Genomic DNA, 72,089 nt, shown 5'->3' on the forward strand with positions numbered 1-72,089 from the left:
GTGCCCTGACATGCAACATTAAGATGATTCCTGAAACAAGCTGAGGTCTGTTTCTGTATTTTGGGATTAGTCCAGAGAGCCACTGCTGGCTCAGTGTGCAGTGCCAGGATGGGCTGTATGCAGTGGTGAGTCATGTCAGCTTGAACAGAACCAGATTTCCTCCTCCTCAGCTGATAGAAAAGCTTCATTTCTTTCACTCAACACAAGCACTGATAGCCCAGGCTTGTGTGGACAACTGATGGATCTCAAATGATGTAATCTTCCATTACTAAAACCCATTACCAGCCTCTGCTCTCTCCCATATCTGCTGCATGAAAGACATCATTCCAAAAGAGCTCCAAGAGACCTGGGAAAGCCCAAGGAGAAGCCTGGTGGAAGAAGAAGCCCTCCTAGTATCCCCTTCATCAGACCAGCAAGTCTGTGGCCTGCAGATGAAGTGCACATCATGAAGATGGCTTCAAAGAGACCAGGGAGAAATCATGCAGTGTTCCTGAGGCCAGGAATCACACCATCCCATGGAAAACCATCCCCATGCTTCCTGCTGAACAGAAAGAGGAGAGCAAGCACGCATCGACAGCACAGCAAGGTTGACCAAAGGAATGGAAATTAACTTCCCACAATAATCTGTAAAAAGTGATACCAAAGAAAAAACCCTGGTAATACCTAAATATCTACTTTAAGCAGTGATGGCTCACTTGAAAATGATAACAGAAATCAGAGGGGCTGTATTTTTTCAAGGGCAGGCATTTATATCTCAGTGGGGAGACATCATCTCTTCCTGAATGTCTTTTGTTAAAGCAAAGACAACCATTAGTTTGATGGAATTATGCTTTTAGAACTTAGGGGAAAACATTCTCCTCTCTTGGCTGCTCATAACATGTGAGTAAGCAGCCCAAAGTAAACAGCACGTGGCCTTGTGTGGTTGCTTTTTTGCTCTTCAGAGGAAGCTGGTATTTCACTCAGCTCTAGGGAGTGACAGGGAGTGGAGAATTATTCACAGACACCAGAGATCCTGTGCTTTCTTAAGCAGCTGCAAAAATGCAGCACGTTTGGGGAAAAATTATTGCTATTTCAGATGGGAAACACAAAAATGACACAGCTAGACACACAGAATGAACTAATACTCCTTCCAGCTACAGAGATCTAAAGTTTTATCTTATATAGCTAAGTTGTCTGACTCTTTCATAAGGATTTGAATGTTCAGGTGTCAGTGAAGCATTAATCAGTGCTGGAACTGAAGTGTTCAAGGTAACCTGAAGACAAGGTAACTGCTGGATGATTGGTAAATAGAGCCCAGAGGGTGCAGTGGCTGCTCACACAAATCATCCACTTAGGGAAGAGAAGCAAAGCCCTGACAGGATCAGGGGCTCAGCTCTGCAGGGTGCGTGGTCCCTTTGTTGTTGCACTCGGGCAAGGATCAGGGAGAACCCTGACTTTTTAACACCCTTATCAAATGACGATGGAAGGGGAAAAAAGTTAATGTTGGTTTTCTTAACCACCCCTCAGTCAGCCAAGCCTAGCACACCCTGCCTACACCCATCGTGGCACACAAACCATCTACTGGGTGTGTTTTCCCACTGCCCACTCCCTCTCCATACCACACAGCTTCTCCTCCTCTGCATGACCCATCTGTGTCCCCAACTCTCTCTCTCTCCCTCCTCCTCCACATGGTCTTGACCTCTCCCTTACCAAGCCATTGGGTCCAGCTGAACCAAAACTCAGGAGAGATTTGGTGCCTTGGGGTGATTGGGCTGGGTCCCTCTGCCTCGTGGGCTTAGCACCAAGCTCTGTGTCACACAGCCAGGAGGACACAACCTATTTTCACATCAAGTCATTCAACTGGGAAGCAGCCAATTTGCTAAATTAAAGATTTTGGAAGTGTTATTAGTAAAGAAAGCTTCGGCTTTGCCCCCTAATTTATTAACAGTTTCTATTAGTTACCCTTACCTTCCTCAGCCCTTCATGTCGACTGATTCTACAGACTGCAACAGCACCCATCCAAAAAATAAAACACTACAGCAGGAGCAAGCTGCCACCTCCCAGCACCAGCCAGCTCAGGCTCCCCTGTCACCTCTGGTTGCCATGGCTACGAGTGATGCTCAGACACCAGCCCTGCTGAGGAGAGAAGATTGCCATGGCACCCAGGCAAGCAGGAGGCTGTGCTGAGCAGGTAGCAGACAGCAAACACTGGGTGTCATCATTTTAATTAATAAGGGAATATGACATGGCTGCTTACAGGTAGGTAATGTAGAACCTGAGCAGCATTTCTGTTGAATTAGGAGAGGTTTTCATCTAGCTCTAAATACAAGTGTCAAAAACACAAGGTCTTGTTAACAAAACAAATCAGAGACAGAATATATTGGATTTCTATTGCTCACAATAAGGTAGAAACCATTTAATATGCACCAGACATCAGTAAAAACCAAATGAGGATCTCCTGCAGCTGTATAAACCACATCTTACTGCCTTTCTAGAGATGAAGGTGAAAAAGGAGTCAGTTACAGTGCAAGAGAAACCAAGCAAGAAGCAAACTCCTCTGTACCAGGTTCTTGCCCATTACTGGCTGTGTACAGACCCAGCTTGTGCACCCTCTCTGAAGCAGGACCCGTGTTATCACCTGTCCCCATTTTAGCAGGTACCTGGGGTACTGAGGTACTCATGTCCTGCTGAGCAGTTCATGCTTCTGCTTCTCCCTTAGCATCACCCACTAATCTTCTGCTGGCTGGTTTTCAAAGAGCTCCAGAAGGATTCAAGACTGCTACAAGAAAAGAATAAGGCAAGAGAGAAAAGCTGCTCATTTTGCCAGCCAGAAGAAGTATAGCCCATGGCTTTTACGTGCCCTCAGGTAACCAGAAAATAAACCTCCGAATCTCTTACTTTCTTAAGTCTAATCATTTGGGGATGTGAGGTGTGATTTTTAAATAAAAACTTGCTTGCAGTTACCAGGGCAATAAAACTTCAGAGATGCAAACATGCCCACAAGTTCTGCTATTTCCACTCCCTCCCCTCCATCAAGGGTTAAGCAGCTTTGTCTCTTCTGAAAACCAGGGCTGGACCCTGTGGATTTCACAGTGGGCTAGAAATTTCTAGCACAATAAGAGTACTACAGGAGCTTTCTTGAAAAAAGTAAATAAACAAAACCAGACAGATGGAAATAATTACAATCCAAATGCTTGAGATTGTTCAGTGCAGTTTTTTAGTTATCCCAAATTGACCTGGACCCTGAAAACCCATCTGGCAAAACCTGAAAACCCACCTGAGCAACAAAAGATGCAAAAAGGAGAAAAAAATTCCCTCCTGGAATGAGCAAGTGGGAGGTTCCTGGGCTGGTGTCCAACAGCCCCAGGCATGCAGGTGGGGTGGGAACAGCCCCCAGGACACAGCCCAGAACCTCCAGCACCCCCCAGCAGGCCCAAGCCCACCAAGCAGGGAGCTGCTCCTTGTGCTAGGATGATCCCACCTCAAGGGGCTGTGCTAGGTCCCAGGGGAGCAGTCCTGTCCCCACCTAGGGACATGCCAAAGCCCATCTCCTTCTGCCTGTTGGTCATCCCTGGAGCAGGACTGAGAAGTCACCTACCTGTATTTCCTTCAGCTGCAGCTAATAACACAAATTCTACAAAAAGCACCACAAAACTTCTTCCCATTTGCAAGGCAAAACCCCCGTGTTGCAGGTTTCTTACCCCAAGCCCTTTCCTGCAGGGTGCCCCTCCCAGGCTGAGTGAGGCCACTTCCAGAAGCCACCTGAGACACAGGCAGTTCTGTGAAGCATTGTCCACAAAGTCACAGCTATTGTCAGGTGGCCAGTAACTTCCCAAACCATTTCATGCCATTTCAGGATGAGAGTTACAGGTCTTAATACGGTTTTAGCACTCAGTAACTTCAGCAGAGAAAACGTTTAGAAATACCCCCCTGAAACCTGTGTCCCTCCAGCCTCAGCAGTGGGATCCCCACACGTATCCTCCCACCCATCCACATCAGTTCTGGCCCAAAAGTTTGGCTTCAGTTATCCACCTCCAAAAGCTCCCTCCTGGGAATATTTCCCCCCAGATTTCACTGGCACCTCAGAAGGCAGCTGAAAACTGCTCAAACCCTTTCCTCCTGACCAACTGTTTCTACCACCAGCTCCCCCAGCACAGAGAAAAGGAGCACTGATCACCTGCTCCCCTAGAGCTGACAAATCCACTTCATACATGCGACTTCCAGGGGAAACTGTGGTCATTTCCCACACCATTCCCCTTCTCTCACCTGCTCTTCCCTGCAGGAAAACCTCTCAGGCAGGGGAGGAACAAAGCGGGGCCAGTGCTGAGCCACAGGATGCCCCAGGAAAGGGCACAGCAGACACAGGCATTGCTCTTGGTTAAAGAGAGAAACTGTAAATACACAGAATTATTGATTTAAAAAAATATTATTTGTAAGTATTAAAATTCTATATTAAAAACAAACAAAAAAAATAAAAAACCCACACCAAAAAAACCACCACTCTGAACTATTTGGGCCCTTCTTTCCCCTCTGCCTCCCCCACCAGGTTCTTCCAGTGTGAACAACAGCAGCAGCTCAGGAGTTCAATGGTTTTATTTCCAGTTTTCTTGTGTCTATTATTTTGGATCTTATGCCTCTCTAATAGCTTCTTGAACCCAGTGTTTTTTGAAAACTAAGGCTCCTAAAAATTGTTACAGGTTTTTCCTTTCTGAAACTTGTTGCTATGATAAACCACTTACTGTAACAGTTCAGAACTTGTTTACTTCTCTTTGAGTCCCCTTAAAGGCATTTTAGCAGCTGTGGATGCCTAGGTAAAAACCAAACAAGTAACTTTTTTTTTTTCCTTTTTTTTTCCTTTTCCTTTTTCCTTTTTTTTTTCCTTTTTTCCTTTTGAAATAAACAAACAACTACTACGAATATAACTGAAAATGAGGAGGTAGCTGGAACCTTCATGGCTGGTTAAAGGGATTAAAATAAAGATCAGCTATGAAGCAGCAAGCATTTAGCCAGCACCATGACCCCAGGCATCTGGAGAACTTGCAGATAAAGGCCAAAAAATAAATAATAAAAAAAAAGGCATCTGTTGAGATGCCTCTAGGCTGGGTGGTTACCACCATGATTTGTTACCTAAACCTTGAATTCCAGTGCTCAAGAAGTCCAACTGCAAGCATCTAACACCTCACTGGGATGTTACCCTGCTGCCCACAGATTTAAGGAAAACTCAACACCAAATTTGAGTCCTAGGACACCTGGGGAATAAAAGTAGCACAGCTTGTCTTAAGGTATTACCAGGGCCAGTGCTCTTCAAAGGAGTAACTGGCACATCATCCACAGGAAAACAAAGCAGGGCAGAAACTTCCCAGCAGTGGCAAACCAGGATGAGCTGGGAACTGTGCTTGAAACCATCACATTACTGCATTATTATTATATTATTACATCAGTATTTTACATCTATACATTACATTATTACGTTAAAACCATCACAACAGCTTAAAGCCATCCCATCTATTCTGAATACTTGAAAAGACATTAAATTAAGAGTTTCAAAAGACACAAGCTGCCTGAACTCCCACTCTATCAGGTAACATTTCTACTCCTGAATTAGGAAGCCTTGCACATAAGGGTGATTCCTACCCAGTCCAGATACAGCAACCCAAAACCAAGAGCAAGGTAGAGAAAAAAAAATGCATCAGCAGCAACTGCAGAGCAGAAGTGGCTGAGCAGTCACCATTCCCTGCCAGCCCCACCATTCCCTACCCACAAAGCACAAGCAAGAAGCTGGGACAAACTGCCCAGATACCAACTTCCAGCAATGGAGAGAGGGTGTTTTCCCAAAAAATTCCCAACAAGGTGAGGCAGGGAACAAAGCATAAGGACAAGGCCACCATCCAACAGGTTTCCCTGGCAAGAAACAGCCACGCATTCAACTAATGTGATTTAAATTCACTTACCTACAACTGTAAGTTATCAGCTCAGATAGATAAAAGATTTGCTGCTTAAAAAACTGGAGATCCAGGGCCTGATTTGTGAAATTAATTTTATTTTTGAAACATGATATCCAATTACAAATAAATAATTCATACAATATAACTCAATTAGGATATACAATGTTCAGGCAGTTCATAGTAACAACCAAGACCACACTGAAAATGAGTTTACATTAAATAACCAATCACAGCAATATACAACTGGTCATTCTATTCACCTTGCAGCCTGGTCCAAAAGGTGTTAGGCAAGTTGAAGATTGTTCCTTCCACCAGTAAAGAAACAGATGTACACAATGTTATACCTAGTCCAAAGCAGTTATATATCACATTAATAAAAATTAAAACTGCTGCATTGCATGGCCTAAATGTAGTTTTAGTACAGAAAAAAAGCTTTAGCAGGATAAAGGGTATTGCAAAGGAGTATTACGTCCCACGGCAGTCACTGCATAAACTTACAAGCTTTACAGGATGTTTTTAATGTATGGTTTCAGTTCATACCCATCCCTGCATCCTACTAAAAAGCAGGAGGCTGTAGATACACATTAATCTCAGTTGCACGTTGGCTTTCACTTTCATTTCACTGAAATATTAAACTGCTAAGACAGAGCTTCCCACTGAGGTATGGTCCTGCTTGTTTAAACTGCACTGGCAGCACCATCAGTAAACTTGCAAGGTCTTGTCTGACATAGAATTCTTTAACTCCCTAACCTCCTGCAGAAACACTGCTCTCTCTCTGCAAAGGATGCTTAGGACATCGAGGTTTAGTTCAGCCTGAAGTCTGAAATATTTCTAAATAACTGCAGGGATTTAAAGGAGATTCACAGCATTTCTTGAGTTGGTTTTTTTAGTGTGAAATATTTAAGTTTTCACAGAGAATAAGTAGCAACAACTCTCAACAAATCAGATTCCTGGGAAGTTTAATTTTTACAAAAGCTTTGTTAAAAAAAAATATCTCTTTTTCTGGGGCCCCTCAGGTGAGGTACCTGCCCCTTGTTCTTAGTTTGAACTCAGAAAGACTGTTTAAAAGTCACAACTTTTCCATTACAAAATTCCCTACGTCATGGAGACCCTCTGGGCAATTTCCTTAAGTTAACTCCACAGCTGTCAGCAGCCTTTATGCCACATATAAAACTTACTTTTGATCTTCTGCTTACACTGGGCATGGGAAGACACAGGGGGGTTAAAAAACAAAACAAAACAAAACAAAACAGACACCAGGTTAATTCCTGGGTGATGTCAGTACAATCTGTGCAGGGCTTCAAACTCCCCTGGAATTCTCTGCACAGGATCTGGCAGGCAGAGCACTGTGCAGGGCTGAGGCTACATCTGAACAGCAGCTCTGATTCACCAGAGCCCTCAGCAATTAATTCTGAGAAGCACGGGCACCCACAGGGCTGGTGGCCTCAATGGGACATGGGAATAACTCAGGATCTAGTAGTATTGAAGCCCATCTTTTTTGTCAGAAAACCAAATTTAAAAACATACCCATCACAAAATTACTTTAAGCCCATGAAAGTATTTTAGGAGTCATTTTATCTTCAGTGCTGAGGCTAAAAATTAATTAGCTGCTTTATTTTCACGTTCTTTAGAAGAAATAAAGGTCCACAATGAACCTGATATCTAAAGAGGGAAGACCCATACGTAGACATCAATTTCAAATATAAAAAAAAAAAAAGAAATGTAAAGTCAAATGCACAGGAAGACTGCAACGCAAACTTGTAACTGGATTAGAAAATTAAAACTGCTATTTCCAAGCCATTTTATAAGTTTCATTTATGCAATTTAGCCAAAAGAGGCTTTAAACCCTGATTAGCACAGTACTACCTTCAGATTTCTGCTGAATTACCCAATAGCAGATTTTCTTCCATCTGTTGCACAATGCACCAAGTGATGTAGCAGAGTACTCCAGTAATTTCTTAATTTTCACTAAAAAGAATCACAAAGAAACATCTGAGCAATATACATCAAATGCTGAGCTCAAACTAGTTAAGAACCTGTTGATGGAGCACAGACAGATATTTAAGCAATATTAGTATTGTCTGGTGTGACACTTCCCTGCAGACTTGGCAGTTTCCACATTCAGATCCTTCAGTGATTTTCCAGCATTAGTTTTATCTCTGTTTGCCAGAAGCTTTTAATTTAATATCTAGATCTGAGGGCATTGATCTCATAATTGCTGTCCTGATTCCTCTTGGTTGTTTTTATTTCCAAACCAAAGCAAATGCTTACACCAACTCATTAACCAGCAGCAGTTTTTCTTAAGAGCAGGGGAAATCCATCAATAGTGGGAGATGGTGATTTAACAAATTAACAGCACAAACCATCTCCTCATTTCAGCAGAACTAAAGTGCAGGGAACCTACTGGGTATTTTTTTACCTTTGTGATTCTATAACCAATGGACACTGTGAATTTAAGTAATATTTCAGCCAAAACTCCCACAAATGCTCACTACAGCAACTCCCTCCCCCCAAACCAAGCTGCTGCCATGCAGCACTGCTGTCTGGTACCACACCAGGGCACTAAGTGAGCCTCAACACCCTGATTTTTAGTACCACAAGTAAATGATACACGAGAGAAATCATCTCCAAATTCAAGAAATTTTAATATTTGCTCCATCACAAAGTTGACTGATAAATGCCTTTTCACATTCTCATGTAACCCTGATTCAAATATACTTTTCCCAAATACTTTGAAAATAAAATTCACATCTGAAACAAATTTAAAGATACTCTCTGAAGAAGAAAAGGTCCCACCCAAAGTTAGTCAAACAATATTCATGTATCTACAACGAAGCAGAAATCTGGACTCCTTCCCAAAGGGTCTAACAAACCAAGCAACATCAATAACTCTGGCTGACAAATGCTTCTAATATCTCTTTTTAAAGCAAAAAAATGCTAAACAGAAGAACAGAGAATTAAAGGGAGATTTTTAATGGCACAAAGGGCAGCTAGGCACTGTGTGAGCTGAGAACATAACTGTCATTATGACTTTAAAAATCCCCCCAGGAAGATTTGGGTTGCAGCTAGGGCAGAACAGGGGTCTTGCCAGACTTGCAGAAACAGTGGAAGAGCAAACCCAGTTTAATGTCTAAGCCTAATGAGAAAACACAGACATTTTGACAGTCCTTCCACTAGAAGGACACTGTCAAGCTTAGAGCTCAGTGAAATGAATGTCCAGAGTTCTTTTAGCTCTATGCAATTCAGCCACTGGATGAAACAGTCATGAGTTTTCTTAAAAACAGGAGCTTATGTATTTGAGAGATTATTTTTAGGTTTAATTTCTGCTGAGATAATAGCATTTTTTTTGTATTAAACAAGCTTTAACTAACACCTGCAAGAGTATCTGCCTTTACACCAAGCTGTGCCATGACCATCTTTCCTTTCTCAGGTAAAAACAAAAGTAACCATTAGGCACATATTGAAGGTGTACTACACGAGCTGGAATGTCAAACGTTTTCTCCCTCAGAGTTACACAGAAAAATAGCACAGCAGCAAATAACCTGGTTCTCTGTTCAACAGTGATCTTGTTAGAAGCATTTTCAACGTACATAATGTCAATACATAATGTCACAACATCAATACCTTCTTATCTTTAAATAATTAGGTAAAAAAGGCCCCCAGAATAACCATTTCTTATATAGCCAAGTTCTCTCTATATACATCCAAATTTTCAAGATACAAATAAAACATTATACAGGATTTATAAATGCTTAAAAACTTGAGGCTTCAGAATCAGGGTTTCCCAAAGATGACTTGGGAAAATCCACAGACTGACAAGGTAGCAGAGAAAACTGAAAACAAGAAGACAGACACAAGTTTGCTGCCGTAACATTTTACTGAACTTGCCAGTCATCACGGTGAAGTTAATCAGAAACAACAGTTTAAGCTGCAAATGAGGAATGGTGGTTTTGTGTGTTGATCTCAAGTGTTGAGACAGGCAATTCAAGTATTTCCTATTTGATCCAAGCTCACTGTAGCAAAGTGGTGCAGAAAAAAAACCCTTATTTTACATTTATTCCATACATTCGGTCAATGTCCGTTTGATAGAACGCCGTGAGCTCTTTGCGTTTTAGTTTGAATGCATCTGTCACTAGACCAGTCTCAGGGGTCCAAGGATCAGGGCTCAATCGAATTTTTACTGGTATTTCAAACTTCTCCAGATTAGCTGCAAAAATAAACATTTTCAATAGAAAACTTAAAGGCAACCATTTTTTTTTTTTTTCCTGCAATTGAACACAAACGAAAGCTCGGTATTCTCACACAGAAAGAGACGCAGAGAAAGAGAGCTCCTCAACCCCCCCTGTGGTTAGCTTTGGAAACCCATGTGTCCACCACTAACTGTGTTTCCAAGTTTCCACAGTGTCCTGGTTTGGACCAGGATAAAGGTGATTTTCTGTCTTGTACTTTTGCTTTTAGCTAAGTCTCTTGTAAGTAGTTGCACTTGCTGAAATGAACAGCAAGTTTCTCAGACAGTGTGTGCTTCTAGGACTGATAACACTTGATGTTTAGAGTTACTGCTAGAGACTGATGTGCAGAGCCAAGGACACTGCTCAGCTCTGAGGAAAACATTTTACTGTCCAGGAGGATAAAGAGATCCCACCTGAGCCCTCCTTTGGGGAGGAACAGACAAGATAGATGCCAGAATTGACCAAACAGAGGATTCCATCCCATATACGTCACACTCAGTATAAATTTGAGGCATCACGAGGGCCGAGCCAGATCTTTTCTGGATTTCCAGATTTCCAGACTTCTGGATTTCCTGATTTCCCTTCCTCCCTTCCTTCACCCGGCATCCTGGAAGGATTCTCTCCGTTCCTCTGCCTGTGCTCCTGATCCGTGCCAGCCCATATCTGTGTGTTCCTGCCTCCAGCTCCCAACTGCTGCCGACTCCAGGATTCCAGCCTGGACTTTCCCAGGGCTGCCCTGCAGCCTCGGTGGTGACGTGAGAGTTATTGGGGGAAAGGAGGGAGGAATGTGGTTTCCATTTTCCTGTATATTTGTATATATTTAGTAATTTTACCTATTTATCATTACTGTTTCATTAAAGTTGTGTAGTTTAGTTTCCAACCCATAAGTCTCTCTCCCTTATTCTCTCTCCTTTCTCTATCAAGGAGAGAGAGATTAAAGAGAGCGTCTGTTATTCGGTTTAATCGCCGGGCCAGTGTTAAACCGTGACACACAGAAATACAAAGCTAAAGCCCAGCTGTTTAAGTATCTGTGCTGCTCCACAGCTTCAGAAAAGCCTGAGTGCATGGAACTGACATCTTTGAAATCCACAGCTAGATCAGGGTTGGGATAATCTTTCTGAAGTCTTGAAATTCATACTACTTAGGGATGAAAAAACAGGGGGGTGTGTGTGTTGTTTTTTTTTCCTGACAGTCCTACACTGTTCAAGGAAATTAAGTAGCTACTCCCCTTACTGAAACAGAACAGTGCTCTGTACGTTAGACCTTCAGCACAACGTGACTGCATTTGCAAGAGCTTCTGCAAATAGTTTCAGACCTAATAGAAGAAAAATAAATCTAAGTAATTGACAGATGGGCAATATTAAAAAAAAGAGAAATAAATCTAAGTAACTGACAGATGGGCAATATTAAAAAAATAACCTATGCTCAGGTTAAATTAATAAAAAATCTACAAATGCTTAGTTATCCTGTGCAACCTGCCATCTTTCCATTTTCTTGCACTTTTTACTTAGTTGACATTAAATCACTAGGTTTGGGGTCTTGAAATTTAGCACTAAAAATCATGACTTAAAAAAGAGCTTGATGAAAAAAAAGCTCAGTGCTTAGTAATGGCCAAAAGCAAAAGCAAAGCAGCAATTATGAAAGAACAAACAAGATATCATTGTGCCACTGTTTCATTCTGGACAGGAGTGGCAGAATAGACTGCAAGAAATTAGCATGAAAAAGATCCAGCTGAGGGGGAAGTTTATTTAACAGACACTGAAAAAAAGGCACCATTGTGGCTGTTCACTGCCTCTTCTTACAAGAGCTCAGCAAAACCAAGCTGAACGAGCAGATGGCAGGGTTAAAAAAACCCAAGAGACATTTCTTCACATGAACACAGCTGAGCTGTTCAGCTCTGCCACACTGAGACAGAGTATTTACCTAACTTTAAAACATGATTTGAAGAGTTAACGGAGTAAAAGCCTACTGAAAATTATTAACTAACTTCAAAAGACAGTTGCTTTCAGCTTAAGACATCCCTCAAATGCAAGTCCCTGGAAGCCAGGAGAGACCCTGTCACCATGGGCTTATTTCAGCTACACACAGGTATGTTGCACATGAGACTATGATATTCAACACACACATAGTGGATCTACAGACGCCCCACATCCTTTTAGATCAGCAGCTGTAGCCAAAAAGACACCACCTGACATCTTGGAACAGCATCACAACCACACACATACATATAGGGAATTAAACTGAGCTTGAAGTTTGTCCTGGTTTTATATTCTTTCCTCAGCTACTGGCCACAGTTTTACGTACACCAAAAGGACTGATCTAACCCAACTTTTGTTTGTTGGTTGGTTGTGTTTTTGTTTATGTTTTGTTTGGTTTTGTTTTGGGGTTGTTGTTTTTGTTTCTATGTTTTTTGAAAGAAAATTTTCACTTCATATATGTCCTATGAAACATCCAGGCTGAAAGGAGAACTTTCAGAGCCTGTGTTTAACTTTCACAGACTTTATGGTCCACAAGATTAATACTATCTACACAGCTACTCACCTGCCATGGCAGCCTCAGCTAGAACTTTCAGTACCTCTTTTTCCATCTCAGGGCTGTTACAGATCTCTTCCCAAGTTCCTTTAAATCCTTTCTTTCGAGCTAGTTCTGCAAGCTCCTTTTGATTTGGCACAACAAATCCAATGACGTAAGAATGGAAGCTGAGAAGCATAATGGGCTTTTTAGTATTAATTCTGTAAAATCAGCAAGTCTTCAAAAAGAACATTTCAAATTGAGGGGTTTGCACTTGATACAGAGATATTGCTCTTAACAGTTGGCTGTTGTTCACCTGATAATCTTTCTGAAATAGCACACAAACTACTTTTGCCTGCTTAAAAACAAGTAGAAAGAGAAGCTACTTACCTTACAGTAACTGCACTGCTTCAAGGTGTGCTGTCCATATGCATATTCCACTGTGTCCCATGCTCAAAACTTTGGGGAAGCAGCACCCAGATGATGTCAAAGCTCCCTGCCTCTCCTCATCTTTTGCATCCCGGTATGAAGTCTGGTGTGTGGCTTCCCTACCTCAGTTTCCTCTCAACTGCAGAATCCAGTTACTGTAGAGGAGCAGAGGACTGCAGTGAAGAGGGGTTGGAGAGCAGGTTGTGGAATGAGCATATGCACAACACATCTCAAAGAATGCCTGCTTCTGGAAGGGAAGTGACTTCTCTTTCTCTTTCAAGTGATTGTCCATAGGCTCACTCCCACTGCTGGCAATCTCTCTGCTCCTACCATGCCTACAGCACACCAAGCTGTCATTGACCCTGTGCTCAGCCCTGGTGAGGCCACACCTCGAGTCCTGTGTCCAGTTCTGGGCCCCTCAGTTTAGGAAGGATATCAAGGTCCTGGAGCAGGTCCAAAGGAGGGCAACCAGGCTGGTGAAGGGACTCGAGCACAGACCCTATGAGGAGAGGCTGAGGGAGCTGGGGGTGTTGAGGCTGGAGAAGAGGAGGCTCAGCGGAGACCTCATCACTCTCTACAACTCCCTGAAAGGAGGTTGGAGCCAGGGGGGGGTTGGTCTCTTTTCCCAGGCAACTCTCAGCAAGACAAGAGGGCACAAAGGGTCTCAAGTTGTGCCAGGGGAGGTTTAGGTTGGATATTAGAAAGAATTTCTTTCTGGAGAGGGTGATCAGGCATTGGAATGGGCTGCCCAGGGAAGTAGTGGATTCTCCGTGTCTGGAGATCTTTCCAAAGAGCCTGGATGTGGCACTGAGTGCCATGGGCTGGGAACCACGGGGGGAGTGGATCAAGGGTTGGACTTGATGATCTCTGAGGTCCCTTCCAACCCAGTTGATTCTATGATTCTATGATATCAGAGTCTTTGGAAAATACTGGAGCACAATTCCACCTTCAGATGGTGTAAATGTTCGTGGAAAACGGGAACTGAACCTTACATGGCAACATCACACGTTTTAACAAAGCAGACCACAGAAGCAGAGACCTGAAAACGATTTCTGATGATCTAATTCATTCACCTGCTCTGAAGCAAGGTCAGCTCCATCTAACAGATGTTTGTCTAACCCTTTCTTGAACAGCAGACCAACACTAGTGCCAGTGCTTCCCTATTCCTAGCATTGGCAAGCTGTTCCTGATGGCTCCTCCTGACTGCTCTGCAGCTCACATTGGCTGTATTTTCACACAGCCAGTAGTCAGATGTTCCTCTCCTTTCCACAAGCCAATTATTTTTTCTACCCTCCCTTAAGTTTCTTCAGCAATTTAAACAATTCACTTGTCATACATCACAGGTCTCTGCCCAGACTCTCCCATTTTTCTCCTGGACTCTTTTCAGGAGGTCCACCTTTCCTGTAACTTTTCCTGTGGAACTCAGATCCCTCAATGCCTGGCTAGAGCAAAAAGATAATTGCAGGCTGCACATCTGATTATACTGTATTATTTACATTCTTAAACCAACATGACACTGACTTGTGCCAGCTGACAGAGCAATGCTACCAGATGGTGGTCCTCACCCTGAATTTTTGCAGTTTATTTAGGTGTAAGTGTAATTTACATTTAGTCAAGCTTGCTCTTAATTCTAATCCTGTCCTCCTTCTAATCTTGTGCCTTTGGTCCTGCTCCACCATAACCATCTACAGATCTATTAAATCTTTTCATCTCTCACCAGACAGATCATTAATGCAAAATACAGAACCTTAACCCTGGTATGGAGATTACTTTAGCTTCTCCTTTAAGGTCTCCAAGATAATCTTGAACTACTGGCTCTAAATACCCTTTAGGTTACTATATATTGGAATTTCCTCCTTTGTTCCTAGAATCAATTACCATGGGCATCTGAGGGCAGCTGTGAAGACTGCACAGAAGTCCATTACAAACACAGGCTTCCCAGGCATCACCTGTTGACAAGCTTTGCCCACTGGCTAACACAAGCCTCATTTTTCTAAGAAAGTGCTCACAGAAAGACTACAGATCAGCCTCAGTATCCCTCCTGCTTCCATCTCACCTTCAGTCTTTGCCTCTCTCCCATTTCCTACACACCCACTCGAGCCTTCCTCTGTACTGACCCCTTGTACCTCTGTCTGGCTTTCCTGTGTAATGTTTATTATCTATGAAGGCCTCCAGAACACAAAAGGACTCTGGAACTTTCATCCCTGTTCCTGTAATCTCCTGACAAGCTTAAAGCCATGCCCAGCAATATCACCACTGTCTCTGGGAATAAACAGCACATAAAAGAAATCAGTCAGCAGGGCAAGCCTCAAATTTTCCATTCATCTAAAATTCAGCCTCTGAGCAGCTACTTCCCTCTCTACTACTGTTCATTCTGCCAATCTTTTGGATGTTGCAGCTTCTTTAGTCTCGGAGGAAAGGAAGAAATCAAGGAAGGATTAAGGAAGGATCAAGGAAGAAATTGGTCCTCAGGATCTCCTTAGTCATCTCTTCCATGCTAAGATATTTCACCAACATGCTTCTCCTGTACTAGGCATCCTCATTCCCTTACTGTGCTTAAGATCCTACCCAAGTCCAGCCCTCAGACCTGTGGTGAGACACACAGACTGGCATCACATGTTGGTATCACCATTTCTATTCTGTTCAGCCTGGTCCTTAGCAATTCTCCTTAAGCTTGCTGCTAAAAACTCCCTTGTTTTTTTGGCTTTTTTCTAGTTTCTTTATTTCTCAGATAATAATGACTCAACTACTCATTTTCCTGACATGATGCTGGAGACTCACTGAATACATCTTGGATGGGTGAAATGATAATAATACAGCAGCAGTATTCTTCTCTGAAGGAGCTGCAATCATCATTTCCTTTAGCAAACATTTTCTTCCTTATCTCACTGTTCTGTCTGAAGGAGCCAATTATTCCAGGCTCTGAAGAAATAATATCATGCAAACACTTCTGCTTCCCTACTACTCTGTTAGAGGAACCATGTACCCCAAGATCTAAGGTCAAGTCACAGATTTAAACCATTTGTAGAAGCCTGTCCTTGTCCTTTTGAATGTGGGAGACAGAACAGCTACAAATGAAGGACTTGTGCTGCATGTGAGATCACCCAGGCAAAGTACAAGGAGAGACAGGATCTGAGAGGTCATAGGCACTGCTACAAAACAAATCTCCAAGCTCAGAGAGCTGAGTATATACCCACAATGAAATGTGCATATGGACAATCGTTCAAAGAATCTGTATTTTAGGAGTCCTTATGCCAAGGCAAATACAGTATGTGAGGAAAAATACACCAGTAGCAAAAACTCCAATCTGGGATGTACCTGGAACTCTGTAAATTACCTCAAGAAATTGCTCTTAGGGCTTCCTTTTGTCAATAATATACAAAACAAACTCTCAGAGCCAAGTGCCTGGTCTCCAGTGTTGTGTCAACCTGGAAAAATTAACACAACATTTGGGAGTGCACTTCAGTCCCAGGAGAGCAGAAATCACTGTCTGTAGGAACCTCTGTCTCCACACAGGCTACAGAGGGTGCTCAGAACAGGCAGTCAAAGGAAGCAGGCAGGAGACTCACCCAATGGGTTAAAAGCACAAATAAAGCTTAATGTAATGGAAGTTCTCAGCAGTGGCATGCCCAATGGGTGTCAGCCTATTGATCAAAAATGAAGATGCAGGATCACTACCATTGCTTAACATCAAAACACCACAGAGAACCAGGTGAACAATCCAAAAGTTAATTTTACATTTATTACCACTGAGCAATTCTCTGGTATGCTAGGCCTGGCCTCTTGCAATCAAAGTTATCAAGCAGGGCTTTTTTCCAGTTATTTAGAAGCTCCAAAATTACTTTTTTTTCAGACATCAAAATAGAGAACAGGAAACAAAGACCACCTGAAGTATTCTGATATTACATACAGGTAGGAACTCCAGACACAAACATGTCTGAGCACTTGTATGTCTAATACAGTAGTAAAAAACAAACAGAACATCTTAATTATTAATTGTGTTTGCATACTATCTACAGAGTGTTTTCTCTCAAGCATCAAGGTTTCTACTGTTGTACTGCAGGGGCTGAAGAAAAGTATTTTAAATGCATGAGACAGCCTCTGGGCTGCTGGTGTTTCTTGTCCCCCCTACTCTCCTCTGAATACCAGATCACAGCTAAATACAGCAAGGAACAAGGTGTCCCAGGGCCTCCATAGGTATTAATCTCTTAAGTGCTTGAGAGATACTATGAATGCAGTCAAAGCCCAGCTGTTTTACAGACTGGGGAAAAGGGAATGAAAGAGACTCCCTCCTGGCATTTTCCCAACAAATTATGAAGAAAATGGAAAAATAAAATCCAACATTTTTGATGTTTTAGTGTTGATAAAGTTGCATTTTATGTAAAACCCTCTTTCAGCTGGTTTAAAAAAAATCCACGCACTGAGTGGCAAAAAATTTTGCTGAGGGCTTCAGAAGGGCAGAAAAAGCAAACAGCAAAGTTATCAGCTGCCTCTTACCTGCTTGCATATGCACAAATATTGTCTACTAGTGGAAGATTCTTTAGAGCTGCTTCTACTTTGCCAAGAGAAACATATTCCCCTGCCTGGAGCTTGACAAGATCTTTTTTACGATCTATAGAGGGGAAAAAAAAAGGAGTTAAATGTTAATTACAGAACTGACAACTCTTTAGACATTTGATTTTATACTTTCCTGAGATGTATGTATAAATGCCAAAAGGTAAGCTGACTCGTGTCTGGTCAACATACCAGAAACCCTTCATATCAGGTCCCCACACTGCAATTTATCAAGCTTTCTCTCACATAAAACTAGGACATATTTCAATGTCACACACATCCTGACTTTAGAACTGCATCTCTGTGTGACAGCACTGAAATGTGCATGGAAGACAACAGGGTTATGCCAAAGCCAGTGCCTGCCTAGAAGCACACATTATGTGCTGCCTGGTCCAGACAGTTAAGGCAGGAGGTGCAGCACTTGGTGACATTTTGTTATTTATTCCTGGGCTAATTCCTTATTTAAAGAGCAACTGTCTTACCTCTTATTCAAAACAAAATAACAGGAACCAAAAATTAAAGCCACATTACTTGAAGTTATTACACAGGGGTGACTATGGGGCCCTGACCAGCTAGCTGTGATGACAGCCAGGAGTGCAGCTCCTTTCCTACAGACCAGGCAAGGGAGTTTTGTAGCTGTCTGACCAGTGCAAGGCAGCTGCAATGGGACCCAAGACTTTTCTGATGTAATAAACCAAATTCAGCTTAGTTTTCAGGATTAAAAAGCACCCAAAATCAGGTACTGTCTTCAAGAGAAAACACCTGGTAGCTATTAAGGCAAATATTTGTGCCAGCTACGTCAAACAATTGTGAGCCTGTCACAGGCTTATATTTAACAGCTTTACCTTAGCATATTTTTCCCCCTAGTTCCTTTATGATAAAGAAATACTATTATCAAGAATGCCAAAATTGAAAAAAGCATATTATTAAAAGGCACATACTATCACTGAATCAAATTCCATACTTAAAAAATTACAAAGTCTAAGGCAGCTTGTCCAGCTCCATTAGTGTATATTTAAGTCTCTAAGTACTCCCCAGTCTCACTAGAGTGAAGTCAGTGTTAAGACTGTTTTAAAAGGCAGTCTGTTTTCAAAATAATCTTTTAAAACACACAACCAGATTGATGTTAACGTATCAGAATTTTCCAGACTTCAGACTGCACGACAAGGTGAAGAGATTGCTTTTATTTTAACTATTTCAGAAAATAAATCAGTATTTGGCAGCCCTGAAAAATATACCCATGTTCATCAGAGTTTATTAACTCACCAATGATTTTGAGACATCCATCTGGCTGAAACTCTCCAATGTCTCCAGTGTGCAGCCACCTTTGCCCATTCTCATCAATGGTGAAGTCTTTTTTGGTTCTCAATTCATTTTTGTAGTAGCCCACAGTCACATTTTGCCCTCCAATAAGAATCTCACCTCTGGGATATGGTTTATCAGTGTTGTAATACCCACCTAGAAGCATGTAATTTATTCTAGTTAACAAAATACATTCCAAAGCAAGAATTATTTTGGCTACTTCACCACAGAACTAAACACTTCAGTAGGTCCTTAGCCAAAGTTTCCACTTTTCAGTAAGAGAAGAGGTGGTTCCAATTCTTTCCAGCATGTAAACAGATATTTACCATTTTTACAGATACTGGCATTCACTGGTCTGCCAGTTTCATACAGACTCAAAGAATTTTCAACTAATTTTAGTAAAGGAAAAAAAAAAAAAGTGAGATTTCCCATTAGCCCAAAGCATCTTTAATTATGTATTTTTACTCCACAATACATAAAAGCCTACAGTGAAAGGAAATCACCTAAATACATCTCAAATTTGATTAAATATATTTGATGAAGCATCCATTTTCCAGTTCCATTTCATAGGCTTCTCTTAATATTAATGTGAATTATATTTGAAAATATTTTTTTAATGGCAAGAGAAGCTTTCACACAGGCTCTTCAGCTGAATCTCCTGAATCCAGCAACCCCAAGGCAGAACACTGAAGACATTTAACCTGTCCTGCAAGAATCCTGGTCTAAATCAGGAAGAGGTACAGTGCTCTATACATTTGCACAATCAGCATATCCAGTTATAGTATAAAGCACTATGTAGATAGTATGTAATATATTCTACAATAAGCACAAAATAAAAGAAATGGTATACCCAAGGAAAGTTAAGATACATCCTAGAGAAAAATGCCATTCACATTAATAGCTCCTGTCCAGATATATCCAAGTTTAAACACCAAAGAGAAATTCATTTTACCTTCTTTCTCCCCTCAAATCAAACCTGTATAGATAAAAGTAGCATTTAAAATTCAAAAAGTAACAGCATTATAATTGGTACTACTTAGCAAAGCCTAATATAAAAATAGCTATAGGAAGTTCTTACACACTGTAATTATCACATGCAGAAATTCTCACCTTCTTCCCAGTTCAGTAACTTGATTTCACAACAGACCAAAGGAGCTCCCACTCTCCCTGTAGTGTAGTCCCAAACTAGAATTTTAAAAGAGAAAAATGTTACCAAAACCTGATTAGAAAAATCCTTTCATGCAACTCTTGTGAAAATCAATTGCTGTTCATTTCTAAACTCTTACTTCTCAGAACTTACAAGAAAACCAATGGTCTATCAAGGTAATGCTGAGAAATTCCTTAACCCACCAAGAGAACAGAGGGCTCTGTTTACAGATACCTCCAGTCATATCAACACAGCTGAGACAGTAAACTGGCTATGTGGATCACACTTAGAAGCAGCACAACCACCTTAAATTTTGTTTGCTGGATCCTAAATTAAACAGCAATATTTCATAACAGTTCAGGGATTCTGTATTTTGATCCACTTCCCTAATGTCTCAACCCCACTGCTGCATCCCAGCACCTTCCAAAAGAACATCACTGGAGACATCATCATTTGTATTAGTTTCACTTTGTTCTTCTCTGTTTCTAAAGACTTTTTGAAATAAAAAGCCACATTACCTCAGCTTGTGAAACACCAAGGAACATGGTACATGTTCTACAGTCCAGCATAATCTAGCCATGAGCTTTAGATACTCCTCAAATGATTCCTAGGCAGATCAGGCCAAAAAATAGCAGCTGACTGTTTCTGTCACCACTGAGTCTGAGTGAAATTCAGCACTAAAAGGCAACTGAAACTGTTGTGTTACATTAAATTAAAATCCGAAGGCTTTTGCCTTCCATTTTTTATTTTCCTAAGGTCTCAATACACTCAGCAAAACTAGAAATAACTTCTTCAGTTCAGCTCTTACGTGCAATACTGCCCAGATCCCACTGACACTATTATCACAGATGATAACATTCATTTCCTATGCAGCTCACCTGCCTTAGCACACAACGTGTCAAAATGAGGACTCCTACTGCTTTACACATTTCTCTCATTCCCAGGATTCCCCACAGATGTTGGGTGCCACACACCAAGCAAAGAGACAGTCCAAGAGGACACGTGCAGAGGGCTCAGAAGGGATCGCAGCACCCAGAGGGAGGCACTGACACCCACCTTCTGTGATTGTCCCAGCTCCAGCTGATTCAGTGAGCCCATAGCCCTGTCCTACAGGGCAACAGAAACAAATGTTCATAAAACGCTGAGTGGCTGCTGAGAGGGGGGCTCCTCCACACAGCAGGATCCGGATTTTCCCACCTAGCAGCATCCGGACTTTCCGGAAAATGAGGCTAAAAAGCAAAAGGTAAGAGTACAAGTTTGTTGCATAGGAACAAAATGAGTACCTAACTTGCTCTCTGAATTCAAAGTTTCCACCATTTTCAAGTAAACATAGAATCATAGAATCAGCCGGGTTGGAAGGGACCTCAGAGATCATCTAGTCCAACCCTTGACCCACCGGAGCAGTTGCTAGACCATGGCACTGAGTGCCACATCCAGTCTTTTTTTAAATGTCTCCAGGGACGGAGAATCTACCACCTCACCGGGCAGTCCATTCCATAGCCTGATCACCCTCTCCGTGAAGAAATTCTTTCTAATATCTAACCTAAACCTCCCCTGGCACAACTTAAGACTGTATCCTCTTGTCTTGTTGAAGGTCGTCTGGCAAAAGAGTCCAGTTCCCACCTCGCTACAGCCTCCTTTCAGGTAGTTGTAGACAGCAATGAGGTCTCCCCTGAGCCTCCTCTTCTTCAGGCTGAACAGCCCCAGCTCTCTCAGCCTCTCCTCATAGGGCCTGTGCTCGAGTCCCTTCACCAGCCTGGTTGCCCTCCTTTGGACCTGTTCCAGGACCTCTACATCCTTCTTAAACTGAGAGGCCCAGAACTGGACACAGTACTCGAGGTGTGGCCTAACCAGTGCTGAGTACAGGGGAAGAATCACCTCCCTGGACCTGCTGGTGACGCTGTTTTTGATACAGGCCAGGATGCCATTGGCCTTCTTGGCCACCTGGGCACACTGCTGCCTCCTGTTCAGCTTCCTGTCAATCCAGACTCCCAGGTCCCTTTCTGCCTGGCTGCTCTCAGCCACTCTGTCCCCAGCCTGGAGCTCCCCATGGGGTTGTTGTGGCCAAAGTGCAGGACCCGGCACTTGGCCTTGTTAAACCTCATCCCGTTGGAATCAGCCCAACTCTCCAGTCTGTCCAGGTCCCTCTGCAGAGCCCTCCTGCCTTCGAGTTGGTCCACACTTCCTCCCAGCTTGGTGTCATCTGCGAATTTGCTGATGATGGACTCAATCCCTTCGTCTAAGTCGTCGATAAAGATATTAAACAGAACTGGGCCCAACACTGATCCCTGGGGGACACCACAGCCGCCATTTTGATGCAGCCCCGTTCAGCACCACTCTCTGGGCCCGGCCCTCCAGCCAGTTCCTAACCCAGCACAGGGTGCTCCTGTCCAAGCTGTGGCCTGACAGCTTTTCCAGGAGAATGCTATGGGGGACGGTGTCAAAGGCTTTGCTGAAATCCAGGTAGACCAGTGCGTGGCATTCAAGGAAAACTCTGCAGGAGCACATTCAAGGATTGGGAAACACAGGCACAGATTTTTTAGCTTGTTTCCATGTTTTAATTTGAAGATGGGTTCAGTATTTTGAGAACTAAGACTCATTATGACAGTAAAGTTCTGTGATTTTCTCCTCAAAAATAATTTCAACAAGGTGTACAAATTTTTGCAATTCTATTATCCTTTAGTCTCACTGAAGCTGGGAGTTGGGCTATGATTCCTATGGGCTCCTTTCACCTTGAGATATTCTGTGATTCCCTTCTGGGAAAATGGGAAGTTATCAATAGGACAGACATCCCATCTTACCAAAGAATTGTATCACAAAAAAGTCTTGTATTCATTGCATTATTTTTATCACATCTCCAACCAGTTTCAGGTTAAACAGCACTCACTAAAGTCACATCAGTAAACATTTAAAACCCTCATCCAAACTACTGATTTGTTGCTGCAATGTGCACGCTTGGTTTTACTTTTGATGCTTTGAACATGAACAAATCCAACAAAGAGACATAAAAAATACTACTCGTGTATTACCACTTAGATAAGCATCTTTTTAGTGCCATCATAAACAAAATCAAAATTACCTGTCACAGAGTGGGGTAGTGTAACCTTTGGAAATCTGTTCCATTTTGTAGTTGTAGGCCAATATAAATAGATTCCGCTGGAAAGGAGTCATTTCATTCACTTTGTTCATGACATTTTTGTAGATCCGATCCATAATTTCCTAGTCACATGAAGAGATTAACTTCAACTCAAACAAATACTAAATTCAGGATTAAAAAAAATGGACACATTATCTAGAAACTCTAATACATTTCAGATGACAACTGACCCCCACGTTGCTTCCTCTTCCACTGCCAAGAGGAGATGACAGAAAGGAGGAAAGCAAACATCTGAGCAGGAGCACTAAACCTCATGCTGCCTGCTGCCAACTATCTTCATTCCATTTATTTACTAGAATTAACAGATGACTAATTAAAATGAGAGCCTAATCCCCACAGCTATTTTCAACTTTCAGAAATGCTGACACTCCCATGATGAATGTTTCTCCCAACCATACAAATAAATATTTTAAGCTAGTTTAACAACCAAGGTTCTTCCTTTTTTTTTAGATGACCAATGCATTAATTTTATTAAGATGACAATTATATTTTTACAATAATTTAAAAAAACATTTACCCTTCAAATACTTACTGGGACAGCTGCCATTAGGGTTGGCTTAAGCGTAGTAACATCACCTTTGCTTCCTTTCTTTATTTTGGAGGACTAAAGCAAAGAACACGTTTACTAGCAGACACACTCAAGCTTTTTAACACGAGAAACAAAATGACATATCACGTTTTTCAAACAATCATTTTCATTTCAATTATACTTGAACATTTAAATGGGTGCAGAGTACCAGTCATAGCCACCAATATTCTGTTCTCATAAACTGCAGAAAGCAAGATCTGTTGTGATGTTCTTAAAGATGTATTAAAAAGATCTGATGCAAGTCATTTATTTTTTTTTAAACATTAAACATATGCTTAACATTAAACATATGCTTAACAAACATTTTTATTAACATCAACACACACCTGGTCAGCTAACGTCTGAGGTGAAGAGTATCCAATGCGGCATCCATGGGACAGACACACAAGTTCTGCACTCAGCTCCAGAACATGGGCAAGAGGCAAATAGCCAATATAGATGTCTTTTTCCCTGTAGAAACATAGAATTATCATAGAATCATAGAATTAGCCGGGTTGGAAGGGACCTCAGAGATCATCTAGTCCAACCCTTGACCCACCGGACCAGTTGCTAGACCATGGCACTGAGTGCCACATCCAGTCTTTTTTTAAATGTCTCCAGGGATGGAGAATCTACCACCTCACCGGGCAGTCCATTCCATAGCCTAATCACCCTCTCCGTGAAGAAATTCTTTCTAATATCTAACCTAAACCTCCCCTGGCACAACTTAAGACTGTGTCCTCTTGTCTTGTTGAAGGTCGTCTGTGAAAAGAGTCCAGTTCCCACCTGGCTACAGCCTCCTTTCAGGGAGTTGTAGACAGCAATGAGGTCTCCCCTGAGCCTCCTCTTCTTCAGGCTGAACAGCCCCAGCTCCCTCAGCCTCTCCTCATAGGGCCTGTGCTCGAGTCCCTTCACCAGCCTGGTTGCCCTCCTTTGGACCTGCTCCAGGACCTCTACATCCTTCTTAAACTGAGGGGCCCAGAACTGGACACAGGACTCGAGGTGTGGCCTAACCAGTGCTGAGTACAGGGGCAGAATCACCTCCCTGGACCTGCTGGTGACGCTGTTTCTGATACAGGCCAGGATGCCATTGGCCTTCTTGGCCACCTGGGCACACTGCTGGCTCATGTTCAGCTTCCTGTCAATCCAGACTCCCAGGTCCCTTTCTGCCTGGCTGCTCTCCAGCCACTCTGTGCCCAGCCTGGAGCTCCCCATGGGGTTGTTGTGGCCAAAGTGCAGGACCCGGCACTTGGCCTTGTTGAACCTCATCCCGTTGGAATCGGCCCAGCTCTCTAGTCTGTCCAGGTCCCTCTGCAGAGCCCTCCTGCCTTCGAGTTGGTCCACACTTCCTCCCAGCTTGGTGTCATCTGCAAATTTGCTGATGATGGACTCAATCCCTTCGTCTAAGTCATCGATAAAGATATTAAACAGAACTGGGCCCAATACTGATCCCTGGGGGATACCACTAGTGACCGGCCGCCAACTGGATAGGGTTATGTTGTACCATTAGAGCCCTAAGATGAGTCAGTAAGGTCAATCTACACAGAGCTCACCCAGAACCAAAGAAAGTGAAAAAATGCCTTTGAGCTTGAGAACATTTTTCAAATAACATGGGTAGAGTTTCAAGTCATGTCCTACATAATGCAGGTTTATGGCATGAACAAAGTGTGATTTTTATTCATCCCAAGAGGACTATGTTATGGTTGCAAAGGCAACTCTGTGGACAGCTTTGAAAACCTTACCAAACGGAAAGAAACCACAGAAATTAACACTAAACAAAGGAATTACTGCTTAGGGAAGCTTTCATGGGCTTGTGTGTCCCAGTCTTGCCCACATACAGAAGATGAGAAAACAAATAGCACATGAAGCACATATTATTTAATGCAGTACCAGCAGATAGATGCCCAAGCATCAGCACACAGTAAAATGTGTCCCAGACAAGGAAATGGAGAACAATTAGTACCATACACAGTAATTAACCTAAAATTATATACAACTTCATGACTACTTTAATTTCTGGGAAGTAAACTGTAGGTACTTACCCCAGATTTGGAATCCTCTCAGCCATTCCAGTTATCCCAGCAATTATATTGCAATGGGAGATCATAACTCCTTTGGGAACTCCTGTGGATCCACTTGTATACATGATCACTGCAATATCTGAGGGCACAGGTCTGGCCTGCTGTTTATTTCCTGTAATTCACATTAAAAAAGAAAACGTATAAATCAGTGAAGAGCCTAAGAGATACAACACTACCTCCTTTTTTTGTCTACTATCTAGAGCCTAGGAGATGTGATACACCAATGTATTTCAGCAGCCATTTCACTATGACAGTACATGATTACTGCAATTATATTTTGCTTTATTTTGAAAAGATTGTGGTCAAGTTCCAGCTCCTTCACAAAAAGTAGGAACTTTCTTTGCATTAGCTGGGGAATACTTCGAGCAACTGTTCTGGTCTACCATGACAACTTTTTCTCTATTATTTTTTCCATATTTCTGCAGAGGAGAGAAAAATGGACAGAGCTGTAACTTCTCAAAAATGCCACTGAGTTTGGAAAGTTACACTGCACTGGCTCCATGGGGTCATTCCTCCTCCTCTCCCTCTTGGGGAACAGCACTGACTCATTCACAACACCTGCAGCAAGGCCCTGCTCAGCCAACATGCAGTCCAGTTGCTGTAAATATAGGAAATATGCTGTAAATATAGGAAAGTTCAATAGCTTTAATAGGACTGAAGTGCCTTTTTTAAAAATACTGGCACTGAGAGCAAGAAAACAGGAAAACATGTTTATTCAGGGGAAAAACTGCATGATATGCAATACATGGGACAACATAGATGCTGAAAGAGAAGACCTGAAAGCATATTTAATAATAATTTCCCACTCACTGAATCCTGTCCATCCTGCACAATAAATAAAGTAAAAAACGTAAGCAGAAGCTCCTGTACTCAATATGTTCATGCCTGACCATAAACAATTCATTACAGCATTCCACAATTTATGAATGCTTAGCTTGACAAAGATGATGTTCCTTTACTACAGTGTGTACCATGCAAGATTTAAAAGAAAGAAGGCTCAGACTTTTTTACATAGTACACAGACACATCTCAAGGAGCTAAGGAATCACAGCTCTATTTTTTTCCTGTTGGTGTTGGTCATGGAGGTTGGAGCCAGGGGGGGGTCGGTCTCTTTTCCCAGGCAACTCTCAGCAAGACAAGAGGGCAGGGTCTCAAGTTGTGCCAGGGGAGGTTTAGGTTGGAGATGAGAAAGAATTTCTTTCTGGAGAGGGTGATCAGGCATTGGAATGGGCTGCCCAGGGAAGTAGTGGATTCTCCGTGTCTGGAGATCTTTCCAAAGAGCCTGGATGTGGCACTGAGTGCCATGGGCTGGGAACCACGGGGGGAGTGGATCAAGGGTTGGACTTGATGATCTCTGAGGTCCCTTCCAACCCAGCCCATTCTGTGATTCTATGATTCTATGATGCTGGGAGCAAACCTGCCATTGCCCTGAACACCAACAGCAGGTGGATTAACCACCCACCCAACTCCTACAACAATATTCTTATGCCTTCAAGTGTTAAAAAAATTCTGCAAGCATGAAAAAGCACAGAAGTAACTACTGAATACAATGGAATCTTAAGACACTACATTTAGCAGAAGAAGGGATAACCTACCAGCATCTGCCTTGGCCCCCATTGCTTGCACAGAAGCCATAGTGTGAACAATGACACCCTTGGGGAACTCTGACCACGTTGTTGGTTTGCCATCCACTGTAATAATGTGTCTGAGCAGTGGAACTTGGGAGACAATTTCCTGTGGAAATGAACGTGTGTTCAGACATCCTGAGTGAGGTTTGTGCCAACAAGAAGGGAAAAAAAAAAAAAAAAATCCATCTACTGTACACAATAAAAACCCCACTGACATAAAATATGAGGTTTTTAAATACTGGAGCAGAAACTTGCCTAGCTCAAACAGCTGCAAAACTTGAAACTTTCCACATTTAGATTTGCAGGACTAACTTAACTTTCCACTTACAAGTCCAAAAAACTTTTCCAGCCATTTACTGATCTGGATCTTATTTCAAGAAAAGATTTGCAGAGATAATTGACTTTCCACTCTCAAAGAACCCTGTGAAGAAAAGGTTCCGGGCAGCTGGCAACATTGAGCTGACAATAATGTTGCTCCTTTATTACTATGATATTGAAAACAAGCAAAAGCTAGCAAATACACAGAAAATCATTAGGTTAAACACCATTTTTTAATAGTTTTTAAACAATTATTAGAGTTTCAGTAAAAGAGATAATTATCATCTGTAGCAGCAGAAATTTATTCTCTGTGTGATAAGATAAATGTGTATACACATCCAATCTAGTGACTTCTTTTTGGGAGGGAAAGTAGATAAATCTTACTGGGTCTATCTACTGGGTCAGTAGATAAATTTATCTAGTAGGGTTTATCTACTGGGTCAGTAGATCTTTTTTTTTTTTTACTGTATTCAATATTTAATATGCTTTCCCCCATACTGGAAAACAGCTCCAACTCTAAGAACCCCATCTTTAGACTTAAGAGCCATTCTCTGCTGGGAAAACATCCAACAATAAACCAGAAGCATGATCACTTTTAGCCATTCATATACACTTTATACATTTTTCTGTTCTTCCCATTTGCTTCAGCTTACATTTATAGGCACTAAGTCTACCCAGAAACCATGGCAGTTTCTTTTACAGGTAGCAGAGCACTGCAGCTCTTCATTAATGCAAATTGCTCATTCTGGTCTCATAAGTCATTGAGAAGCCCAAATCCCACTGAAGGCTAACTGGAGTTTTTCTCAGCACATGAAGACAGATACATAAATCTTATTCTAAAACAAGTGTCTGCCCTATAGAAAGGCAATAAATCACTGCTCTGCACAATGGAACCAGGCCTTTTAACAATAATCAACAGATACACTGGAAGGAGATAAGGGAACAGTTTTCTGACCTTCAGTTTTGTCTGCATCAATTCTTTACTAGTAATGATGGTGGTCACCTCTGTTTCATTCAGTCCATGTACTATTGCTGGGCCTCCCAGAGTAGCATACAGAGTAACAACTGAAACAGAAAATGGAGGGGAAATAATGAACTTCTATTTTACAGCTCAAAGTATAGTTGACAAGACAGGGCTGAGATTAACCTCTTCTCCATCAGGCAAATGAGTATGCTTTAATAAAAGTTGGTATTATGTGAATTTAAACAGAGCAGAATTGCCAGTTACACTGAGAACAAGGAAAAAAGAATCATTGTCTGTGTGACTCTACTATTTTTCAACCATTTTCCAAAGAATTTTTCTAACTGGAGATACCAGAACACATTAGCCTGTGCAATTCTCTTCTAGATCCACTCTTGTACATTCATGGTTTTACCATTTTAAATGGAAGCATCTGCTCCCAGTCCCCTTGTACACAGGAAAGAAACAACTTCCATTGACATGACTTCTCTTTTCAGAATTCACATGCTTTATTATTAGCCCTGTTAGTAACAAATTATAAGGTTGTAAGACATGTCACCATCTGATTGTCTGTCTGTCAGTAACAAATCTGACTTTAATATTTTCCCATCTATTTAAAACAAAGATTTAATTGTAACAGTCTTTATACAATGAACTGAGAATAAAGAGCAAATAAAGACTATTAAAAAATGTCTATTAGAAACACTGATTCCTGTATTTAAGAACATCTCATTAGCAAGTGTTAAACAACAACTATTTCATATTAACAATTTTAAAATAATATTTAATGTACTGCCATTTTTATGGGAAGCTCATGAGAAAGACAGGAAGGGGCTGGGGAAGAAAGAGGCAGACCAAGAAGGCAGATAGGTACTGCTCTCAAAAACTAGTATTTTCCCATTTTTCAAGCAAAATGCTAAACAAGGGCACCTCAAAAAAAGTTGTAAGGTCAATCAGCACAATCATTAACAATTAAAACACCAGTGCTGGAAGTTTCGTTTACATCAGGTAACTGAATTTCCTGTGCTTTAATGTCAATTTGGTTGAATACTCAACAAGACAATTTTAGAAAGACACACAGTACATTACACAGTACATTCAAGGGTTGGACTCGATGATCTCTGAGGTCCCTTCCAACCCAGCCTATTCTATGATTCTATGATTATGTCTGTACTTACATTATGTTCACTGCAGAAAAAAAAAAAATACATTCAAACTGTTGTATTCTAAGATCTGAAATCCACGGAGTTACCCTCTGCAGCTTACTAAGAAAGAACCCTAAAGCAGTTTTGCAGAAAAGTAAATAATTAACCTCTACTTATTTTTTCCTGGTTAAAACAGTCCATCATAGTTCAGAACTGTTGCAGGGCAAATGCACATGCACTGTGTTTTCTTTAATTTGGTGGGAGCAAAGTCCAGCAGAGTGCCTCTCCTAGTTCCCACGAGCTCTTTCTACATACTGCAGTGACCCCTGTTCTATAAACATCTTGCAGAAATTCAGATTCCCCAGGCCAACAAGCACAACCAAGACAACACACTGCCTGGAAAGAAAAGCATCATCTCTGAAATTCCTACATTAGTGTAGTTAATTACTCATCTACAAAGAAGTACCTCGAGGACAAATGAGAGATGTATCATTTATATGATGCTCTACTGGTGTCAGAGATGAAAAAGAGCTGTGAAATTCTCACATCTTCACACTGACACCCAAAACTTTTGTCTTTCAGACAAATCTGGAAGTTTATGTATTTTTTTTTTCCTCTCCTTTTTCCCCTTGTTCCTTTTTCCTTGTTCCTATGTTCATTTTTACATATGCAATAGTACAAGTGACTCTTTGATACCTGGATTTCTAAAGAATATTGTTCTGAAAGTGACAAAAAGAAACAAAATCTCACCACCACCACCACATTTGCCTGCTAATATCCAGCAACAAAGCCTAGCCCTAAAGAAACAAATAGAATTTTTGTCATTTATTTCAATATAACTAACATGGTAAACTCAGTACTTCAGAATCCATCCTATGTACGAAAAAAAAAGTAAACAGACCTCTTAAAGGCTTCATCTAAATCAGTTCTGACAAAACCACATCTGCTCAAGCTTCAGGAAGGCAGGATTGAAAAATGAAACAACCTTTTCTATTTATTTCATTAGCTGGTTCTACAGTCAAGTGTTTTATCTGTTCACACTGGTGAAAAGCTCATGACACAGGTTTAGAAGAGATACTTCATAAGAATATCTGTTTTCATGTTAGATTTTACTTTTCCATTTTTGAACTACCAATTCTACTCAACCTCCTGCAAATACAAGGCTTAGAGAGCTTCAGTGTAAAATTTACAATAAATCAAGTATGTTTAATCATAAAACCACTTCTTTTCACAAGTAATCCAGAACATAAAGATTAGTTTCCCCATTCTAATTCTGAAGTACAAAAGGCATTCTCTCCAACACCAGGCACAAAGCAAATGAACCTGTTCTCTTGGCACCAGTTCTGAGCACGTAGCATCAGATGTGATTTATTTCACATCCAGAAAGTATGTTACAACACCACCACACAGCAATTAGCTGTTGTGAAACTTGTAAACTGCAAAATGTTAATGCAAGTCATTTAGCAACATCTTGCCCCATTACTTCAATATCAGCTTGAATGTTATAACTCATTCAGCAAACTGACTACGTGAAGAGTGCAGGATACATCATCTGCCAGCACACAAGTCAGCCAAGTTCATGTGAGATGACAGCTTAGATGCTAAATACCACGTCAGACACTGGGCCAAAGCACGTCTCAAGAAGGGAACTTAAAACATGACTCCAACAGAACTAAAAACACATGCATACCATTCTATACACTACATCCATCCACAATCTTGGGTTGTTTTGTTTTTTTTTTTCTTCAAATTACAAAATCTTCCTAGGATTTTTAAGAGTGCTTCACTTCCAAAGGAAAAATAACTGATACAAGCCTTTACATTCCTAGGATAACCACTAGGAATCTAACAGATCCTAAAACTGACAAATGGGAACTGACATTTTATGATGAGACACATAATTGTAAAAATCCAAGAACAACCTTTGCAACAACCTCTCTGGCAGGCAAGTTTAGCTGCAGCCCCTCCCAGAAGAAAGGATCCAAAAAAAAAATCACACTGAATTTAGGCTGGAAGGCATCTGCACAGAACAACTCGTAAGAGCAGAGTGCTCAGGGCCATGGTTAGGCTGGTTTTAAGTACCCCCAAGAATGGAGAACCCTGTTCTGCTATGTAGGCACCCTCACAATTAAGGTGTTTCTTACAACATCAAATTTTCTTGTATTCAGTTTCTGCCTGCTGCCCTCCAGCAAAATTTAAGCAGAGATTGGCTTCATCCTCCCTGTGCACTCCCATGAGTTTCAGACAGCAACAAGATCTCGACTCCCTCATCTTGATGCTGAACAGACCCCACTCTATCAGCCTCTTCTATGTCACCTTCTCCAACCCCTCCAGCACCTTGGCAGCTCTCCACTGGACTCACTACTGTACATCATGGTCCTTTTTTTCTGCTGCAAAACCCAAAATTGGTCAAAGTACTCCAAAAGTACATTGGTCAAATGTGGTCTCACCAGCATCCAAATGGAGGAGAAGGACCACTCTCCTGGACCTACCTGCTACAGTAGGTAGCTGGCAGGTAGGCAACTACCTGCTATGGACCTACCATCCTGTTACTCCCACCCAGGATACTGTAGGCTGCCCTGCAAGAAGATTTTGCATCACCAGGACCCACAGATTCCTTTCTGCAAAACTCCTCTCTATCCAGTTCTCCCCAGCCTACACTGCTGCATAAGGTTATTCAAGCACACAGAAAGGAGTTTAATTCTTTCACTGAACTCCATGAAGCTCCCAACAGTCCACTCTTCCTCTGAGTACCAGCCCTGGCCTCCAATGCTGCTCCTACCAACATCCTGTGACCTGCTGTGTCTATGCTCTGCCTAATCATTCAGATATTCAGCAGTACTGGACTCAGTACCGAACCCCTTTGTTCTGGTGATCTTTCATGCTTAGAGCAAAGAGGGACCATTTCATTTATGATATAATTTCTTTTATGCTTGTTTCCAAAGTCTGGAAAAAGCCCAATTGATGTGCATCTTCAGTGTAGGTAGGCAGTAAGTCAGAGATTTAAACCAGATACTATGAAGGAGACAGGGCTGACTTGAAATAGCTCACCAAAACTAAACACTTTTAAAGGTTTCTGAAGTAATAGCTAGGACTGAAGCTTTTCCTTGAGCATAGTCTCAAATCAGCATTCAGGTTAAATTAGGATGACCTACATGACATGAAATGGACTATGGGAAAGTCAAGAGGATGAGAGAAGAAAAACACAAAAATATTTTTAAATCTATCAGTCTCAGCATAAGGTTTGAGCTAAGGAACGACTTCTGGTTTGATAAAGGATTGATTAAGCAAAATTCTAATTTGAAAGAGCCATCCAACATAAATTCAGGACTCAGTAATTCTTTTTCACTTTTTAGATATCAATACGATAAACTCCAACCAAAAATCCAAATTGAAGAGTTGATAATATCCAGTTAAAACAAAACTTACAGACACAGATGAAGGTTTGACGTCAGCTCCTGAAACCAAGTCAATGAATTCATCTGTGATTTCTATTTGTTTTCCAAAACTCAGGAATCTGCACTGATTTTAGACTTAAAGAAAACAAACCTCTCACAAATTCATTGAACCAGATATATTTACTGAACCCAAGCTGCAAAGAGATACAGATTTCTCCACTCAGTAAGGCCAAATATTACATAGTGCACAGCATTATGTAGTCAACTTACATGGAGTCTTAAATACTCTCTATTAACTTTTTATATAATGACTTCTTAGTGTGTAAAGTGGAGAAAAAGGGTTGTTTTCAAACTGTAAGATCAAAGACAAATATTTTAAGGAAAGACAGATACTTACGCTGGTAGTTGCACATAAAGCAAGCCTGTGCTGCAATCATCCACTCAGCTCTGGTCTCACAAAAGATAGCAATATTAGTCTTTGGTTGTTGACCCAATACTGCCAAGCCATTTCCAAAATTAACAGCTTTAATGTATACATCTTCATATGAAAGCCAGGTATACTTGCCAAGGATGACCTAATAAGAATAATAAAATCCAATTTAGAAAATGAAAAGCCTTAACACATCTCCTACTACATCTTTAGCCACATGAAAAAAAACCACAGATGTTTTAAAAGTTGCTTAAATTCCAAAAGCAGTTTATTCAAGATAACAAGTAATATTCTTGCCAGAAACTACAGGGATTGTGGGAGTTCCAACACAAATGCTGCAATATTACCATGCACATGACCACCTCTGGTTCTGTTTTACTTTAGGAAAAGTACACCATTCACACCCTATTTTGTAGCATCAGAAGCCTCTGAAAGGCCGTGGTTGTCTCACCCATATGCCCCTAGATTTTTCAGAAAGGTTTATTTTAAATACAGAGTGCCAAGCACTAGCTAGTACAATTCATAACTGTATTTGTTCTCCTAGGTATTTGGACTACTATTCAGCTATAAAAATGATATTTACGTATCCACTCTTACAAAAAACAAAAAAACCAGGGAAAATTTAATGCAGAAAGCAGTATATCAGTGGGCCCAGAAAGAATCTGAAATCCCCCAGACTTTGTTCCAAAGCAAATGCCAGGGGGAAGAGGAGTAGTATTTTTGCCCATTTTTTACTGCTAAACACAAGTGGGACAGAAGACTGGACTGAAAATTACTGGCAAATCTCAGCACTGGAAAGTCATGTGGAAAAAGTGAAGCAATCTCACATGTCTTCTATATGGGAAAGCTGGGCAGAGTAAAACTGGGTTTGGGTTTACAGTAAACAAACTGACATAGTTTTATTTTCTTACTGAGTGATAGGGGGTATCTTTGACAACAGCCTAGAAATTTTCATATGCAGATACAAAAGAAGATGTTTTGCACTAAAAAACCAGACTCTGTTATTATACCTTACCTGTCCAGTTACACAAGCACCTTGCCAACTTTGAAAACTGATTTCTATTAGTCAAGTATTATGGACACTTCCTTTGGCTCTATAGCACTAGCAAGAAAAAAAAGCAAACAAACAAACCCCCAAAAAACCCTAGACAAGTAAACCTCTCCCTCCATTCTGTTTTCCAGTTTTCATTTATCAACTTGAACTATCTTCATCAACGACTTGGATGAGGGTATAGAATGTACCCTCAGCAAGTTTGCTGATGACACTAAGCTGGGAGGAGTGGCTGACACACCAGAAGGCTGTGCTGCCATTCAGAGAGACTTGGACAGGCTGGAGAGTTGGACAGGGAGAAACATGATGAAATTCAACAAGGGGAAGTGTAGAGTTTTGCATTTGGGGAAGAACAACACGATGGCCCAGTATAGGTTGGGGGCTGACCTGCTGGAGAGCAGTGTAGGTGAAAGAGACCTGGGGGTCCTGGTTGACAAGAAGATGACCATGAGCCAGCAATGTGCCCTTGTGGCCAAGAAGGCCAATGGCATCCTGGGGTGCATTAGAAAGGGGGTGGTTAGTAGGTCAAGAGAGGTTCTCCTCCCCCTCTATTCTGCATTGGTGAGGCCGCACCTGGAGTATTGTGTCCAGTTCTGGGCCCCTCAGTTCAAGAAGGACAGGGAAGTGCTTGAAAGAGTCCAGCGCAGAGCTACTAAGATGATGAAGGGAGTGGAACATCTCCCTTATGAGGAAAGGCTGAGGGAGCTGGGTCTCTTTAGTTTGGAGAAAAGGAGACTGAGGGGTGACCTCATCAATGTTTTCAAACATGTAAGGGGTGAGTGTCAGGGAGATGGAGTTAGGCTCTTCTCAGTGGTGACCAGTGATAGGACAAGGGGTAATGGGTGTAAATTGGAGCACAGGAGGTTCAAGTTGAATATCCGGAAAAATTTTTTTCCTGTAAGGGTGACAGAGCCCTGGAACAGGCTGCCCAGGGGGGTCGTGGAGTCTCCTTCACTGGAGACATTCAAAACCCGCCTGGACACGTTCCTATGCGAAGTGCTCTAGGTGGCCCTGCTCTGGCAGGGGGGGTTGGACTAGATGATCTTTCGAGGTCCCTTCCAACCCCAAGGATTCTATGATTCTATGAAAAGCTAACAACTTCTGGGCATGTAAATATATCTTTCCTGAATCTGTATTTCCAAATTTATTTCCTTATTTATATTATTATATATTATTATTTATTATTTATTATATTCAAATGAATTTGAAAATCTCAAACCTTTAACAGAAACATAAAATTTAATAGATTTGGCTCATACAAACACTATTTCAAACTACTAAAGTTTACCACTGGGTAACGAAGTTGTACCTACTGCCTGTATATTGCTCATTAAACTACTTGTTTAGCAGGACAAACCTTTCTTAACTCAGGACAGGGATAGGTGTAGCAGCTTAGAAACTTCACAAACGTTTTCATAGGAAAGTATCACTTAACAAAACTTAACACTGGACAACAATAACAATAGTTAGCAATTTCACCAGAAAATCAACTTTTCTCATGCAGACATCTGATCAAATTTCCCTGTTTTATTTACAAAAATTCAGCTTCATTTGCAAATAGACTGGCTTTAGAACCAAAAAACCTTCCCAGAGAAGAAACTCTCACACTGAACTTATCTCAGAAGAGCTGCCTGCTCACATCACACACTCCCAGTGTGCTCAGATATGCCCTTCCCCAAAGGGAAGGACCTGCAAGTTCCTTTCTGCTGCAACAGACCAAAATATTTCTTTTGTGGCAAACTTTCCTTGCTTCCAAAGAAAATATGATGCATCCCTTCCTGTCCATCCAAATTCAGTAATGTGGAATTTTAATTCCAATTTGGGACTGACATTTCCTCAACGAAGTATTGTTGGCACACTTGGAAATGGTTGACAATTTAATCAGCTGAAAACAATTCACAGAAATTCACTGACCAACACCCTTTCTACCATCTCTACCTACAGCATGGCCTCAGGGCTGCTGCTCCCAAATAAACAGGCCAAGAAACACAAGCAGATTCTTGTTACTGTTTCTAGTAAGTTGGACAATCCATAAATGAACAGGTTTTGGTGAATTCCACCATTTACTGTGTAACTCACTAAAACTGAAATAATACATCATTAAAGGGTCACAAGTGGATCTTTCTCATTAACACTCGTGATTCTGATTTTTTTCTTAAATAAACTTGATGTAAAATATTTAAAAGCCTTAGTGGTTCTTTCCTTTAAGAGGTTAGAAAACTCAAAAGTATAGCTTTCTTTACAGTTATTTTTCTATACACTGACATTGTTATCTCTCTGAGGAACACTGATGTGTGAACACAGCTGAGAAGACCTTTTCCAACGCAGCTGGTTTGAGTTTTACTTTCCCTACTGCCTTCCATATATTTCAATTCCCATGTTGCCTTCCACCCCATGCCCAGTCGGGCATTAATACACATTACTACACAACCTCAGTCTACATGTCCCATCCTGCACTTCCTTCTCTGCTTCTTTTGCAGGATCCAGGAGTAGGTTGTGGTTTCTCTCAGCCTTCCTCCTTCTGCTTTAGAAGGTCTCCAAATCAAAATACTAAGGTGAGGGCCTTTCCCTCAGTAGGTTTCACCAATACTTCCCAATTTCTACTGTAAACAGCTGTTACAACTGATGTTAAGTGCCATCATCTCTTGAACATTCACACATGTTTAATTTGACAACTTTCAGAACTTATTTCTGCCAGATAACTACTGACACATGTCAGGAAAGTGACTGTCCAAAAGCTTGCAAGAAAAAGGCCCAAGAAATAAAGGTTATTGAGGACTGATTACAGACACAAAACCAAACACTAAAAGCAGAAGGGACAGCACCTCTGAATGTTTCCTTTGGAACACTACATTAAATAGGAAAATACTGCCCTCTAGTGCACCAGCTCTTAAACATCCCTAAAGTGCAAGCTTAAGAGTTACCTATTTGACCCATCAGAAAACATAATTAAAGATCAGTGCTGTAATTAATATTTGGAAATCCAAAGTACAGAGACTATATAGATGCTGCATGGTGAACATTTCTTTAGTCTGGCTTTCAGGGCAACAATATTCAATTTTTTGGAGAGATAATATTCAATTTTTATTTATAAAATATGAATGAATATTCAATAATATTCAATTTTTAAGTTGTTAAAGGTCTTGAAGGCACATGTAGAGTCATTGAACTACCTGACCCCAAGGTTACCTTTCCAGGTCTTCCTCGAAGTAGCTTGTAAGGTTTCAAGAACCTTGACTACAACGTGGAAACCACTGATCACAAATTAAATGCTTTTCCTTGTTGAAAGTAGATTAAAAATAACACCAAGGAAGCTATTTGAAATGTAGGTTTTTGATCTTTTTCACATGAAAACCTAGATTGCAGCTGAGCACATATTTTTATTTCCAGCCTAAGACATTCCTTACAGAGCACTCAGTGTTTTTCAACAACATAAACTCCTCTTACTGCTCAATGACTTGGCATGGCAAGAACCATCCTAAAACTTAACAGTAAGCTTCAGTTTTGGGTGTAGTGGGAAACATTCTGGATTCCCAAGTGCCTGCACATGTTTCTATAGCTCTCACAGGCTTTAGATGCATCACTTCTCCCCTACCAAAATCTTGTTTGCTTTTCCCCACTGTGTCTTATTTATTCTCTCTCCATTAATTCTGTTCTTGGTTACATCAAAACAATGAACCCCAAAACAAACAAACATCACCACCTCTTTGCCCCCCAAAAAACCAACCTAAGGCCACATATACAAAGCAGAATCTATGTGCCCACACACATAAAAGCAAGCACATGACAACATACACTACAGCTAAAATGGCATAATATAATCAACTAGCAGAGTAAAGCTCATTTTTTGAGTATCACAAAACTTAAGCTCTGCTTAATTATTTTTTCCCCCAATTATTATGAAGTATTTTCATTATTATTTTATCCTGACTTAAATATTTGATGAAATTACTATTAGGTATGCTCTTCAACCCATGTATTAAAGGATAGCACAGAAAGAAATCAAAACTTGGCCACACATGAAATATTATAAAATGCAAAGTAAGCTGAAGCAAGTGGTTTTATTTATTAACATCCATTAATTTCTGCTACTCTGGCAACTACACAGAAAGAAATCTTTTAAATAATGCAATATCAATAATTTCAAGACACTACAGACTATCTGGAATATCCTTGTTCTCTGAATAAAGTAGTATGGTATCTGATCTTGGAGAAGTTAAGTAACCAGCAATAAGCACTTTCAGTAGAAGTGTGAGCACACTTAGTTCTCCTAAGAAACAGAAACTTAATACTTTAAGTGATTTATTCACCCCATTAATGAATCATTAATTAGGCTAATTGCAATTAGGCCCACTGTAATTTGCAGAGAGACACATCTTCAAACTGGTAATGCAATTCAGTACACAGACCCATGACCTACAATCAGGTATGCTCCTGAATTGCAGATGACCTCAGCAAAATCCATTAGTCATTCCTCAAACTCCATTCAGTTTCTGAAAGCAAAACATGATCAGGTTTTGCAGCTCCTGTAAGGTATAAAAACTATCTGCATTATATCTCAAAATGAAAACTGTCACGTGCTTTTCCAGAAAGCTTCAAATAAACCTCAACAAGATGCCTTTACTGAAGGGAGCCAGGCAATAAAAAGATGAGTTATGGAAAACAAAAATCAAAGGACTCTGACATTTAGAATCCAAGTGCCTTGTGAAATTCCCTGATTTTCCTCACTTGCTAAAACACATTATGAAGTATTAAGAAACACTATTTTCTAGTGGAAAACAACTTAAAAGTAGACTTATGTGATAATGCCAGAACTTGGAACTAAGTACCACGAGGGCAAGTATGGCAATCGACCACAGTGAAGTGTTCTGGCAAGCTTAGACAAAATTATTTAAGTAATTTCCAAGTCCAAATGCTCAGAAGCAAGTAACTTAAGTAGGTCAACACCAACATTCTTCAGCTTTCCAACATTGAGAACACGTTGCTTGCGTAATGGAAAAGGATAAAACTCTTAAGTTCTTAAGCCTTACATTACTAATTATGCTTAAAAAACAGAATACAGAGCATGGGCAGCCACAATTCTCATTTGAGCTCAGAAGCCCACTTTGTACAACATGAACTTTCTAGTATTTTGTAAGGCAATGAGACAACCAAGAAATATTACACGTACCCATTTCTGGCAGCATTTCATTCACACTGACAAATTAACCCCACAGATGGGAGTAAGTTTTACAAATAATTAGAGCTTCGATAAAGACTTAAAAAGAAGTTCAACTTGCCATGTATTGTGATATTAAAAAAACCTGTACTTTAAACATTATACTCCTCTACCAGAACTAAAGCTAGTATTAAGTAATCTTGTATCATACTAAGTGCTAAATTGTTCTTCAGTAGGAAAATTAACCTTAACTAAAAGCTGTCTTAATAGTGCATTTAACAACTTCTAATGCCTAAGTGCAGACCTTTAATATGTACCTGCACATACACATGGATCCTGTTAGTGGGATCTTGACTTGATTCTTCAGGCAAAACTGCACTTTTACATGCCTCTGAACACACACAAAGCAGCAGCTGAAAACATAGGCCTGAACTTAGAACTATTTGCCAAACCCTTGCAACAAAGGTTTACATGGCAATCACAGCTCCCACACACCCCATGATTACAGATTAGCTGATATACAGTCCACCATAAAGAGGCTGCAGGAAAAAACTAAAAAAAAAAAAACCCAAACAAACTCAAAGATTCTTCCTATTAAAACCTTTGCAATCCTTTTCCAAACAGATCTGAATTCACAGGCCAAAGCAGTAAATCCTTAAGTTAAAATTAAGTTTACTGGAAAGGCACAACTGAGTACAGGCACTAAGCAATTTTTCTGTATTTATCTGGTTATAGTTCAGAACACAAAGGTAGACTTTATTTCTCCTAAAAGGAAAACTAAAGCCAGTTCCATCATCACAAAATATTAAAACCAAACACCAAACTGACATCTGCATTTTTTTTCTTTGGCTGAAACCATAAAGACAGGTATCTATTCAAGAATGTAAAAAGAAGGTTTAGATTTATTTTTTTTTAAAATGTTGGGAGTTAGATAATTTAACACTTCTTTCATGACTACTTAATCTGACAACTTTTTTTTCCCCTCAACTTGCTTTCCTGTGCCAAAAGAAAGTAAACATACTTTGAGAAAATTCTTGAAGACAGAACGCAAAGAAGATTTACCTTTTTAAAAACTTTTCCTGATGGCTGGATTTCATCTTCCTCTTTTAGGATTTCTCGTGTTCCCAGGAGTTTTCTGTCTTTAAATTTAGTTTTAGCATATTTAAAAACTTTGTCAAGTGTATCACACCCAGGATATAAAACTGAAGCTAAGCAGTGCATACTGTTAACAGATCTGTATGCACTCCCAGGCTTGGTATTCACAGGTCTAGCTTTAACCTGCTTGGCTTTTTCTATAGCCTGTCTTGATCCTGAAAATATGTACCATGGGATGTACATTACAAAGGAGTACACCAAGATTATAAAGTTTATAAACTGTAGAAGAACAGGGTTGATGTTATGCTTCAACTTCATTTTGGCTGCTGGTGAAGGTTACAAGAAGAGTTTATAAGCAGGGATCAATCAGACAGGGATCCAGAAGGATCTGAAAAGAGAATAGAATATGTTAGTGGATTCTATAGCTGTTGGCAAAAAGTTATTTTTAAACATTTTATTACGTTCCACAGTAGGTCTTTTTATGCAGAAACTACCCTACAAGTCTTAAATCCCTAACACAAACAAAACAAGGCATCAATATGTGAGAAAAAGCTCTTCCACTGCCCCCTAACAAACTGCAGTACTTCCCCATATTTCTACTTCTTCAGACAATACACAGAACCCAAGGAATTCAGGACCTGGGCTTTTAATTAAATGGCATGTATTTGTCTGAAAATGTTATGTGGCTATACAATTTCAAAGATTCTCTCCAACCACATCAGAATACCTACATGTGTATGCATCTTTGCCATCTTTATGACCTGTACATCATCAGCCTCTAAGATAACACCTAATGCCACTGCTCTGTACATGGGAAGCCCCATCACCAAGTTTGTTAAAATGCTTTCCCAATACTATAAATGCTGGGAAACCAGAAGGAAATGGTAACCTTCCTCCATGAAGGCCCTGTATACAACAAAACTTTGCTGGTTCTTTTATTTCAAGGGCCTTTCCATCAGCCTCAGTACCAGGATGCAATATGCATACTTATTACCTACATAAATATGACAATAAGTTAACTAATATTTGGTAAGTGGCTTAGGAATACCCACAAAATCCTAGCAACACCACTATGAAGAGATGTGTACCTTTTTCCAGGATCCCTCATGATGCCAGGAGATTCACTTTTATTTTTCTTAAAGCATCATTTGTCATATCTTATATGATAAAAATATCTAATATCTATTTAACATATATACTGCACAATGATGAAACATTCTAATACAGCCTACTGCTCAGGCAATAATTATGCCATCTAGAAGATTAAAAGAAAACCAACAACATTTAAATATGCACAGAGACACTTGCTGCAATGACTGAACACAAATTCCTACAATTGAGAACAAGCTACATGTCATAAAAATCAGTGTTTTGCACATAAACCAAAATAAATTACAAATACATTGACTCAGTTAGCTATTTTCTTGATACAATTGTATTAAAAACAACTCAAGCAGTAAATAATGATGCTTACAAAACATGCACAACTTTGTTAATTCTGTCTACATTAAGTAAATCTTCCTTTGTCAGACACAGTGCCAATACTATGTAATTCTTTGCTGATGCCTTACATTCATTGACTGAAAATCCCCAAGGTAAGAAACTGAAGTTGAAAAAAGTCATGGTAAGATCATATAAGATCCTTCAGGAGTAATGGAAAGAAACCTTGCTTCATGAACCTGAGATTGGCAGGTCCTTTGGGGAACAGATTGATCCAATATCCTGGATTTGCAGGAGGAAATTAATTCCATCTTTCTCTAAACCACAGAAGTTCTTAAAATCCCAAGCAAAAACGTTTCACATCAACTGCTTTCCTACCAGGCTGCTGTAACCTCATCATTAACACTGCCTCATTACAGGCAGTCTGAGGACCTCAAACCAAGAACATCAAGCACCAGTCTACAAAGCACCCAAACACTCAAGGCAAACAGGAGCTTTATGTATCAAAGCAGATGAGGGGGAAAGGGATTTAAAACCTAAACCTAAAGTGTATATACTTCAATTTTCAGAGGAAAGGCAGAAACCGATGATAAATTAAACAAAAAACAAACCAACAAAAAACCCAACAAACTTACAGAGGCCAAAAGACAACTTCCATAATCATTTGAAGAGATTCTTAGGCTGTCACTGAAGGATGCTCAGTGAATATAATCATATGCCAGCCAATAAGCTTCTGCAGTGCAGAAAAATTAGGCTGCTGTTAATAGCAGCACAGAACATGATGTTCTAAAGCTGAATCCAGAGCTCACAAAACAAAGGTTTACCATTTTTTCAAGAAGTTATACATTGTACTGTGATTTTATCTGGCACAATTCAGAGGGACACGCATTTATTTTTCTCCTTACTAAGCTGGAGAACTTAGGTGTGTCTAACAAGGTAGAAACAGAACTTAACCAAACAGCAGTATAAGCAAAATTGAAGACAATCAAGTTAGTACCTTTTGAAAAACTGTTCTCCAAAGAAATTCACTGCCTGACAAGCAACTGAAATATTGTCCCTGGTTTTCTTAACTTTCCTTTAATAGAGAGACACTGAGCCCTTCAGCAGCTTCCCATTTGATTTTACAGTTATCCCAACAGCTTTGTTTCTACAACAGGAGAGAGAAACCTTCTTCCATCATTTCTAAAATAGTCATACTCGGGTCAAGCTGTCACTTCTAGCTTACCTAAAGATTTGCACAGGACCCTCAAACCTGGAAATGTTTGCTTTGAACTGCAAATCATAAATTGTGCTATGCCCACAGTTTCATAAAGGTCACGTCACAAGAGCACAGGGACACTCCAACAGGATGGAATAAGGAGGACTATTTTGGAATGTCAACATGGTTCAAAAAAGCAAGCATTCAGCTCTAGATTTCTAGATTAGTTAGACTGGGACACTGCAATAAAGTGCACTGACTATATGATACTGGAATTTTCTTCTTAGGTGACTCCTGCATAATCACTGACAAAATGCATGAGATGTGAAACTGTCTTGAATTCAATTTGCAGATCAGCTGTAATCAATCAAGATTCTTATAGAACATGCATCCATTCTGATTTCACAGAAGCCTGTTAGGGTTTTTGAAGAATCAGTACTCCAACCCTGATCAGTGACACAGTAAAGGTTGGCAGATGAAATAGTGGAGGGAAGAGTTGCTAATTTATGCAAAAATACAACATAATGAAAACCTGGGGAAGTGAATGTTTCTGTACACATGGAACAGCTTTGGAGCTTCTATGTCATTCTGTTTCACAAAGAAGTCACCAAAGATGAAAGCATAGGACCACAAGTAAAACATGACACTTCTTCAACAGGGATGGGAAGGAACCAGCACACACGTTCATGAGTTGGCAGAAGTAAAGCAGCAGATTTCAGGACTGATCCTGCTTTATACATAATCACTGATTTGGCCTGACAAACTACTTATACTAATACTGTTATAGCCTTCAACTGTAGAAGAAAACTTTTGTTTAAAGAAAAAAAAAAATCCTTAAAGGAATGTTTTTACTAAGCAACCTGCTTATAATAATTACAATACAATAAAAGCATGAATTAACAAGGAAAAGAAACCTTATGCAACTTCTCATCGTGTCAGGTAGAGGTACAGCAGCCAATACAAGATGTTCCTGTCTCAGTGTACCCAAGAGGAGCTGTCACAAGCAACCAGGTGGAACCTAAAAAGAAGAAATTCCCATTAAAAATGGCATTTACAAAACACATCCTCCATTCTTTCAGTTGTAAAATAAAATAGAATCTTTCACTCATCTAACACTGTAATCCATCACCTCAGAGTTGAGGCTTACTGTGTCTAAGTTAAATAGAGGCTACTGCAGGGAACAAGAAAGTAGCCATGGTTCATGGTCACAGTATAACCAAGGTGCTGGAACAGCAGTAGTTGAATTCAGTAGCCCATAGGAGTAGCCCTGCCTCCCTGGCAATCTCCTAGCTCCCCATCTCTTCCAGTTTAACACTGGTTCTACCATTTGGGGTGGAAGAAGTATACCTGTCTTTCTGACTCTACATATCTTTGTATGCCTACACAGAGAAGACATTTAAGCCTGAGTAATAAATATTCCTGGACATTTGTTTAAAAGACTGCATAAAAGAATAACCATTACATTTATTGACTTTGCTCTACAACGCACCAAGGTTTTATTTACTGTCCTTTGTGGAAATAAGTCTCATTTAAACACCTCTGCAGCAGTTCACATTCAGAATATGCAGCAAATGTCAATATTTAGTATCTATTACCAGCCTGCAAAAACTATTATGTACACAGCTACTCAGCTTTTAGCCTGATGATCTTTTCAAGCTTCAGAGAATCAACTGCTTGCTGGGTGAGTTAAGCACCCACTGTGCACAAGCCCCATTTCTTGACTTCCATTTTCTTGCACATATTACTTTACAAAATTAAATTCAAACCCAGACCTTAAGATATCCACACAGAAAATACATTGCAGTCAGCAATTTATAGTCACAAGGACACAGGTAAGATTTTTCTTAACAATGAATCCTACAAAAAAGCTGATTTGTTACCATTCACAGAAAGCACAAAAAAGTTATTTACAGGACTGGGATTCACTGGAAGAAATAACCAAGTATCTTTGTGATACCTTCATTATAAAAACTTCCAATCTGTGTACTCAAGACAATAAAACAAAGCCCTTAATGGAAAAGCAACTGGCTGGGTAGCCACACTCAGAGTTGCTGCTGATGGCTCAATGTCCCAGGTGGAGGTTAGTAATGTGGGGTTCCTCAAGGGTTGGTCCTGGGACTGGTGCTGTTTAACATCCTTGTCAGCAATTTGGACACTGGTATCTAGTGCAGCCTCACCAAGTTTACTGGTAACACCAAGCTGTGTGGTGTGGTCAACATGCTGGAGGGAAGGGAAGCCATCCAGAGGGACCTTGACAGGCTCCAGAGTTGGGCCTGTGTGAACTGCACAAAGCCCAACAAGGCCAAGTGCAAGGTCCTGCACATGGGGCAGGGCAATCCCAAGCAGCTCAGAAAGTCAACTGTATCCTGGCTGCATCAAAAGCATGGCCATTACATCAAGAGAGGTGATTCTCCCCCTCTATTTGAGACTCTTGAGACCCCACCTGGAGCACTGTGTCCAGTTCTGGAGCCCAAACCACAGTAAGGACATGGAGCTGTTGTTTTGAGTCCAGAGGAGGCCATGAAGATGATCAGAGGGCTGGAGCACCTCTCCTGTGAAGACAGCCTGAGAGTTGGGGCTTTTCAGCCTATAGAAGGCCTTATAGCACCTTCCAGTACCTGAAGGGGTTACAGAGTCTTTTTACAAGTGTTATGTAGTCATAGAACAAGGGGGAACAGTTTCAAACTGGAAGAGGGTATAGTTAGATATTAGGAAGACACTCTTTAGTGGGGTGAGACACTGACACAAGTTGCCCAGGGAAGTTGTGGATGCACTCCTCCATGCCACCCATCCCCTAGGTTGATGTCTGGGTCTCAGCATCCCTACCAGAGAAAGGGAAAAACTTTCCACACCCCTCTTGAACATCCACAAAGCCCTTCCCCAAGCAGACCTGAAAATCTGTTCCAAAAGAGGCTGCCTGTATTGACTGTATAGGTACAGATCAGCAGCTCCATCTACTTGCAAGAGGGAGGAAAAAATGCCTCGTGGATCAATTCCTCAGCTACCAACACCCACTGGATCCAAACCTAGCAATAGTATCTTCCTCAGCAGTTCTACCTGACCAAGCAGGGCATGTTATAGTTATGAAAAAGCCTATGTTCAAGGAAGATCTAAGAAAACAGAACTGCACAGATGTTACAGGACTTACACTTGGCCAGAGGTTTTCATAGAACTTTTCCGAGCAGACAGACCCAGAATTAACTTATTTTCCACATCATTTTTAGTCCTTCATTTCTCACTCCAAGTCCCAAACAAGAGACATCTCCTGGCATTTGCTCTGTGTGTGAACTGCTATTACCTAGCACAGGGGAAGGCTAAAATTTTACCTGATGTGGCTTTTCTCTCAAAAGAATGCAGATTTTTCTGGACATGGAGAGAATAACTACTCTCTGCAAGCATACTGTAATTTTAAGCTACCTTGTTCAGGTTGCCCTGGAGCCTTTAGGTGTGACCCACCTAAACTAGGTGAAAACTCAGGCTCCTTAGATGCTTCCAATTGCTCTGCTGGGAATCACAAACACATGCAGGCAGATTCCTGGAGCCACCTAAAAAGATCTCCCACTCGTGCTCACACAACTCACTCCCCGGAGGCTTCAGCAAAAGCAAATTCACAACCTAATCCCAAACCTGAAAACTTCTGTGCAAAAGTGCATTTCTGGAAAGTACACGAGGGCACGGAGACCATTAGGAAAGACACCTCATGCAAACCAGTATCCAAGGTAAAGGTTTAACAAACCCCTGGGGCAGCCCAGGTTGCTCACCAAGCGCGTGGCCTGAGGGTATGGTTGCAGTTTGGCTCAAGCAGATTTAATGCTGAGCTGCTAATAAAAACAGACTGTTCATCTCCAAAACATAATCCAGCTCCCTCCCTCCCTCCATCCTACCAACACACAAGTGCCTGTGTAGCTTGGAATGCATCAGATTAGCTTGCTGATCCAGTTTAAACCTTCTCCTTCTCAGGGCAGAAGGGTGGATTTTCCTTTGTATCAACTTTGGGACTCACTTAAACCTTGCACGAGTCACTGCCAGCACCTAAATCAACAGAAAATTACCACTACAAAAGAAGTTATTCTTTTGCCCTCTCAGATCATGAATACCATCACACAACGAGGGAACACACAGCAGGAGAAAACTTCCACTCAACTGTAGGTGAAGCAACATCACAACAGACATGCCCTGTGACTTGGTCCTCACCAGTGCAGGGGGATCAGGGAAGAGCTGTGCTCTGGAGGATTAACCTTCTGCTCTCACTACTAATGATCTCACTAGTTACTTTTTTTGGAGTTCACCCTTATCATAGAATCATAGAATTAGCCGGGTTGGAAGGGACCTCAGAGATCATCTAGTCCAACCCTTGACCCACCGGAGCAGTTGCTAGACCATGGCACTCAGTGCCACATCCAGTCTTTTTTTAAATGTCTCCAGGGACGGAGAATCTACCACCTCACCGGGCAGTCCATTCCATAGCCTAATCACCCTCTCCAGAAAGAAATTCTTTCTAATATCTAACCTAAACCTCCCCTGGCACAACTTAAGACCCTGCCCTCTTGTCTTGTTGAAGGTCGTCTGTGAAAAGAGTCCAGTTCCCACCTCGCTACAGCCTCCTTTCAGGGAGTTGTAGACAGCAATGAGGTCTCCCCTGAGCCTCCTCTTCTTCAGGCTGAACAGCCCCAGCTCCCTCAGCCTCTCCTCATAGGGCCTGTGCTCGAGTCCCTTCACCAGACTGGTTGCCCTCCTTTGGACCTGTTCCAGGACCTCTACATCCTTCTTAAACTGAGGGGCCCAGAACTGGACACAGTACTCGAGGTGTGGCCTCACCAGTGCTGAGCACAGGGGCAGAATCACCTCCCTGGACCTGCTGGTGACGCTGTTTTTGATCCAGGCCAGGATGCCATTGGCCTTCTTGGCCACCTGGGCACACTGCTGGCTCATGTTCAGTTTCTTGCAGACTGTGGTCATTCACTCTCAGGATAATGAAGAGATCCCTCCCAAGCCACACAGCTGAAAAGCAACCTATAAAAATCACAGAGCCAGGAAGCACTGCTCAAGCCAGCACTTGCACAAGACTCACTGGGCTTTCTGTATCGCATGAAAAAAAAACCTCTGCAAGGACTAAGCAGAAAAGCAATATGAAAAGCAATACTTCACTCCAGCAGCTACATAAATGCAGCAAGTAAGTTGTAGAGTTTTTCTTGAGCACAACTGGAAAGGAAAAATGAAATTCACTTGTTCAAAGCTCTCTGTATATGCAATTTTCAAGTATGCTTTTAGTAAACTTACTTCAGACATAAGTTAGAAATCTTTTCTCAAAAACAGTCTGGTTTCTGTGAAATCCCACCCTCTGAACACACAGGGTTACAGATGATTAGGCTTGACCCCTAAACTGTTTAAGGAGCAGTGCTTTAAGATATTTTAACATATCCCCTTTTTAACACAACCCCCAATTGCAATGCAATGCACAGCAACTGCCTTCTTTTAATATTTTTCAGCACCTAAACCTAAAAAATACTTGGTTTATTCAACCACAGATTTCACAAAGGCTTAAACTAAATCAAAGTGTGACTTAAAAGGCACGAGGAACACTTCATACATAGTCAATCAGTAGAAACAAGACTTAAGAAAAATGTTTTCTATTGATATAAGCAGGGCACTATCAATGCCAAGTTGCCAAAATAAATGTCCCTTGGAAGACACCAAGGAACTTTTCTGCCTTTGTCACATGCAGATGCAGAATCCTGTTCAACATCAAAGCTGGAATATACAATAATATATAATATTCCTGAAATAAGCACTTCATGAAGTCCAGGGAAGGCTACCACAGAAGCAGGTTTCAGCTTTTACTGCTTCAGCCTCACTCCCCCACGTATTTATGAGCACTCTGTGCACTCAAAAGGCAGAGGGTGACCCACAGGGAGTCACACAAAAGCTTAAGTTACAGAAACACTAGCAGCCTGTTTTACTGAAAACCACTTTATAAGCTTTTTATTTCTTTTGGCTGCTGTGAAATTCTAGTGACAGCAGGGAATACAATATTATAAAAGAAAGGAATAGCAAAGAAAAAGGCATTTAAAACTCAGTGTTTTCCTAAAGAGCTACTTTATTTGGGGTTTGTCTATACTGCCTGGGGAAATGAATCCTTTTGTTCAATGTCCAGCACTGGATACCTAAGGCATAAGGATGCATAACCTGCTCTTTGGAGTTATAATTGTACTTTCTAGCCTTAGAAGTAACAGTATCAGGACAATCTCTCCTCTCCTTAGCATTGGGACAAATATCCTTTCCTCTCCATTTATTATTTCCCCCTGTTTCTGTAAGCAAAGCAAGGCAACATTAGTTATGAACGTGCCCAGCAACTGCATAACATGAAACAAATTAAAGACCATTGTATTCTATGTGAAGCAGCATTAACAAAGCCTGATCTTCAGCTCCAAGTCCTCGTGGGTCACTCTTAAAAACAGAACTTACCCATGCAGGTGTTGAAAATCAGAGGACAACATCCAGTGCCCACAGATATGGCCTGGAGAAAAAGAAGGTGAGGAGGTAATTAAGTCCTCCTAGAAGATGATTCCAGTCAGCCATTCAGAATCAGTATGCAAACACTAAGTAGGTAGATGGAAGTTCTTGGCAGAAGGGAAGGAATACTGTTTTTCTGTTCGGGGAAAACAAACACACCCTTGGACTCTGACTATGTAAACAGGGCCAAATTATTAAAATACTTGGCTGGGTAGAGCCTTCACCACTGAATTTTTAAAAGGAGAAAACTGACACCTAAAAGCAAAAGGCACCATAGTACCAGCACCACTTGAAGGAATTTGGGATTATTATCAAGCAAAATGATTTTGCCTGTGTTACATAGATTAATACAAGTTGACAAGTTGGAAGTCCAGAATAGACTGTTAAATATTTCTAGAAGAATAATATAAATAAAATATTTAATCTGTGTCACCAGCCCCTAACATTTCAAAACCTAAAATACTTCTATTTTTCATTTTAACAAAATCCTGAAATAATCAGGAAGGATTCAATTAATCACATAATTAAAATATACACAATTTCAACCACTGTTCTCCTAGACTCTTATCTTAGATTTATCATATATACACATGCATAGAAAAAAAAAGCCAGGATAGCAGATCACTTCTTTCACATCCTAGACCTGGCCACAACTGTGTATGTGAATGCATAAGACGATGTGGACAGTATCTATATTTTCTTTTTAATAAAGCATAAACTGGTAAATGACAGTTTTGAAAATATCTATTTGAAAATGTCTATGAAATTTGTCATAAGTGTCTCTGTGAATGTCTATTTTAATTACCATTCCTGATCAAAACAACACTTTCCAGCACCCACTTATAGCCTTGGATTTGAGACCAGGATGCTCAAAACACAAGCCCACAGCCCCACTGAGCTTCACTGGCAAGTGGATTTGTACCTTGCTCTTCAAGTACTGCATGTTCTCAGGTTAAGCTAGTTGTGCAGATTGTAAGAGAACTAGATAAAAATCTCCACGAGCATCTTCCACCCAAAGCAGAGGGGTGGAAAAAAAAGAAAAAAAAAAAGATAAATCTACACCACAGAACTGGAAAATATTTTCTAGGCATCTCAAAGATGTCCATTAGGAAAATCATTTCCCTGTTCACAGCTTCTCTAGAACAGTAGTGCAGCAACATTTCATCAGAACAGTTCTACTGTAGTCATAAATCACTGACAAGCCCTGGCGACACAACTTCCCAAGCAGTTTGTGGAGTTATTGCTGCAGAACAGACAGAACCCCCATTCTGCCTCAAAGACAACCAAGCTTCCTACCTGAGCATTACAGGGATCACTGCCTGTCCCTTGTGCCTGTTGCTGTACCTCCCTCCCTCTTTAGCACTCACCCAAACATAAGTATTTAAAAAAAAATCTACTGACAAAAAAACCAACAAACAAAAACACTTAAATCTTCTTGCCAAGTCATCACCTCCTTCTTCTCCTCTTCTCTTCTGCCTTTCTCCATACTCATATATTTAAACCAGACTGGACATCCTCTTCACCAAATACAAATTGCACACACATTAAGTTGAACAAACTAACCATGTTCCACTTTCCACATTTTTCTTTTTATAGGTTCTCACAGAACGAGCCTATAAATTTTGATTTTAATAATGGTTTGATAAAATGACTGCAAACCCCACTCCAATTTTTCCCAGACTGTACTCTGTCTTTAAACTTCAGTGGGTAGAAATTGTACTGTATGCCAGACCCAACAAACTTTATGTCATCATGCACACTGATATATGATAATACTGCACTAATTGCTCTGAAGTCTTCTCATTAAGGAGCAAACTCATGAAAAAAACCCCCTGCAGATGGTCAATGTTTTCTGCATGTCTCAGTAGTCAACCTGAACAAAATGAGGCATTTTCCACACACTACCTTAGAGAGCTGTAAGGGAGAAAAGCCTCTCCTGTAAAGATCCAGAAAAGCTGGTTTAATAAAGCTTTCAGTTCACAGCATCCTGATGAGTTTATCACAGGAGAACACAATGTTCTATGCTGACAGCAATATAACATAGCAAATAGATGGGGCAGTGCAGCACTGTTACTTCTCTGCTCCTTCATCTTCAGCAAGGCAATTCTGATCTTTATTTCAACCTTTCTCCCTCAAGGTCTCATACTGGTTTCATCTAGTAGGTGCCAGCAAGGAGAACATTTACGCAGTACCTAAATGGGGAAAAGCTTTCTGTTGGTTGCTGCTCTTTTCCACTATCAAAAGTGAAAACCTGTAGCTTAGTAACTTTTTAAGAACACTATCCTACCTGCTTTTCAGGGAGCTCATAACTGGGAAGCCAGATTGTTCCATTTTAGAACCTGTAATTAACTAGCACATCTTTGTAATTAACAAGCCTCATAAAGACTGAGGGAAACCTGACTTCCCAATGCACACCTTGACAAAGTCCCTTGATGACCTCCTCCTGTAGAATTGCAGATACTGTCAGCATCCTGACCTTCCATGAGCTGCAGGCCCACTTAAGGAATGAAAAGACACATGTGTGAGTAATTCCTTCCCAAGGAGCAGCACAGACTGTGTCAAGGTTTTAAATGGGCCAATTCTAAAACCTTTCTGAATTTTGAATTACTTCTCTCTAGCTGATTCAGAAAATAGGATTTGAGCTTACTTCAGAGAGCTGCGTTTTTTTATCCTCCTATAGTCCTGGATTTAGTAATAGCCATTCAGGAAGTGTGATTAGGATACAGCCTTGCCCAGGTGATTCCCTTCAATATCCACAGAATCTTGAGATCTCAAACCATAGCTCAGCAGAGCATGGAAACCTTTGTGAGCCCTCCAGGCCTCACTACATGGCAAAAAACTGGTGTAATCATGATCTCAGGATGAAGAACAGCAGCTCAGCATAACTAAAAGCAAATAAAGTCCTGCCATTTGAGAGGTGATTAAGATTGACTCAGGTGCTTGCTATATTCCTCCAAGCACTGACAGCCCTCACACGGTCCTAAACAATCTGCCTCTGAAAGTTCTACTGCTACCTGGGACAGAGCCACAGGATAATAAAGCAGGGTCACCCATGAGATCCTGAAGATCCACAAAGAACCTGGCTTCAGGTGCTGTGAAGGCCTCCCCAAGCCTTTTCTTCTCCAGGAACAGCTCCCTCTGCCTCTCAAGGCAAAAGCTCACATCTTGAGACAACCTTGGAAGCTCTTAACTCACCCCAGTTTATCAACAATTCCCTTGCTCTGTACTCTGGACGGGGTGCAACAAGTGCTGAGTGGAAGGGGATAATCACTTCCCTTGACCTACTGGCTGTGTTCCTACTAATACACAACACATGGATACCTCCTGCTCAGCCTGCTGTCCACCACAACCCCCAGCCTCTTCTCACCAGAGCTGTTTCCAAGCCAGGCTGGCCCCAGACTGTGCTGGTACAAGGGGCTACTCCTGCCAGGAGACACAGCCTGGAGGACCTCACCCTTAAATAGCTGTTTAGATGGTAAATTTGCTTAGTAATCAACAGCAGATGAAATGGATAGAAATTGAAGCCAAGTCTTCTTAGTGTTAATACACCTTACTTAGTAGTACTAAGTCGCATCTTAGGGCCATATTCAGATGGCCTAAATTCCACATAAATCCTTCTGCCTCCTATTTCTTATTAGCTGGCTTTCAGGCACCTCCCCACTCTGTGTCTTATGTAAATTCTCCGAATTGCTATCCAAAACCACCTAGATTTCTTTATTGACTGAAAAGAGAGGCTTGAGTGGAAAGCAGACAACTGCAACATCAGACTGCATCATTCCTATGGGTTTGTCACCATGGAAGTAAGCAGCAGATTGTTTGTCAGGGTTTAGTTTACTCTTCCACAGGGATATATATTTTTTAAGAAAACATAGATTTATAAACAACCCAGGATTCTGTTCTTCCTGCTGCCTTCTGCAAACTTGCACCATAGCTGCATCTCCTTCAACAAGAAAGCTTTATCCGTATTTCTTTTCATTTTGCCCCTAGCCACACATGCTGCTTTATTCCAAATGTCTTGATGATTCACTGATAAAAATTTGATCTTCAGTACAATTCTGGCTCAAACCCTTCATTAGTCTACAAAAGAAATAAAAGCTCTACATCAGCACTAAAGATGGGCTGGGGGAACCAGTGGCTTAAATGCTCACCAGTTCAGCAGCAGCACACCACACTCCAATTCCACCATGAAGATGTTTCCCCTAGTTCTTCAAGTATTATCAGTTTCCCAGTAAACACAGTCTTGATTTTCCTAGGGTTCAGGCTCAACCAGATCCCTTGGAAATCATTTCTCACAGGCATTATGGTTTTATAACACTGTCACAAATTGAAAAGTGACACATACCAGCATACTCAGCTCAACATGATTTATTCTGTGGTCATATATCACCAGGATTCTTCAAGAGATGGAGCAGAGAAGACTGAAACTACCCACCAACACTTCTGAAAACAGCAATCAGATTCAACACACCACAGTCCTGATACCTCTCTTCAGGACAAAACCACTGTCAAAGCCCCAGAGCAGCCCAGATACACAGGTACAGTCAGCCTACCCTCCTCCACAGCTGGAATCCAGATCTCTCTCATAACACCAGCAGATAACATGACTGTGAAAAACACACAGTAATATTGAGGCTGAGGTTTGTTGTCTTCACAATTACAAAGTGGAATGGGACGCTTGGAGACGACACAACTTTCAGAACCAAGTGACAGCTTGCTGAGGATAAAGCAGGTTATTTCAGAATCAAATCAGTAGGTTTACTCATCTTGAAAGGATTAGTAAGAAAGCTGCTCTCCTGAGCAGTGTCAGGGACTGGATCCATACCACAGAGCCTGAGTGCACCAAGCACTTCAGAAGTCTTGACTTGACAACACAGATCAGCAGTTCCATCAGGTTCACCCAAGTGTGTCTGCCAGCCACCAAAACTGCACATACAAAGCATGAAATATGAACCTACCTCCTGTTTCTAGGGATTAACAATAACAAAGAAAATTAAGTCTTTCACTCACAATGTTTAGCTTCACCTATACCTAAGCATAAAACCACAGGACAAGGGGGACTTACCAGGCTTCTTAGCAATGTCTTTCCTTAACTTGTCAAAGCTCACAGAACAAGCAAATAAAACAAGATGTGCTTGCTCTCTCAGTGGTACAGATGCTTATGAATATAAAATCTTATTATTATCTTTCTCTGGATTATCTTTCTCTTAAGACATCATTAAGACCTGACAACACACCTACCATTTTTTAACTTTTTATCCCCAAGGAAAAAAAAACCAAACCAACAGCTACAAAAAAAATGAACAACAAAAACCACCCTCATATAACACAGTGAATTTTTTCACAATGAGATGTTAAGTTCACTCTGGCAAAAGACTATTCCTCCAGCAGCACATAACCAGACAAAAACCCCAGTAAGATCTTTTGGTTTCACTTCATGCTTTTTCTCCAGAAGATGCTCAGAATGCTAGAATAACTTTACGTCAACTGAAATATACCCTGAGACTTGCAACTGAAATATTTTGGATAAAAGTAAGTGCCACCAACCTTATTACATTTTCAAAGTACTCAGATTAATTCCTCAGTACTTGTTTTCACGAATTCTGTATGCTAACAGTACTTCTAACGTTAGAGAGTGAGCTTAAATACCAGAACTTAACGTTTGGTGCTACCAAATCCATTTCACAGGCCAAAAAGAGCCACATATTTCTTAAGAAAATCCAGTACCTCTGATTTTTTTAAAAGCTACGTACTTGTTGTACATAACCATTACAGGTTTTGTGGAGCTTATTTCTTCAGCAAGTTAAAAAAAAAAAAAAAAAACAACAGTGCGCATAAATTACCTTGCAACTACTCTTATTCAAATCACCGTTTTCATTTCTCCGAAGGTTACAGGTCGCTTATTTCCCAAAGACTTTGTTTGGGTCCCACAAACTCAACCTCACGTTGGTCTTATCAGAAATAATCCTTTAACACTTGCTCCTCTCCCACACACTCCGAAGAGTGAATGCTCCCCTGCAATCCTTCCCGAGCAAGCCCACGAACAGAACGCACTTCAGCCCTAATTCGAGCACCCAACCCCCTGAAAAGCTCAATGAAAACCCCAAAACTTCACCGCAAAGCCCCCCTCGTACCTCCTCCGCCAGCGCTGGTTTCACGTTACACACCAAGCTGCAAGTAGAAACCGAAGCCTACCGGTACCAACCCCCAAGGTTCGGGATGTTACCCTCAGGGGGCTGGGACACGGCGCGGCCCCCCCCCCCGGCGGGCGGTACCTGCGGGCGAGGCGGGCCGGGCCGGGCAGCGGCGGGCGGCCCCTTCCCTCGCTCCCTCCCTCCCCCGGCTCGGTGACTCACGACGCGCTCTTTCCACGTCCTCGTACGCAAGAACCCAAACACAAAGCAAAGCAGAACAAAAACGCGCCTCTATTTGCCCCGTATTTCACCGACCAACCGGCGAACCGCCCCCGTGCGCCCCGGCGCCCTGCGAGGGCGGTGCCGGCCTCACGGCGGCAGAGAGGCGGCCCCGACAAGGGATGCGCGGCCGAGCGTCCCCTCTCTGCCGGCTGAGCCGCTGGAAGCCTTCACCGTTCCCCTTTCCCCACCCCGCAGGGCCGCTCCGGCACCACCGCGGCAGCGAGCGGCCACGCCGCCCCGCCCCGGGAGGCCCGGCGAGGTACCGCCCGTTCCGGCGGGCCCGCTCCAGAGTGGGGCCGGCCACGCAGGCACCCTTGCAGCTCCGCACTTACCGGGACGCGACCCAGAAGACGCGGCGGGCCGGCTCTCCGAGTGTCGCCGGTGACCAGGAGGCGGCCGGGGCTCAGCGGCCGCTCCGCGTTCCCCCGCGGCCGCGCGCCCCCATCCCCTCCGCGGCGCCGCGCGTGCCGGTTGGCTGAGGCGGGTGGTGCGCGGGGCCGGGCTCCCGGGAAATGGCGCGGGGTGGGAGGGGGCGGAGCGGCGCGGAGCGGAGCGGGGTTACTGCGGGGCAGCGGCGGGGAGCGGGGCGGGGCCGCGCAGGCGCAGTGAGGGGAGGGGGTGCCGGGTGACGGCAGGAGGGTGGGGATGACGTCAAAAGTTAATTTCTGCTGTGGGTGCGGGAGCGCGGGTGGGTGTCTGGTTCTGCCCGGAGCCCCGAGGGGTGTTAGTGCGCACGGCTTCTGACGTGTGTGCTGACAGAACAGCTCCACTTGAGCTTGCCCGAGGAAGCGGTGGCTGCTCCATCACTGGGTGGTTTGGGGCTGGGAACAACCGGGTCTGGGGGGAGGTGTCCCTGCAGCGGGTGTCCCTCCAGCAGGGTGTCCCCGTGCAGCGGGGGTTGGGACAAGAGCATCTTTAAAGGCTCCTTCCAACCCAAAACGTTGTGATCCAGGGTCAGGGTTGGAGCGGTGGCAGCTGGCAGGGGTGTGTGCCAGGGCTGGACCCACCAGCACCACGGGTGGGCACAGCAGGAGCTCGGGGGGACGTGGGCTGTGCTGAGGAGAGCTCTCCTCATCGCCTCCCAAGGTGCTTGGAAAGCCGGGGCAGCTACGAGGGCTTCAGGGTTTGAGGTTGCCATTAAGATGCTACCGAGTCTGAGGTTTTAAATGAAGGTGTCATTAGTGGCAGTGGGGGTTCGTGACGTGGATCTCTGCTGACATAACTGGACGCAGACCACTGATTTCACATCATCTGTCACCCAAGCTGGCGTTGCATCAAGTTTGGGTTTGTACTGCTCAGGGCTAAGGTCTCTATTCAGCAATGACCAAGGACCCCTTTTATCAGTACTGACTCACCTGGAGTCTGCAACTGTTTCTTCAGAATTAAATGCTTTCATTTAACCAGTGTAAGACAATTCCAGAAAGCCAAAAGAAATGAACACCTGCCAACCATTAGCAAAATAAAAACAGCAAATGGGAAGAAGGTTCCAAAGCCTGGGAGAAAGATCGAATTACAGCCGGTTGTGCCAGCAGCTGTGGCAGCCCCCCTGCTGAAAGGATGTTTGTTTTCCTGCTTATGTGCAGGTCAAGTGCTCCTGGCACACATCTCACAGCCCAGCAACCCAAATGCCAAGGTGTAGGAGTGGGAAAGGTAGGGATCATAGAATCATAGAATCATAGAATCATAGAATTGGCTGGGTTGGAAGGGACCTCAGAGATCATCGAGTCCAACCCTTGAACCACCGTTGCGGTTGCTAGACCATGGCACTCAGTGCCACATCCAGGCTCTTTTTAAATATCTCCAGACACGGAGAATCCACTACTTCCCTGGGCAGCCCATTCCAAGGTCTGATCACTCTCTCCATAAAGAAATTCTTTCTAATATCTAACCTAAACCTCCCCTGGCACAACTTGAGACCCTGCCCTCTTGTCTTGTTGAAAGTCGTCTGGCAAAAGAGCCCAACCCCCCCCCTAGCTCCAACCTCCTTTCAGGGAGTTGTAGAGAGCAATGAGGTCTCCCCTGAGCCTCCTCTTCTCCAGGCTGAACAGCCCCAGCTCTCTCAGCCTCTCCTCATAGGATCTGTGCTCAAGTCCCTTCACCAGCCTGGTTGCCCTCCTTTGGACCTGCTCCAGGACCTCGATAACAACAACAACAGCAACAGTGGGAAAGGTAGGGATGCAATGGTAAGGGCAGTCTGAACAGAGCCTTACCTACGGCTTCTCAGGCAGGGAATTATTTTCTCCCATTTATAAACTGTGCAGCCCACAGGTGCACACAGCATGTGTCCCACTAAACAGCCCTTCCTCCTTTCAGAAGCAGCAGCACTCAGTGCATCTCTGCTCATCTGCAGAATCCTTGAGTGACACCAAATACACTGACCACTTCTAAAAGCAACCTAACAGAGCACAAACTACTGATCCAAAGACCACGTCAGTCACCTCTGTTACTGGAAAAAAAATGCTTCCAAGCATTTAGAACTGGAACAGAAGCCACTGACAGCTCTGAAAACCAGGAAAACATTATCCACAGGAGTTATCTGAGCTGTAGCATGAGCTATGCAAGCAACAGCAATGCTCACTGAAATATGGGTGGGAGTATAGAGAGGTTGTATTTGACACACTTTCATACTCATTTGAAGAAGTGAAAAAGGATAAGCAGACTTGGAAGGAGAAGAAACTGATTTTTCAAAGATGGAAAATGTGGACATCTCTGCAACAGGAGTGTGGGCTTCCTGCCAAATGTTTCACTTCAGTTTTACACCAGTAAAGACAGAGTAAACTTAATAAATACAACATGAACATTGGTACTAGGGAAAGAGTCCTAGACTTGAAATCTTTCACATTTCTTGCAAAGTGGGGAAGGTTCAGGTTAAAACTAAACATGCAATTTTACATAAAAGAATATGGGAGATAAAGCACTGCACAGCACAGAGCTCATCTGCTCAATGTTGGATCACAGGTTCACCTCCCTGTTCCCCTCGTTTGCTCTCAGGTAATCACCACCAATTGAGCAGTAAAATAACATGGCAAAAGCCTCACCTTGAGAAATGCATGGCATCCAAAACTCAAAATTAGATGTGCCCCTTATTAAACTGCTAAAGCTGAATACTATTAAGCTTTATGAGCAGGAGATTCCTAATAAATTTAACTCCAGATACTTGTAAACTTGAGTTCAGCCTTGCCTTTATTACAAGGTGCATCAATGTCCATGTTGTAAACTGGCCTGAACGTTTGAGTTATTTAAAATCCACAAGCTAACTGTGTGGTTAGCTATATTTATTCCCAGCAGACACAGCTAATGGCTGTATCCCTGTCCTTCTGGGTAAATGAGGAGCTCATGATGATATATCAGCCCAGGAAGATGTGTTTTTTTTTTAATCATAAGGCCTCTCCTGTTGGTGTCCCCCAGTTCCTCCTGATTTTTTCCATCACAAGCTACATACCAGGACAAGAAAGGACAAGTTAAAATATGAACTGATTTATATTTCAAATAAAAAGGCATAATAACACAATTAAAGGCAGGAAAGAAGTTGCTGTATCACCCTAGAGCTTTCAGGCAGGGAAAGCACATCTGTGAAAACATCCATGGCTCCTACTAACCACATCCCAGTGTTCACAAATGCTTGAGTTTGGGGGTATTTTTTGTAATTTCCAGAAGGAAAAACTCATTAGCTATGCTTTCCCTTTTAAAAAGGTTCAGGTATCCAGTCAGAGGGAAAAAACCCACGGTGTCTGTTTTGATCATCAGCAGAGAATGAATAGCAAGTAGTAAACAGCAGGGAGGATTCCAAGTGATCCTACAAAAATACTGATTTGGAAGCACAGTCAACTGACTCATCAGGGAAGAGAACAGAAAGCCAGTGTCATATTTGGCCAGTTCTAACTCATATCTTATGGGAATTAGTGAAAAAGTACAAGCCACCCTGGGAGAGTCTATGAATGGGTAAATATGTGTGGAAGGTTGGAATTAATCTTTGATGAGCAGGCTGCTGCCTACTCATGAAGAAGCTAGAGGGGAAAGAAAACACCAGTGTCTTTTAGCTAAAAATCCCTCAAGGCACACAAACAAAATTAATTACTTCAAGAAGGTATCTATGGTTAACCTAAAAATTGACTTCTGATGTGAAATACAAGAGACAATTAAAGAAGGGCTTGGGTAGGACAAATCTCATAGTCTGGATGGAATGTATTTCATTGTAGCCTTCAGGCTTGTGAAAAATACATGACTGTAATTAGAAAACTTGCTCTGTGACTCATTAAATAATTGAACACTAGAAATTAATACAGCATTACTCTAAATTAAATGAATTCGAGCTAAAAATGATAACATTTTTTAATGGTTTGCTTAGAATTTATCTTGGTTTAGCTATAAACAATAACCAGTTTCATAGCCCCTGACATTTTTAATTAAGAAATCAAACTGGCAGGGTAATGTTCTCTCTCTAAAGATACCCTGGTAGTGTGGCATTTTGAGTGCCCTCTTGAAACAGACAGTGGGCTGAGCTAATACTGACGGGGCAGGGGGAACCAGCTGGGATCCAGGTTCTGGCAGCAGAAAGAGTTTGTGTTCCCAAGGTGATCAATGCCAGAACTGTTGATTTTGGGGTGCTATTTTAAAAGATGGAAAAACATTTCTAAGCAAGCAGCATGAGGTTTCGATGCTAAATAGTCTCCATGTACAGATCAGTGCATTTGACTCCTTTTTATCCATGAAGTTTTTTGGTTTCCAAATAAAGGAACCAGTGGGTAACTTGCTAAGATTACACTGGAAAGCAACAAACTGGCAACGTGCCCCAAACAGTTAATTATTTATTAGAACATCTGCTAATATTGTCATGCCCAGAGCAACTTTTCACAGGGAGATTGATGACATCAATAACAAGGTGATCAAAGGTACAGTGTAAAATCTATCACCACTTGATAGATTCAGCTTTGTTAATGCTTGAGCATTCCCTGAAATCCCTCTCTTGTATTTTCTCATACCATAGCCTCCTGTGATAAACCAGTGTACCATTCAGGTATTAATAGCATCATAACCTCCCAAACCTGAAGTTTCCAACAAGGGGAAACTATGGAAGTGGGTTAGGGTTTGTAAAATAAGCTGCAAGGCACATTCTGCAACACAGACGCACCCTGGAACTGCCACACTCTGAGAACTGTGTCGCCCACGGAAAATCAGAGGCAGGATTAAAAATAGGATTTATTTCTGCTCTCGAACTTCCTTGCTCAAAAGCCCCAGTTGTTTTCGAGGCCAATGAATTCTTGCAGTAGAGCTGAAGGTGTAAAAGGCAGCCAAAGAGGAATCAAAAGCATAAAACAATGAAAAGTGACTGCAGACTGCAGAAAAGAGGTGATCCCTATGGGCTCCAAAACCACAGCAATGACCTGAGCCACCAGTGTTTTATTATACAATTTAATCATCAAATAGGCCATAAAAACATCCAACCCAAGGTCTGAGCCTATGTCTGAGCCCTCCACGCTGCTGGTACACCAGGAGCCATCCAGCTTGGACCTCATTATATGCTCCATGGGCAGAGATGCTCTGGGCATGCTGCAGCTCAGTCCAACAACCCCCTGCCCAGCCTCAGCTCTCCAGGGCACAGCACAGACTTTATGTTGCTTCTTCATTAGTGAAGCAGTGGCCACAGATCCCTTCTGCTTTTTCGACCACTGTAGTAAGACTGTGGGTTGTCTGGGTTACCCTGTATCCACCTGATGTTTGAGAAGGAAGAAGGAAAAAAGCCACTTTCCAGGAAAGACTTGCTTTTGCTGCACTTCTAAATAAATAAACACAGTGAAGAATTACTGTTACAGACAGAGCAGGTGGTTATAAACCCTGTAATGCAACAAGAAGTGGCTAGAACCATCCAAGAGCACTTCCCTGCTGTAGCAGGTAAACACTGCAAAGGCTTCTAACACTTTGCTTATATTTAGCAGGTTTAGCTTAGTCAACTACTGGCCCATGTTTTCATAAAGTAAAACCATTTTACAGTATAACACTTCATCCAGGTAACAAATAGGCCAAGGGTTTCTAAAAGGAAACCTTGAATTTGGCTCTTCAGCAAGTCAGATGTTTGGGGTTAATTGAGAAAACTGAGATAAACTACCAAGTATTTCACAGTTTGGGAAACACAACGATTTCATTAGGTGCCTGAATGTATCCAAGACATGCTCTGAGAAACAGGCTCTCATTTACCTGTCTCCTGTGCAAACTTCTTCACATTTGCAATGCCCTTTTTTTTTTTTTTTAGAGGGTCTAAACATGTTTAACAATGCCCTTAAATAAATTACTACTCCCTCGTCATGTTTTTATAACATTACTTCCAACATTTAAACCTGGGAAGCATCCAAGCAATGGGTACATGAAGTGCAGATGATCCCAGGAGCTGTCCCTGGAAAAAAACCAACAGCACCTTCTGTACACAAGCAGGTCATTGCACTGGCTGTGTTTTGATGGATAAGGACCAAAATTATAGTATATATTTTGAAAAAAAAAAAGCTATTGCAGTAAGTCCCAGGTCAGGCAAGTAAAAATCAAGCGTTTGGTGACTCATGGACACCAAGGTTCTGCTAATGAATAAACTCCAAGGTCTGGTTATTCAAGTTGCATTGTAAATTCATACATTAGATTGATTTTTTTAATTGAGGGCTGTTTGAACTCTAATGCCTGCATCTCTTTTTTTTTTTGGCATAAAAAAATAATTTTAATGGCTGAAATTTAGTCCTCAAAAATCAAGTTTATTGAACATAGTTGGATTTCCTTTGTACTGAGGTCCAGCAGTGCTTCAATAAAACCATGAAGCTTCCACAGAGTGACTTTCAGTGTCATTTTTAAAGGAGGGAGCAACTCCTTTCCACCTGGCAGCACTATGGAAAGGAAGCCATCCCTCCATCCCACTGATTTCACTCAGCTGAAATAGCAAATCCTACAGAAGTTTAGGGATATGGAAGGGGTGTCCATAGCTTGACTGAGGCTACCTGAGACATTCTGGTAGCAGATGGAAGGGGGGGAAAAAGTTAACTCTTTCCTTCAAGCCTCATTTATAACTTCTGCACTCATGTAATAACAAAGATTATTCAGGGCCTTATCTGTCCACGGATTCTCCTGGGCAAGGCTGAGCAGAAGGTCAGATCTGCTCCATTACACACTTACAGCATTCCTTACTGATTGCATCAGACAATCCATAAAACCTCCTGCTTAAGGGAATTTTAGCTCTCCAAGTTACTTTTCAATATTAAGAGGAGGTTTGTTGAAGATCTGAGTGATGGTCATAGCCCTTTGCTGCATAGCAATTACTTAGACATCAAAAACCCAGCATGAGGAACAGCAAGCAATGAAACAGAGCTTTGCTAGCAGCTATATTTTATATGCATAAGAAAGAGTTATTGTAAATTTCAATATATTTTAAGGTTTTCTTGCTGCAATACCAGGGAAATGGATCATTGGTTTGAAAACAAGGACAAATTAAATTCTAAATCAAATAATAATATACTTAAATACATGCTGACATGCTACTCTGTACTATAAAAGCATATCAGAAAACATAACAGAAAGCATCAGAAGTGTATAGAAACCATTAGAAAATGTCTAGAAGTGAGCACTCAGAGTAACAAGTAAAATCAGAAAATACAGAGATTAGAACATGCTGAGAATAAAAACAGGAGGGTGATTTAAGAGCAACATCTCATTCAAGAATTCATAGCTGAAGGTGTGATAATGAAAGTGGGATTTTATAATCCTCCCACGTCTTGGCATTCTCCTGAAGTGAATCTGAGGAGATATAAATAGCTGAAGCCAGGATGAGAACTCTGATGATTAAAGGGATACAACACCCTGAGTGCAGATCCAGGGGGGGTTTGGGGTTAGGGAAAATAAACTGGGAGTGCACAGAGCATTCATCCTCACCTGAGACAGGAAAGGTATAAGGATTAGAAGGATTAAGATGAAAGAAGATGGTTCATGGGTGAGGAAGACTACAACCATGCTACTTAACAGCACACAGGGGACATCCAGGTCCCGTGAGCTGCCCTGCAAAACGTTTGCTTCAGCAGCTGATGGATCATGTCAGTGCTCTGAAGAACACTGCATCCTGTACCTCTTCTCTCTCCCGATATTTCTAAGACATGAGCACTTCTAGGAAAGCATAATATACGCAAATACGTAATAGAATTGGAAACAACATGTTTTGTGTGTGCAGTGAGCATTTTTAAGTGATTGTTCCCCTAAATTTTTCCCTTAGGAGACTTAAACTCTGATTCTTGTAGGAGAAATCACAGCTCAAAGCCTTAAATTCTCTAAGAGTGATCCAGCTTTTAAGCAAAACCAGTATTTCTTCCTGAACACTGTATACTGGGCTCTTCTGGAGACAACCCATGCCCAGACAACCATCAGTCCAAATACTCATTACCTTTGGCATGAAGACAGCACCCTCAAACTACAGGTCACTCACAGGATACATCCTGGGCAGGTCTGTGCTAGCAGGGGAAGGACACAGGATGTGTCCCTGTGCAGCACAGCTATTCACAGGGAATTCCTAGAAACAAAGAAGTTTTCCTGCTTATGACAACTTGGGAAAAAATGGGCATACTTCATACACTGATCACCTAGTTACTCACTGAAAAGGTTTTCAGCTGCATCTGCACTTTGCTGAGTCTCATTTGGGTTGGTTTTTAGAGGCATTTGTCTCAGCTGTTTCTCTAGTTGAGACAAAAGCCTGGAATTTTAAATCCCACTTATTAGCACAGCTCACCAAGGTAATGTTCTCACATAACCTGTTTTGCTCCTTGGGGACAGTTCTGAGAGCCCAATTGCACTCCTGAGTCAGGTCCCTTTTCTTCCAGAACAGGATGTGAAGACAGGCAAGAGCATTATTTTTGCTTGTAACAAGGGCTTGCTGTTTACCACGGGAGGGTTTGGCAATGTTTCCTTATGTAAACAAGGAGAAATGAACTCTGCTTTGTCGAGGCCTAAATATTGTTATTCAGTCATTGAAAAGAAGCATAGATATAAAATCTAGGACCTGAAAAACATTATGCCATCACAAGCTTAATTTTTTGGCTCTGAAGTCAAAGTGCTAGAGCTGTTGGTCTTAAAGTACACTGATGTGTAAGGAATATCTGCAAATTCTAGGGCTGATTTAGCTTACACTGTTCTCAGAATAAATCAGAGCACTCTTTTTTCAAGATTTTGTCTGTAAAAGACAACTAGCCTGCTCTGGGGATAATTAACAGGGATTTAAGTGTAATGGTGAGTAATGAATGTGCTCAGTAAAGTAGGTTGTGGAATATCTCATCAATGTCTGAAAACTGAACATCTTTAGGATAGAATCAGCTAGAAGATCTGTCATTTGCTTTGTTCCTGCTGGGACGAAGAAAGCATGATACAAACCATTGAGAATTAATATTAATTAAGAAACTTTTTAAACAAGATTTGTACTCTCCTTATTCCTTTTTTTTTTTTTTTTTTTTTTTTTTTTAATGCATAGAATACCAGATCTTATACCAATATTGTTTCCTCTATCTCACATAACTCCTGGAAAAAAAAAGAGATGCTTAAATGGTCCATCTCTAGGTCTATCTTTAACACTTTGCAGCACCAGTTCATGGTTGTACATTTTTATTGCTCCATCCATTTCCTCATCAGAACACTGCACTGAAGGGAATGATCAACACTATAGTCATTACACTATGAAAAGGGGAGTTATTTTTTAAAGGAGAACAAAGATCCAGCTTTCAGTTTGATTTTAGAAGCTGATTGAGATAATTCTGCAAATATATACAAAGAATCATGCAGTATGGAACAGGTTATACCCCATCAATCTTCTTTAATAGTTGGATATTATCTTTAGTAATATCTTTTGCCTGGAGGATCACTAAATAGAATCACAGAATGGGCTGGGTTGGAAGGGACCTCAGAGATCATCAAGTCCAACCCTTGATCCACTCCCACTGCAGTTCTCAGCCCATGGCACTCAGTGCCACATCCAGGCTCTTTGGAAATCTCTCCCCATTCTTAATTCTAAGACACCAAATGATCTCCCAACCTGCTGAAAAACATTGCTGCCAAATTACTTCTCCCAGTCATCTTTGGAGGAATCTGGGGCTTTCCTGTGTTTCATTTACCAGAGCCAAACAGAAAAGAAAAACTAATCTTCATCTACATAAAAACCCAGCAACAAAGACACCAGTGCTTGCATAAACAAAGCCTGAAATCTTGACAGGCTCCTAATCCAGAATGCAAAGGACTTAATGTTAGATTTGTTATTAACATGCTTGAGATTTTGTGTGGTGCAAGTGTGTTGGTTTTTTGGGGTTTTTTTAAGTAGACTTACAACATGGCTTTTGAGAAATACTTATTGCCTACAGATCCTGGCCCTTGATTTAGGACGTACAGATACATACCTAATAAATATGAATATAAAATAAAGGTTCCCCAATATCAGACACTAAGATGCAGCCAGACAGGGTGCTGGCTGTCTCAGCTAGACTGTGTTTTTGCCAAAAAAAAAAAAAGGTTTGATGACAATGATCCCTAGGGTCCCTTCTAACCTAGTGTTCTATGATAACTATGCTTTGATATCATGGAGATTGGCTAATAGAAGTCCCCAAGAAGTCGGAGGTGCCAGCAGCTCAGCTGTGCCCAGCTGGGAAGGGAGGCAGGAGACCTCCCACTGGCATTTCAAGGTGGGGGTGTTCTCTTTCCACAACACCTCTTTTAAAAGAACACAACAGAACTGGTGTTGGAGAAGGAGAAACCAACACAGATAATCCTCCCGTTGAGTTAAACTCTTGGATCCCCTGAAAACTCTCATTTTCCCTTCCTGCAAAAACTGCAGTCCTCATGGACAGCTTTGCCTGGAGCAGGACATACACCTGACTGAGCTGTTGTGACCCCTGCTCTCCATCATCTTTGCCCTTCTTCTTTTTCATCTTCATCACTTGCTGTGGTACATGCAAAATAGCCCTTGATCTTCCAGCAGTTGGAGTAGGCTAGGATCAAAGTTTAGGAGCTGGGAAATTAGCATAGGAGAGCCCAACCACAAGGAAAGGGCCTTTCATACTTGAAAAGCACAGCACACATACTTCTGCTCCTATGTAACTGAAAACATAGTTCTGGTTAAACACCTGGCAGTGAGTAACAAGGATACAGATCACCAGCTCCTGAGTGCATGGAGATGTGTCCTCACCACTCAAAATGCTGACAGGGCCAGGATCCATCACTTGCCTTTAGTGACACCCCCCCCCCATGTGCTTTTATTTTTTCCCTCATGAACTAAAATTTCAAAACGTGACAGTAAGAGCTGGTTACTGATGTCCTGAGCTGACAAACAAGTGGTTTTCCCCAGAAAGCCAGGTAGATTTAAAAAACAATGGCAAGCTAATGCCTCCATATCCCATCTCATCAGCACTAATTGTGCTAATAGCCCCTCTACATAACAGCTTTAATGAGCACATCTCAAAGCTGCATTCCCTGCCCCTTAGCTTGGCTAACCAGGGACTGACCTCTTGAGCTGGAACCAGGCAGGGAAGGGAGTCACAAACCAAGTCAGGTTCTCCTGCTCCTGGTGGCTCAGCCCAGCTCTTGCTATTGGTTTCCATCCAGTCCTTCAAAGGGAGATGGAAAAGATGGGGTAGTGGGGCTTTGATGCCATTCTCAGTGGTAGTTCTGGGACTTGCAGCTGGTGTTGGGAGCAGGAGAAATCTCCCTGGGATCAGCGGAGGCACCGCTGCTCCCCAAAGCCAGCCACATCTAAACAAGGAATTATCAACTCAAGATCAGCCTTTCTTCCCTCCAGCAGATTCGATTACCTGATAGCTATAATCAAAGCAGAATTTGCATCCCTCTCACTCGAGCCAGACTCCAGTTTGCTTTGGTGGATCTTGGCTCCTGCTGAGTTGCAGAGTTCACTGCCTGGCCATGGGCATGTGGGGAAATCCCTGGGAGGGTGAGGTGCCCTGTGCTCCAGGATTTGGATACCAGCCACCAGGGCATGGCAGCCTCTGCAGACTTCTCTGCATCTTAATCACTGACATCCTTGCCTGCAGGAGGGTGGGTGACTCCACACCTTTTCTTGTACCAGCTGCCTGCCAGCACCTTGCTTTCTGGAGGTAGTGATTTGCCCTCTATCTAGCTCATGCCCTGAGCAAAAGTAAACAAATAACACAAGAAAAACGATCACCAGACTCTTCACACTTCCCAGCCTGCCCAATGCACATTCATTTCCCTCCTTGCTGTGCATACCCTGTATTTGCTGCTCCAGCATCGTGTATTTGGTGTCAGCATATCTGCACCAGTGGTTTGCATCAGGTATGCTGCTGTAATCAAAGCAGAGGCTAAAAGTCCATTGCAGATCTCAGAAACACGAAGAGGTTTGCAATCAGCCAAACTAGAAATACACTTAACACATCAGTGGGGCTTTTTCTATGAACTATTTTATGACAGGTTTTATCCATCACTGGGTCATCTATACACTATTCTGGTCCATTAAATAAAATTATTTACATACCAAACAAAAAGACATTCTGGATTTGCTACCAACCAAATCCCAACTTGCTTTTGTTTTTGTTGTTTTTTTTTTTTGTCCCAGCTCAGGAAACCTCTTGCTGGACTGAAGGCCTAAGCACCAGACAAAGGCTCCCACCAGACAGTTATATTGGAGATGCCACCAGATGGTGACAACCAGCTTCCAAGAGTCAACCCAGGCCTTCCTTTTCCCACCAAGGAATTAAAAACAAAACAAAACAAAACAAAACAGCATGGTTACATCTCCTCCCCCCCAAGTCAGAGCATTTCTAATGACACCATTAGTTGGGTGAAGACTTCAGTCTCTATCCAAATACCTCAGGCAGGTGTGGATCCAGGCTTACTGACATCCATGATGTGGCTCCTCAGCTTCCTTGCAGCTTTACCACTTGAGGCTCCCTGGAGCATCTCCTCCTGCAAGCCAAGCAGTGGTCACCCAGAGCCCCTTCTCTCCTGTGCCCTCAGACCAGGTGAAGCCCCTCAGCTCCTCCAGCTCACTCTGAGTACCTTGGGTCTTCTCAGCCAGATTTCTGCAATGATTCAGTTTAGGAAATAAACAAAATGGAGCTTCCCCCCTGGGGGAGAGGCATGAGCAACAGGTGAGCAGTGAGAATACCAGCAACCTGCTGTCACAGCCTGACAATGTCATTACCTCACATTAATTAAGCCTGTGATTTAGCATCACTGAGTAAATTCATTCAGTCCTCCTTCACTTGCTGTTATTGGAGCTGAAAGCAGCTGAAATCACAGCACTGGGCCACCACTTTCAACTACACATGGGCTTGGGCCATGAAGTCAGGTACCAGATTTGCACTTCTCAAACATAAAAGGAGAAAACTCCAGCCCAGGTTCCTCTCAAGTTACTTATTCCTGTTTCTTTAGTTGCCAAGATTCATCTGAAATTGATGATGAGTCAGGAAACTTTTGGAGAATCTGACCAGAACAGAAATCCAGATGGATTTTGTGCATATACATTTTTTGAAAGATTTTGCTTAATTTTACCAATATTGTTGTACTAAGCACAAAACTTTTGACAATCCAAGCATGCCTTTCATATAAAACAGTGGAAAAAAACCGTAGGGCTATGCTGAGAGTGCTGATGAAACTCAGGCACATTTAAAACACAAGCTCCTTCCCTTCAGTATAACTCAATTTGATCAGAGCTATAGTAGACCAGTGGCAACCCTCAGATTGCTTGATACACCAGTGAGTTTACTTAGAGTGCTTTATAAAAGAAAAAAAAGAAAGCTCATGAAAAGAAAAACATTTCTTACACCTATTAGGATTGGAACTTAGCTACACAAATTTCCATCATTTTATTGCATTCCTGCACACACATGAATAGACATCCCTGTATGTGGAACTGATAATTTATTTGTTAATTAACTTTTGACATCTTACATCAGTGGTAGCTCCCTTGCTGAGAGCCCCTAACCAGAACCCAGGGGTAGCTGCAAAGCCTTTTCAAACATTAACAGGCTCTGGACATTATATTCTACCTACCACTACTCGTGATGTTTATATATTATTAAAATAGGAGATCTAATTAACTGTGATGTTGAAATACTGTGATCCCTAAGCTCAGCCTGCTCTTCTACCAACACCACAGCTGATAAGTTAAAATGTATTGCCAGTGAGCCCACAATCAAAAGTTATTTTTCTGTTGATAATTTAATTGAGAGAACAATTTCAAGAACAAAAAAACTAGCACTGGTGTCACATCCAACATCCCTAATCAAAGATTAAATGATACAGGGGGTCAGCTGGTAGGTTTTAATAAGTTTGGGCAACCAGGTTACAACTCTGGACAGTGACCAAGAGCACCGTTTTCATTTGCAATTGAGGTTAGAGCTTAAAACAGAAAGGGAACCAAATCCTCCTCTCTGCAGCAGGGCTGGAGGGAACAAGGCAGTAGGTGGTCCTGGTGAAGCCCAGGAAGCACAGCTGGGGATGCTTGTTCATCACACTCCAATTCTTTGTCATATTTCTCTTTTTTAATGCAAGTGATTAAGAACACAGCTGCCCACCTGCACTCCCAACAGCACCAGGGAGGTTTTTCCTTCTCACAGATGAAGTAAAGCCAAGGGGTCTCTGTAGCCCGCTGAGCCCACTGCTCATGGGTGTCAGCGCCCGGTTCAACCCCATCCTCATGCCACCAATTGACTGTGAGCTGCAGGTGACACCATGGAAAGTACAATGCAGACACCTTCATAGACACCTTCATAGACAGGTCAGGCTGCAGGGGCTGTGCCTGACTGCTTCTCAGCCAGCGTGGGACACAGCAGCACCCCCATGGCAGAGAAGGGGTGGGGAGAGGCATCAAGCTGAACAGGAGTTGTGAGCAAAGCTGAGAGCATCACCCCCCCCAGCCTTGCTTCTGAGGAGCATCTTAAAACTCAGCTGAAATGTGCACTTTTACAGAAGCACTTTGCCCCAAGCAAACAAGTTGCATTTATCTCAGAATTTGTCAGGAGTGTCCTGTGATACAAAACTTCAGTGGAAGCTGAATCAGATTTCTTTTGATGCAACTCTGGAAAAAGTGCAATGGCAGGTGATAAGCAGTGGTACATAGAAAGAGCCCATTTCATGCTCTTCTCCAGTTTCTCCAGCTCTTCCTATATTACAGTGTGAAACCCTACACAGCAAACATAGCAACATACTCAGCAATGCTAGAAGAATATCACACCAGAACTGAAAAGCACCACATATAATGTTGGCAAAACTGGTAGTGATGCCATACAAATATTAAGCATGTCAGTGTTAATTAATATCCAGCTGCTACCAGAGGCAAGTAGTGCAATAAACATTTTAAAAACTGGATATTTCCATGTAGGTACTGAAGCCAGTAACGTTTCCCCCAAAGGTTTAGAGTGCCAGGTAATCATCATATAGACTCAGGTAAAGAGATTGCTGCAGA

At 41.8% G+C, this 72,089-nt stretch overlaps 1 protein-coding gene across 6 annotated transcripts; it reads right to left on the reverse strand.

Annotated features, from left to right (window-relative positions):
- Positions 1-5,999: 5,999 nt before the first annotated feature.
- ACSL3 (acyl-CoA synthetase long chain family member 3) lies at positions 6,000-57,100 on the reverse strand. Of its 6 annotated transcripts, none has more exons than XM_030456029.1 (16): positions 56,983-57,100; positions 44,639-44,742; positions 41,054-41,474; positions 33,750-33,927; positions 28,804-28,913; positions 27,498-27,636; positions 25,864-26,014; positions 24,169-24,292; positions 23,786-23,857; positions 23,176-23,315; positions 21,153-21,325; positions 20,060-20,134; positions 18,914-19,105; positions 17,591-17,705; positions 12,695-12,852; positions 6,000-10,131 (listed from the first exon to the last, which is right to left on the reverse strand). In XM_030456029.1, exons 3-16 carry the CDS (start codon positions 41,402-41,404, stop codon positions 9,968-9,970), a joined length of 2,142 nt encoding a protein of 713 aa, XP_030311889.1. In that variant the 5' UTR covers positions 41,405-41,474; positions 44,639-44,742; positions 56,983-57,100; the 3' UTR covers positions 6,000-9,967. The 6 variants fall into 6 exon arrangements, 5 of the variants coding, with proteins under 5 accessions (XP_030311889.1, XP_030311891.1, XP_030311890.1 ...); XM_030456031.1 differs by lacking the exon at positions 56,983-57,100 and adding an exon at positions 56,510-56,548; XM_030456030.1 differs by lacking the exon at positions 56,983-57,100 and adding an exon at positions 56,369-56,491.
- Positions 57,101-72,089: the final 14,989 nt, after the last annotated feature.

Source organism: Calypte anna, chromosome 9 (assembly GCF_003957555.1).
Source record: "Calypte anna isolate BGI_N300 chromosome 9, bCalAnn1_v1.p, whole genome shotgun sequence".
NCBI lineage: Eukaryota > Metazoa > Chordata > Aves > Apodiformes > Trochilidae > Calypte > Calypte anna.

What these genes read in the sequence shown, in the direction of transcription:
- ACSL3 (XM_030456029.1), bottom strand. Translation starts at nt 41,404, where the DNA reads ATGAAGTTGAAGCATAACATCAACCCTGTTCTTCTACAGTTTATAAAC. An exon ending in CTTTATGTGCAACTACCAGC is followed by an intron (nt 28,914 to 33,749) that starts GTAAGTATCTGT and finishes TTTCTGTTTCAG; the next exon opens with TTGTTACTCTGTATGCTACT. An exon ending in ATTTGTGCATATGCAAGCAG is followed by an intron (nt 12,853 to 17,590) that starts GTAAGAGGCAGC and finishes TATGCTTCTCAG; the next exon opens with CTTCCATTCTTACGTCATTG.